The sequence below is a fragment of the Helianthus annuus genome, chromosome 13 (genome assembly GCF_002127325.2).
Source record: "Helianthus annuus cultivar XRQ/B chromosome 13, HanXRQr2.0-SUNRISE, whole genome shotgun sequence".
In the NCBI taxonomy this organism is placed as follows: Eukaryota; Viridiplantae; Streptophyta; class Magnoliopsida; order Asterales; family Asteraceae; genus Helianthus; species Helianthus annuus.
The window spans coordinates 164946304-165018392 of NC_035445.2; the positions used below are offsets into that span (position 1 = coordinate 164946304).

Below are 72089 nucleotides of genomic sequence, written 5' to 3' on the forward strand. Positions count from 1 at the left end.
AAATACAATCAACTTCAATTAAAAAAGAAAATGTTTCGAGTCTATGTAATTGAAAAGGGCAAATTGGTTTTAAATAATCCGAACCGATTGTTTTTGGCCAATATAATAATAATCTCAACTGAGTTTATTTTTGATAGTGGTCCCAACTTTTTTATTTTGTTTGTATAATGGTCCACCGTTAAAATCAACTTAACGAAGTAAACAGACTAAAACCACGGGTCCAAAAAACTTCTCTGACAGAATAAACAAAAAAGATTTTAATTTATTAGTATAGAAAGATTTCATTTAATAAAAAACTAAAGGATTGTCATCAATTTTAACTTTTATAAAATCAACCATCTTTAACTTAAAAACTAATTCAATAATATCTATGAACTAGTTTCTTTCCAAAAAAGCTCTCTTTTTCTTCCGTTCTTCGTTAAAAATAACATACATGTTTTAAGTGATTCGACCGCTTGACATCTTTGACTTAGACATTAACAAGAGCTAAATGTAGAGTTGTTAAAATCGCTTGTCGCTTGATAAAAATTGTTTAATTTTCTGCTTAGTTGTAAACGAGTCGTCAGCTCGATTCAATTTGAATTAATTTTTATTAATATATACTAGTATGGAGCATGCACGATGTAGTGGGAGCGATATTTTGGATTGCGACACTGCACGATGTGGCGGGGGTAACACTTTGCATTGCGACTCACGTTTCTAGTAGTTTTCTTATTCATATAATAATTATTGTAACATTGCGACACTCCTTTCTAGTAGTTTCTTTTAGTTTAGAGTTAATTTTCGTTTTGCTCCCTGTGGTTTGGTCACTTTAACAGTTTTGCCCCCATCATTTAAAAGCGGCTATTTTCCTCCTTGATGTTTTGATCTTGTTGCCAGTTTGCTCCCCGGCTCTATCACCATCCATTGTATATGTTAACTGGAAGGGTATTTTGGTAATTCAAGTATAAAGTAAGGGTACTTTGGTAATTTAAATATAAAGTATTAGTTCCTTAAAGCTATATTATTTTTATTAATATATACTAATCTCTATATACGCCCCGCTTGCAGTATGCGCACATCGGGGGCAAAAGTGAAATGCACTAATTTTAACGTTATTTTACTAATTTAGTGTAAATAACGTTAAAAGCTGAGGACGGTTAATCATGCATCATGTGGTGGCGTTGATAGCTGAAAGACAAAAGGGTAAATGCACTAATCGGTCTTTATCCGAATTGCTGAGTGTTATGTACCTTATGTCCAAGGCTTGATGCAAAACTACTATCGAGTCGGGGTTCTCATTGGAAGCAGTCTCTCTATTCCTACGGGGTAGAGGTAAAGCTGTCTACATCTTACCCTCCTTAAACCCTACTTTTGCTTTGCTATTGGTGGAATTTACTGAGTATGATGATGATAATCTCTCTCTACCTATTCTCTATGCTTCTTCTCTACCGCCACTTCACCTGTTGACCACCTCATATAACAACCACCTCCTATAGGGGTGTTAAACGGGTCGTGTTTGCGGGTTGGTGGGTTCAACCCGACCCGAACCCGAAACTTTTACACGAACCCGAACCTGACCCGAACCCGAACCTGACCCGAACCCGAAAATCGTATCATACATATTAACCCGAACATGACCCGAAGTTTTGTGGTTGACCCGAACACGACCCGTTCAACCCGATTTTTTTAATTTTTTTTTATGAAACTAATATATTAAAATTAAAATTTACTTAAAAAACACTACTGTATTATATTTAAATTATAAAATCTCATGTTAATTTCTCTATTTAAGTTATAATTATGACATAAAATACACACTCTATTTAAATTATGACATAAAAAATATTGTAAAAAAAACTAATATAATATAAATGTGTTAAACGGGTCAACCCGCCAACCCGTCTGGGTTGACCCGAACCCAACCTGTTAACCTGAACGGGTTCGTGGGTTCAACCTGAAACTGACCCGAATCCATTTAGACTAAACCTAAACCCGCGAATTTCATGTTAGGTTCATGTCGTGTTTTCGGGCCATGTCAGAAATTCACACCCCTAACCTCCTATGACCACCCCTATTATTTATAATAATAATAATAATTCAAAAAAAAAAGTAGATTAACCACCCCCAAAGGCCCTTTCTTCTAGACTCAGGTTTCTCATTGTGCACCAGCCACACCTAGCTAAGACAGAATTTCCGGCCACCAACGTCCTCGTCGGCCCCCATCTCGGCATCCCATCGCTTGAAACTGCCTCGCTACATCTCCGGTACAACATTAGATCTGAAAAGAACAATTTTTTTTGTAAGCACTCATGTCCGACCCCTTGATATCAATCCTTTTTCCGGAAAAGTCCGCAATGGTGCGGACGATTTTATGAACAATAACTAATGATGGTGATGGTGGCGACGTTTTTGGATATTGGCGACATCTCAATTTTACGGCATCATTGCCACCGAATCTGAACCACCACCATTGTGCACCACATCTGAAACATAGTCCACTAGACATAAAACATACACCAATTGAACCATTCATACCTAAAATTGGAAAGGGGTATTGAATTCTGAACATAAAAAACAAAAGAAACGTTGTTTGTGTGTGTAGGGGGAGGGGTGGTGACGATTTATCAATTTGGGATGTTTGTAGGTGCAGGAGGGTTTGTTGATCAAATAGAGGGTTTGTTGATCAAATAGTAGCAACAGGTTATAGTGATCGAGGTTGTGATCAACAACAACAAGACGTAGTAATCAAGGAGCAGTGATTTTAGGCTTGATCAAAGAAGGAAACCCAAGTGCAGTGCAGTGTTAGATGGAATCAACAATAGACTTCAAAGGCGATGAAGTAGCAGGTTTGATCAAGGTGGAAGAGAAAGGATGTTGTCGTATTTGTGGTTGATGGTTGAAGTGTTTGGACAAGTTATGAGTGAGATTCCAAAGGAGTCAGAAAACAGGTGGTGCGGTGTTGTAAAGCTGCAGCAAATGTGTTCATGCAAAACAAACACAAGAGACCGAGTATTAAATTGGAAGAACTTCGGGTCTTACTTGGTATTCAAGACCTAGGAGGAACTTGACAAGATTAGGGGGTGATTGTTAAAACTAATCTTGTTATAACTAAAAAATTGGAGGATGCTAAATGTTTAGTTCATTTTAGGTGGAATATATAGTATTCATAGTAGTTTTATTTTATTTGGTTTTCTTATAAGAGTGGGTTACTTGTTCTCGAAGGAGTTTATTATAAATAGGGATTATAACTTAGTGTTTATGATCCTTCAATTAGTTAAACAATTTCTAAGCTTTTCGTAACATTGCTTAAGATACCATCGCTAGAAAGTATCAAAACTTAGAAAGTAAGAAATGAATAAAAGTAAACGCAATTAAAAAACACGTATCTAAAGTCAAAGAGGTTACGTTTTTATGTGTTCAACGTACCTAAAGCCAGTTAATATATATATTTATATATACGAAAAAAAATATTGTTTGGCAGATTTTTTTTTTTTTAAATATAAACAATGTCGACATATGCATGGCAGATTTTTCTTAGTTTACATGTGATTTAATCCTAGACGACCCTTTTAAATTTTGATATTGACCCTCAAAAAGATTTTTGATCGACCCGAAATTTTTATATGATCCAAAAACAACCGGGCTGACTCTTTTGTATATTAGTGAGACAATTAACCCTTAAAATTTCACGACCCTCATGAAAAAATTATGGGTTCGTGTGTTCGTAAATGACGACGCGAGTCAATTTTTTTATCAATTTTTTATATGTGTATATAATTTTATTTAAAGAGTTTTTTAATGTAAAATATAAACCTAAAAATTTTCCCTTTTATCGAAAGATTTGATTGCTGCATTGCTTTCTAAAGTGGATAACAAAAAAAAGAATAGGTCAATCTTGTCGTGTCATCATCCTGAGCCAAATAATAGAGCCATAACCAAAGCATTAGATTAATATTTAAAATGTCAAAAATCAACCAAGCTATTTGTGTATAAATAGAGATATCGATTCCTACAAACTTTAACACCAAATACATCACCCTTAAAGATTTAAAGGCGTGTATAACATTGTAGCATGGCATCAATATGTGAACAAGTTGAGCAAGGTATTATTCACTTCATAATATATTCATATTTCTCTCTATATATGTGTATATATGGATATTGTATATACACACACACCAACATAGAAACAAGGGGATTGATCATTCTAACTTGGCTCGTGTATGCAGCCATGATACATGGCCGGCCCTGGGGGTGGACGTGGAGGATCACCGGCTAGGGTCTGATATTTCAAAGGACACGTTATTTTATGGAAAAAAAACCCGATATGTATATTTTTTTAATAGGGTATACCCGTACAAACACCAATATAGGCTCACTTACAAAACTATTTTTTATGGTTTAGATTAGTTACTAGCCCATTGACATTAGATTTAGACTTGTAGTGAGCTCAATACCCAATTTCGTTAACGCCTAAGGGCACATTTTTACGAGCTCGAACTGGGTACACGAATTCTTAGGACCGACCCTGACATGCATGTCTAGAAAATGCATGGAAATTTGATTCATAATGCATCATTGAATAGACATTATATATGCATCGTTCATATGTGTTATAAAAACTTTTCTTTTAACTAAAAAAATGAGTTTTGACTTTATCATTACTATATTTGTAATTGACCATATAACTTTGCGCTTATGCAAGATTGGTCTCTTGCGCAAGCCATGTTTTTTTTTAAGTTAAGGTTTTGTTATTTTATATTTTGATTATTTAATATTTTTAAAATTATTTAAAGCTTTTATATATATTTTTTAAGAATTCAAATATTAAAAATAATATATTTTTTAAAACATATTGGTTTTTAAAAGTAATAATAAAATAAAAACCAATATTTTTTTCTTAAATTCTCAAGGTCCTGCACTGACACGACTACAAGTGTCAGATTTTAGTGAAGAAAAATGTAAAAAATAAATAAAAGCTAATGGTCACGATGTTAATCTGATTTGGTTACATTGTGTTTTTCCATGTACTAATCTTTTAGTATGGTTGAGTCAGTTATCATATTTAAAACATTTGTGTATGTATAGATTAGATATATTGTATCACAATTCATGTGTGTTTGTAGGCAAAACATCATGGCCAGAGCTCGTTGGGGAGACGGGAGAATGTGCAGCGACGACCATAAAGAATGAAAACCCGTTGGTTAACACACGAATCATCTTAGAAGGAACCGTTATCCCTCTCATTTATATCTGCGATAGGGTTCTTATATGGGTCAATGATAAGGGAATTACCATACAAACCCCTACGATTGGGTGATATATTGCAAATTACTGAAGTTTGCATGTTTATTATGTTCGCTAATTAATATAAAACTAAATAAAAATGAATGTTGTTGGAGTATCTGTGTTTGACGATTGTGTCATACTTTTATAGAATAAAGTTATTGTATAACATGTATTTAAACAATATATATAGTTTTCTTTTTAGTCTCTAAATCTTCTTATTGATCATTTGTCTTCAATTGTTCTCATATTTGCAAGAAAGTAAATAGTTGTAAACTTCTAACACTTTTAGAAAACATAAGAAATATATACACTTATACCAATTTTTAAAAAGTACCCAACTTGAGGATTTGAAGAGCAAAAATTATAAAATAAATAAATAAAGTAAAGAATACACAAAATTCACAAACCAAACCGTACCAAACAAGAAGGTTTGGAAATTTTGCATTCCAAAATTGAATGGTAATATGTACACCTGTTTTGTATGGGTGTGCACTTTTTTTTTAAAAGTTGAATACACGGTCGACCGGTAATGCTTAATTTTTTTCGACGTTCTGATGTATATTTTATTAACAACGGAGTTGCATTCAAAACAGAATGTTTCTTTGGTATCAATGTGAAACACGTGTCAATGTCCTTTTGAGCATATTACAACTTTATTTTGTTGTTTTCTTCTTTCGGTCGCTATAGCAAGTGTCGATAGCATTACGAATCAAGCCGATAGTGACCGAATTTTCATCGCATAGCGTGAGGGAGTCCTGCTAGTTATAATTATACGTGTAGGATTTGAGTTATGCTAATAAAATGATTTTATCTAAGAAAGTGTAAAAAATAAACTAACATATGATGTCTTAATTTTTTAGACTTGGTGTAACTGCTTTTTTTTTTAACATGGTGTCGGGTCCTTTTTTTCGCATGGTGTGAATGTGTAACACTAAGGTGTTGTTTGTTTTTAAAGGAAAAATGTCTGCTAGGGATGCGTATTTGGTATCGGGTACCGGTACCAAACCGTACCGGGTATATTCGTTACCAGTAGCGGTACCCACTTTCTCTGTTTTTCGGTACCGGTATTTACGGGTAAAACACCGGCAAGTACCGTACTGGTACCGAACCGGTATATTCGGTATCGGTACCCACTTTTCCCGTTTTTCGGTACTGGTACCGAACCGGTATATTCGGTACCGGTACCCACTTTTCCCATTTTTCGGTACCGGTTCGGTACCAAACGGGTACCGTGCTCATCCCTCTGCAGTCTGCGGACCACATCTGCAAAAATCTGCAGCAGAAGAGGTGGACCAAACTTCTCCAGTTTGCCAGAAGAAGACTGTTTGTTTTTTAACCTCTGGCAAGCTGTTGAACATCACACAAATTCTAATTACCATTTTAACACAATGAATACCACAATCAAACAACATAACAGGCATGAGTAACACTAAAATTAACAAATCTTGTTTAATAGAAGCAAATTCAGCAATCAATTAGCAAACAAATCGTCGAACAATTGGTGTGCATTTTATCAAACAGTTGGTGATCACTATACTATCATTGTTCTAAACATTCAAACATTGTTCTCAAACTCATCATCATTATCATCATATACACAATCCCATTTGCAGAAAGATCACACCAACATATACTAAAGAGTAAAAATAGTCATCTGTAAATAGAAAGAACATAAAAAAGTGAAATAAAGAAAGAAAGAACTTCTTGGTGGAATTCGAACTTGGTTTCTAAAGCTAAACCCGTCATTAAACTTAGCCATGAACTTCCCTTCCTGACTCTCAAGACTCTGAAACTGGACTCGGATCGGATCCTACCGAACCCAAAGCATAGTTTCTAAGTTCTAAAGTTGGACTCGAAGCATGTTGTCATGTATCGTATTGTATTCTGATCGGTAAGTACCAAAAGTTATATTTTATATTCTCGCTTACAAAACATATAGGAACACAAAAAGGCCGGGCCGAGCCGAGCCAAGCATAAACTCATCTCAACTCTAGGGTAGTTAACAGTTCGTCTAAAAGTTCACATCAGAAGTGACAAAACCGGACCATCCCAAAATTCACAGGCATATATAGTCGAAATAAGTACTTGCATGCATCAGGCAAAAAGGGTAATTTCATTACAAGTTGAAACGAGTCAGGTCTGTTTAGTTGATCCGAGCGTTTTCCCTGTTTGACCTATTATAATGGGTCAAAGTTGACACTTTTAATCATACATAAAACACAAATCAAACACGCATCGTCCGGGCCCACATTTTACAAGCAAAGGTGTAGCATTTAGGTATTATTATTACACATAAAACACAGTTTAATTAGGAATGGTCCTGAACAATGTTGTTAAGATGGAAAACCCCTTTGTCATCCTTATGCACATTAGCCTTAACCTTCTCTTCTTTGTCATTCCTTTTGAGCTTCACTAAGATATCATATTTCGCAACGCCTTCCACATTCTGTGACATAATTTTTAATATCAACGTTTCTTAACAAGAGTGTTTCGGGTCAACCCAACCCATTTCGAGCAGTATTTTGAAGGAAAAATTACAAGTTTTGTCCTTTACCTTAATATCACTCATCAGGCGGTGTCCTTTTTAATGAGTTTTGACAAGTTTTGCCCTTTACAAGGAATTTTGTTGCACGTTTTGTCCTTTAGGCTTAACCCAGTTAGATTTTCTTGTTAAATCTTGTCACCCAAGGGTATTTTAGTCTTTTTACCCATTTATTTAATACTATTTAAAAGAATAAAACAAGATTTTTAGGGTTGACTCTTGAAATAAATGGGTAAAAAGACTAAAATACCCTTGGGTGACAAGATTTAACAAGAAAATCCAACTGGGTTAAGCCTAAAGGACAGAACGTGCAACAAAATTCCTTGTAAAGGGCAAAACTTGTCAAAATTCGTTAAAAAGGACACCGCCTGATAAGTGGTATTAAGATGAAGGACAACACTTGTAATTTTTCCGTATTTTGAACACATACTTGGGCACTTGGGGGGCTAAAGTGAAAGTGCACTAATTTTAACGTTATTTTACTAATTTCGTGAAAATAACGTTAAAAGAGGGGGATGGTTAATCATGCATCATGTGGTGGCGTTGATAGCCGAAAGACAAGGGGGTACATGCACTAATCGGCGTTTGTCTCAATTGCTGAGTGTTATGTGCCTTATGTCCAAGGCTTGATACAAAACTACTATCGAGCCGGGGTCTCATTGGAAGCAGCCTCTCTATTCCTACGAAGTAGAGGTAAGGCTGTCTACATCTCACCCTCCTCAGACCCTACCTTAGCTTTGCTATTGGTGGGATATACCGAGTATGATGATGATGATGATGATGATGAACACATACTTGGGTAAATCAGAATATGAAAACAAACAAAACTACAAAAGGCTTGCATACCTCAGCTTTAGCATGAACAACTTCTTGCAACTCATAAGGATATAATGAGTTGGATCTCATTTGCATCGTCTTGAGGATATGATTTGCCGCATCCTGGACCGCAGGATCATGAACAGGCACTGATTGATATCCTGAGCCATCACCGTCTAGTTTCAAAGGAAAGATAATAATCAGAAAATTTTATTCTTTTTTGTCGGATTATTATTTAAAAATTAATAGCGACCTTTTTGAACATGATCAGCAGAAGGCGTGTCGGTCACTGGTTCATTAACATGTGTGAATTCTTGTAATTCCTTGAAGTTCATCCATGGCTTTACCCACACTTTGGCTTGGTATATTTTCTTGTTACCGGCATCATCGATCTCCAATGTAAGATGATGCAAAGTGCCAGCAACCACTTGTTCTTGCGCTTTTATCACCCTCGCTAACTTCAGAAGTGCATTCTGAAAAAAGAAGAATATTTTATTAAGGTTATTTTTGCCGTCCAGGGTCGTATTTCAACCGAAACAGTAATAAGTAAACAATAAAAATAACAATAACAGTCTTTCTCAAACGTTAGTTTTGCAATTGTTGTTTGTCCTAAGTCTAAATATCTTACAACCTTCCTCAAGAAAACACCAACTCAAATACTCGCGAGTCGTAGAACATATATATTTGATTGATAGCGTTGAGTCATTTAGAAAGGATTGGTGGTTACTTTACAGCTTAAGTCGAGTACAGGGCTATGGCAATTGGCCTATGCAAGTTGACATGGGTAAAAATTAGGGATGAGCATTTGGTACCGGTATCGGTACCCATTTTCTCCATTTTTCGGTACCGGCACTTACGGGTAAAACACAGGTAAATACTGGTACCGGTACCGAACCGGTGTATTCGGTACCGGCACAGGTACCACTTTTCTCCGTCTTTCGGTACCGGTACCGGTACGGTACCTGTGTTTTTCGGTACCGGTACCGAACGAGTACCATGTTCATCCCTAATATAGGGAGTGTCATGCTTAGAAGAGACTCCCTACTAGGCCCACTTTTCAGGCCCAAGTGCATCCATCTCTCTTTCGGTTCAAAAGCCCCACTTTCAGGCCCTCAAGACACCTTTTTCAGGCTAAGTTCTGAAAACATTCCGGCCAAAAATTGTCTGAAGAGGTCTGTCAACTTTATTACCAACCCTAAACAAGCCTGGAATCAACCTAAATTCTAAAACAATGTAAACTGGCCCTAAAGAAGCCTAAAACATCTGATATCCCTCGGTTTTAAGCGCCTTGCATCAGGGACCAAGGCTCACCCTTTGCGCCTTCGACAACTATATGCATGCATCACCTAAATACTATGCTGTTAATATCGGTGATTATCGGTTATACTGATCCCCTAGTAAAATATCGGTATCAAATATTGATCAGAATATCGGCGATATTGACCGATATATCACTGATATTTGAGCGATATAACCTATATATCACTGAATTATTAGTGTTAAAGTGCTATATATATAAATTCTATATTAAAATTATCGATATCTCACCGAGATAAACTACATCTCAAATATCGGTCCTTAACTGATATCCAATATTTTACCGCATCGACTGCATAGCCTAAATACTAAGGTAGTGTTTGGTATGCAGGAATGAGAGACAGAGTGGAATGGATGATTACGAGAGAATGAAGAAAAGGGTGTTTGGTTGGTCAATGGAATGGAATCACCCATTCCAAAAGGTATTCTATTCCCTCAAAATCATTCCATCCAACCCATGTTTTTTTCATTTCATCCCCTCTTGCACCATTCATCATCAACACCACAACCCACCACCTTCGCCACAACCCACCACCACCACCCACGCTTCCACCCGCAACCTCCCACCCCGACAGCCGCCGCCGCCGTCACTCACCCGCCACCGTTACCACCAACCGCCACCGACCACCATCGTCGATGCCGCCACCCACCCCCACCTCCGCCGCCACCCACCCCCACCACCACCTCCGACGCCACCCACCACCACCGGCCGCCGTCGCCGCCACCGCCACTCCGCCACCACCACCCATCGTTGCCGCCATCCACCACCGCCACCTATAACCACCCACAATCACTACCACTGACCACCACCACCACTCACCGCTAATTTTATTTCTTCGTTTTTCTTGCCACCAAACAATATACAATAAAAATTCATTCCATTTACACATGTTAACTAAACAAGACATGGAATGGTAATGATACATTGCATTCCCTCGTCCATTCCATTACCTCGTCAATTTCATTCCTTCGTCTATTCCATTACGCGTACCAAACAGACCCTAAAGATATTTAATCAACAAAACTAAAGCAACCATCACACACACACACACACTTTGTTTTATCAATTTATTTCAATTTTGGCCCAAATAAACACCCAACTAAATTCTGAAAAAAGTCGATATCTCACCGAGATAACCTATATCTCAAATATCGGCGATATTGACCGATATTGTCACTGATATTTGAGCGATATATCACTGATATTTGAGCGATATAGCCTATATATCACTGAATTATTAGTGTTAAAAGTGCTATATATATAAATTTTATATTAAAATTATCGATATCTCACCGAGATAACATATATCTCAAATATTGGTCCTCGACTGATATCCGATATTTTACCGCATTGACTGCAATCCAGTTATCTCCTAAAACACTCAAAACAGATACCTCCATCACCATAGACCCTTCCTAAAACCCTAGTTTTTCCCTATTAGTCCAATCAACACACACACACACACACACTTTTTTTTATCAAGTTATTTCAATTTTGGCCCAAATAAACACCCAATACTTCCGGCAAAACCCTAGGTTTCCAATCCAGACTATCCGGTTAGCCCTAAATCACAATTTCAAGCAAAGTCATTCAACAATTTAATAAAAAAAGCAGGAATTCATAACATGAAAGTAATAGAAACCGATTAAGTTGGTCTAGTAAGTTGGTCTAGTGGTTAGTCACTTGATTTCTCTCCTTGAGGTCTCAAGTTCTACTCCCACTAGCATCACTTTGAAGGACATTGGTGGTGGCAATGAAGTTTAGAACTAGGCCTCTCTGGAGGTCGCCAGTTCGAAACCGAGCCGAACCGGGTTTTACCGCAGTGGGCCTTCGGGCGGCGGGTTTTCCCCGGAACTGGTGGCTTGGTGGCTCGGGTATGCATCCAACTCTGACCGTTATGGAGGAGGGGATGCATTTGCTCGATTGAGGGCATCCCAGGATGCTTATCCGGTGATTTATGGCCGTTCAAAAAAAAAATAGAAACCGATTAAGACCTCCTTTTTGTTGTGTTCTTCGACAGCAAAACGAGCGAGACTGTCGATATCGGCGCTGTTTGAAGACGATGAGTTATGTAAACCTCCGAGAGTTGCCATTGATTTCAACGAAGATGATGTTGAAGAAGTTGAAGAAGGGTTTGATGTAGCGTTGGATTTGCAATTGCGAAGATTTCGTTAGTGTGATATTTGTAGGTGTTAAATTTGTTTGTTGATCAACACGTAGCATACGCGTGTAATGTAAGCAATATAACACGGTGGATGTAAATCTCTAGGAAAAAGTATGGGATAGGGTGGTGTCGGTAAAGTATGAGATAGTGTGGTGTCGGTACCGTTATCAAAAATCTTTAAAGCTAGGTATTGATAACGGGGTAAAGTTATTCTACAAAGGCTTCTAATTATAAGAAGTGTAAAAAGGATTTATAGAGTGACAAGTATCCAATAAGCTAAAACTAAACCCATTATATCACCACCAAAAACCTAAACACTCACCCTACCCTACCCTACCACCACCCAAAAACCTAAACCCCCCCAACCCAAAAACCTTCCCCCCCCCCCCCCCAAAAAAAAAAAACAAAAAAAAACTATACCTCTCCAAAAAAACCCCCAAAAAACCTAACCCCCCACCCCCCCCAAAAACCTAAAAAAACTTAACCCCCCCTCCCCTAAAAAAAAAAAAAAAAAACCTAAAAAAAACTAAACCCGCACCCCCATCACCACCCAAAAACCTACCCCCCCCCCCCCCCCAGCAAAAAGGCTTTAGGTTTTTGATGGTAGTGGATGTTTAAGGTTTTTTTTTTTTGTAGTGGGGTTTTTTGTGTAGTGGGTTTTTTTAGGTTATTGGACACTTGTCACTCTATAAATCCTTCTTACACTTCTTACAATTAGGATCATTTGTATTTGATCCTAATCCTTGATACTGATACCAAAAATATTCGGTACGGTATCGATATTGGTATGGTACCAGTAGGTAAAAATTGGTATTTATTAACAACTCTTTCCAAAAAGTGGGTACTGGTATAAGAAATTCGATGTCGGTAGCCATGGCCGGCCCTGTGGGTAGGTGGGGAGGACCACCGGCCAGAGCCCGATATTTTGAGGGGCACATTTTTTATGAAAAAAAAAACCTGATATGTATATGTAAAATAATTTTTTAATATGGTACACTCATACAAACACCAAAATAGGCCCTTTCTTATGGTTTAGATTAGTTATTAACCCATTTGGCATTAGGTTTAGGTTTAGACCTGAGCCTAATACTCAATTTTGTTAAGGCCTAAAGGCACATTTTTTCGAGCTCGAACAGGGTACACGAATTCTCAGAGCCGGCCCTGTGGGTAGCCAATACTAATTGCTTATCTCTAGGAAAAAGTGAAGTGTGTTGGAGGATTTTATTTTTGTCAAAGTAACATGTATCGAGAATGAATAAATTGTTTTATTAACCCAAAACAAGAACAAACAGTTGAATAACCCTGAACTATGAATGAACAATCGAACAAGAATTGCACAACAAAACTCTCAACTCTCCTCTCACCTGCTAATTATCAATGTGATAATCTGCACATCAAACGATTTCACAAGCACTCAGTGAAACAAAGACATTCACTACTCGAAAGAAACCCTAGAGAGAAGATACCGAACAGAGAGAACAAAAATATGCAGTAGTTCGCTCATGATCCCAATGCACCCTTTAATAAGATCTAGAAACTAAACGGATGACCGGTTAACACGGAGTCTACACCGAACAAGCCCAGAAGTCCATATGCTCAGCCCATGACTTTAGAATCTTCAGCCCATATGCTTCAGCCCATTCGCTCAAGTACATGTAACACAAACATAAAAAATAATAAAGCAGAACACATAGAAATCGAATTGAACAAAAAAAAAAAAATGCAATCACATTTTTAACAATTTTCCAAATGAGAAGATATGTGATCTATTTATAATCACTTTATATTAGTGATAGGGGTGTGCAAAGTCGGCTGAGGGTATGATAGAAGCCGGATTCGAGATCGGCGAATCTCCAAATAAGCAAAACAAAATAAACTTGAAAGTAAAGATTGTTAAACAATTTGTTCTTCAAATATTCTTCTCTGTCATTTCAATTAACAACAACCCTTAAATACTAAAACAAAGTGGAAACGTGCATGAAGGACATGGGCCACTAACTAACTATTAAATGCATGCATAAAGTAACAATTAACTAATCCTACTAACTAGTACGTGGGAACATGGAAATATGGAATAAACAATGCAATGTAAAAGTAAACGTGGGCAGAGGTTGAAAATAGACGTGGGTTAACTGGGTCATGGCGGAGGGTCCGCATCAGTTTAGTTAATCATTGGTTATGGATCGGTTTCGGTTAATTATCTAATGTATATAGAACTTGTAAAATATAAACTCATGATTAAAAACTGGCAAAGTTATATAGATACCACATGCATGTTGGTAATGGGCCCTATGTATATAATAAAAGAAACACTAATGGACCCTCAATTGGACTAAAAGATTAAAAAAGATAGTGGGTCGTGAACTTATAAATAAGCTTTAAGAGAGTTTGGTATATATATGTTTGGCTAATCGATCCAGTTCGTTTATTTTCGGTTTTAGATATATGATTAACTGATAGTTCGGTTATTCAAAAAACAATAACCAAACCATCAGTTATTGCTTCAATTCAGTTAGTTTGGATGCGGTTTCGGTTTTGGTTAATTCGGCAAGTGGTTTGGTCTAATTGGCAAAGTCATTGGAGTTAAGGTGTAGTTTCCCTTGAAGTCAAGTATTCAAGCCCCGACAAAGACGGTTTTTGTGTAATTTAAGCCTTAAAAAACACAAATACCGGTAATCACGTAATATGTTAATTTTTTAAAATGTAAAACTATAGCAAAGCTATACTCAAATTGAATAACTACTCTTCATTGTCTTCGAATAGTTGAAGATTATAATACGTTGAAGTTATCGATTAAACCAAGTGTAAAAGTCGTTTAAGACAAGGACAAGATCGAAACTGGTAAATACCGAAACTGAAATGAGAAATAACATAAACTGAACATTGTATTGGTTATGCGAAGCTAAGATTCGAACATGTTAATGAAAATAACCTTCACTTAGGCCTTGAGTTTGTTCTTAATCTCGTGTAATCTCAACTCATTTCAAGTTTTAACGTGAATGGATCACTACTTCTATCCTTCTACGTACATATGCGTGTTATTTGCTGCACTCTAGCGTCTTTTCAGATTGCAGCTTGACAGCTTGTGTTATTGAAATTATTGGCAGAGCTTCTTTGGGGCCGGGGTGTCTGCTCTTGCCGGTTTTCGCTCGTAGTGTTGAATTTTATGAAAAATTTTCGAATAAAATATTTTTTTAGTGCAAAATATTGGATTTTTAAGAGCACTGTTCCCGTTGAATTTTCGTTCAAACTCTGGTAGTGATTGAAATTGATTAGGTGTTAAAGAAAAAGAAAATCATTTTACCTAGAGGCTAGAGCTGGCCCTATCATGTGAACGAAAAGTGTTACTTTAAATCAAAAAATCTGATGGGCCTAACTTTTTTTAATTATTTTTTTTGGGCCAGATATCTTACTGCTGAAGTCTCATGTCTTCTTTTTAAACATGTCAACCTTGAGTAGAGATGGGCATTTTCGGGTTTTTCTAGAACCCGGAACCGGGTCCAACCCTGAACCGGGTATGGGTACAAGTGATTGGAACCGGGTGGTTAGTGGAACCGGGTCCGGGTATAACCCGGGTACACGTCATTTTTTTTAGAACCGGTAGAACCGGGTTCGGGTACTATAGAACCGGGTCCGGGTACTGTGCAGAACCGGTTACGGGTACTGACCAGAACCGGTTCCTCTGCGTAATTCAGAAAAAGTCGCTGACCGTTACTGTTGAAACCGGTTACGTCTGAAAAGCTGTTTTTTTTTTTAAATTTTGACCGTTATAACCGGTTATGAATTATAAAAATCGATTATTTCATCAAACTCTTACCACATTTCCAATTTTCATCTTCCATCACTCTTCTTTCTCAACACAATCAAACCCGGAAGAACTATGGCATCGGAAGAACAAGTGGTTTTGATATTAGAAACCAAGCGTAACCCGGCTATTTGGAAGAACCCGGAAGAACTATGGCATCGGAAGAACAAGTGGTTCTAAAAGCTATAATAAAATCCGCTACAAATTTATCTTTTAAACCGTCTTGCACAACTAAATTAATAATATGAGCAACACATCTTGTGTGAAAAAAAGCACCATCTATACTTCAACTTTAGTTTTTGGATCGCATTTGAGTTGTTTGAGGCGTTATCGAAAGATATTGAAAATATTTTATCCTCTAAACAATATTTTATAATTGTGGCATTCATAATTTTATAAATATTTTCTCCCGAATGAGGAGAAGGAAACTCTTCAAATGCGATCGTGCTTTTCATCATTTGCCATGTATTGGGATCAACCCAATGAGCGGTGACACAAATGTATGATTCGGGTAAACCGTGTGGAGCCGACCACACATCACTAGTTAAATTTACACAAGTTTTTAAATTTTGAAAAAATGCAATTAAATCTTTTCTTGCATTTTCCCATAAAGTTAAACAATGACGTTTTAAAGTTTGACGACTTACATGTTTGTAGCTAGGTTGAAGAGTCTCCCTAATTAGCTTAGTGAGATCGGGGTCGTCAAAGTGTCCAAAAGGCAACGCTTTTTTGATGACCAACTTCGCCATCCTATCCCGAGTTATCTTTTGTTCGTAGCGGAAAATGTTCCCATCTTTTAAAAGTTGGACTTGACCGGGTGTCAAATCTTTGAGAGCTTTGCAATACTTTTTCGCATGCTTCGTTAAAGTAGAATTAGAATCCTTGCCTAACAAGGAGCCACAATGCTTGCATTGAGCCTTTTGCGAACCATCGCTCATCTCGACTAAATCCCAATTGCACCAAACATCCATATTGCGGCTATGCGATAATGTTCCCACCACAAATGGAGCATTTGAACCTTTTGGAACATTATTGACGGATGGGGAGTTTGTGCTTTTAGAGTTCTTGGAAGCCATTAGAAATATGTAAAGAAGGTGAAGAAATAGATACAAGAAGAAGATGAGTTGTGAAAAAAAATAAAAAAAAGTGTGATATTTATAGCATAACCGGTTCCAACGGTCATAACGGAACCGGTTCCAACGGTTATATTTGCATTTAATGAGTTAGCATATATATAGGAACCGGGTACAACGGTCATATCCATTTACGAATCGGTTACAACGGTAACATACCGGGTATACATAGGAACCGGGTACGGGGGAGGAACCGGGTACGGGTATAAACCGGGTACGGATAGGAACCGGGTATGGTTGACTTTTTTTAGAAAAAATGGGAACCGGGTAGTACCCGTCGGGTTTTTTAAACCTGGGACCGGTTCCTCTGAGCATCGGGTAGGAACCGGAACCGGGTCCGGGCCGGGTCCACTGGAATCGGTTTGGAACCGGGTTTTATGCCCATCTCTAACCTTGAGTGTAAACTGGTTCAGATTTTGCACGTTTCATTTTACCCGTATGAATTCAATAGAAATATTCAAAAATCACTTGTACTTTGAAGATGTATGACCCGGATTAGATTTGGCTTGACTCTTTTTACCCGGGTTACTTTTATTAATAAAAGTTAGTTATGCTTATATGACATAACAGATAAAAGAAAAGATGTCTATGTCTTATTTGAAAAGGGACGTCTCTATGTTTAACCAATTTTTAAAGGAAAGTATTATCTTGAGAAAGATGAAAACGAAAGTATTATCTTGAGAAAGATGAAAACCCTAATTTTCCTTATCTATAAATAACCCTCGGTAAAGTTAAAGGCATTCCTATTCGCTATCACAACCCCTAAACTTATTCTCTAAAATGGCATTTATTTAACTCATTTACAAATATAAGATCCATTCAAAATATATAAGATCCATTCAAAATAAGATTGGCAATAAGTAACCTGTATAAGACACAATTAAATCTGTTTACTAAAAAATATACTATATGATTTTTCACTTTTTTAATAATAATTAAAATAAGAAGGTTAGGATCTATCATTTCTCCTTTTTGGTACATAAAACATATAATTGTGTTATAAATATTAGATATAAAGTAGTTAAATGAGTCGTATTCATGTTTAAAACTTGTGTTGTTTGTGTCGTCGATCAGAGACCTGTTAAACCCGCTAAGACACGATTTATCAGCCCTAATCCTAAGTAACAAGCATCATGTCGTGTTTAGACCGCAAGGTTAGTGTTAGGAGAGTTTTTAAATCATCGTGTTTAGATTAGCTTTTATTATTATTGGAGAACAAGCAAGTCACACGAATATCATTTTGTTTACCTAAAAATTGGATTCTATATGTTTGTTGTGTATCGTGTTCAATAATAGAACTCGTTTTCTTTTACAAGTTATACTAGGTTATAATCCCGTGTATTACACGGGTCGAATAAATGAATTTTATATACTAAATAATAAAACAATATTTCTTTAGAAACCTTGTTTATTGCACGGGTTTGAATAAATATAATTTTATATATTAAATAATAAACAGTTATATATATATAATAACCATATTGTACGGGTTGAATAAATATAATTTTATATACCAAATAAAAAAGTTATATCTTTAAAACCGCTTGTTTTACACGAGTTGAATAAATGTAATATTGTTTACCAAATAACAAAATAATACATCTTTAAGAAACCTCATTTATTACACGGGTTGAATAAATGTAATTTTATATACCAAATAATAAAAAAGTTACATCTTTAAAAATATGTGTATTATACGGGTTGAATAAATGTAATTTCCTTTACTAAATAATAAAAAATATATTTCCTTAAAAAAAACCCCGTGTATTGTACTAATTGAATAAATCTAATTTTATATATCAAATAATAAAAAGTTATATTTTAAAAAACCTCCTCTATTACACGGGTCGAATAAATGGAATTTTGTATATTAAATAATAAAAAATATATATATATAAAAAAACCACGTGTATTACACGGGTTTAATAAATCTAATTTTATATACCAATAATAAAACAATCATATCTTTCAATATACTAATGGATAATACTTGATATGCGATGGATATGGTGATTGTGAAGATAGTTCTTGAAAAGAAGATATGTTATTCAAGAAGCAAATCAACATCAATATTTGAGTGATAAAATGTTGGTACCAATTCCGACAAATTGATTTATAAATTATGCAATAAAATTGATGTAATAATTTTTTTAGTAACGAAAATAAAAATATTTCATATATTAATACAAAGTTTGGTTTTCGTGATAAATAATTTGTTTTATTTAAAAATATCTTAAATTAACAATTTAAATTTTAGAATAATATTTTATTAGAAAAAATAGAAGAATGGTATTCAAAATTTAAAGTAGGATGAAATTTAATATTAGCTCATTATTCGTTTATTATTTAATAAATATAAGATAAGTTTGGAAGTGAGGCGAAAAAATCATAAAATAAATGCTTACAATAAATGATAGGTGTTACACATTAATGTTTTAATATATAATATAGTATAAATATATATTTATATTGATATAAATAGATTATTATATTGTAGTAAAACTTGTTAACAAAGTCTCAATAAGTTTAACCTTTTATTTAAAACTTGTAAATGTAATGAAGTCTCAATAAATATAACCATTTATTTAAAACTTGTAAATGTAGAAATGATAAATAATATTAGTTAATTTTATTTTAAGTTTCGTAAAATCTATTTAATACCAAACTAAACAAACGTTCAAATATATAGTTAATATCAAGAGTAAATTATGATTTTGGCCCCTGTTGTGATATCAATTTTACTCTTTTAACCAAAAAAACAAATCTTATAACATCTAAGCCCATAACGTTTTTTTTTTCTAACCCTTTTGTCCCCTACCAAAAGGGTTAGAAAAAAGACGTTGGGGTCCAAAAGGGTTAGAAAAAAAGACGTTAAGGGCTCAGATGTTAAAAAATTTCTTTTTGGGCTAAAAGGGTAAAAGTGATATAACCACAGGGGCCAAAATCGTAATTTACTCTAATATCAAATTAGATAACTAAGTTTAAATTTGAAGTAAATAGATAAATATAAAAGTAATAATTAAAGTAAATAAATATTTAGTAGAAGGATTATTTATAATTAATTAAAAAAGATTAAACTAAAATTATAATTGGTCTAATATGATGACAAGTATACTTAAAGTGGTTTCTTTTATTATATGTATAGATTATGCATATATATCGTAACATGTAGTAGTGAAATAAAACGATATATAATTTGAATATCAAATTCAAATTATAGCTAGAGTAAGGACAAGATACAAAGATTAAGTCTTTTATACGTTTAAGATTACGCAAGTTTAGTGCTCTTGTATTGACTAAAATACCATAGTGGTTTCTCGAAGGAAATGAGTGTATAACACGTTTTAATTGTTCATTTTATTCAAATTAGGGTTGATGATCATATGCAAATACGTGTAGTTAATAATTCAACTTGAAACTTTTATATTTCATGTATTTCTTTTGTGTCTTTTAAGTTTTAATGAAACTTTTAAATTTCTTAGTATTTCTTTTGTGTCTTTTAATAACATAATTATTGGGAGCGGATACTTCAATTTGAAATTAACAGTTGTTTGGTTCTAGTGCAAACTAGCCGAGCTACTCGAGCTCGTCTTGAAAAAAAAACTCATTCGAACCCGAGCCTAAAAACAAGCCCACTTAGTAAATGAGCTCATGCTTTGCTTATCCAACTCGAGCCAGCTCGCAAGCCCACTGTTTATATAAATTTAACTAATATATTATATATATATATATATTTAACTAATTATAATTACCATTTATAAAATTATGAAAAAATAACTAAATAACATATAAAATAATAAATACAATTAATATAAATTTATCGATCAAAATTAAACGCGCCAATCCTGAGCCGAGCTCAAGCTTGAAAAACTACCTACGAGTCAAGCTCGAGCTTTAGAAACAAAGCTCGAATCAAGCCGAGCTCGAGCCTTCATAAGTTAAACGAGCTTGAGCTCAAGCCTAAACAGAGCTCGGGCTCAGCTTGGCTCGTTTGCGCCCCTGTCTACAAACTAAATCTTATTAAAAAAGCTTGAGAATTATAAAATGAAAACACTCATAAATTCTTGTAGACTCTCTTTCAAAAACATGCTTCTGTATTTCGTATATTTATGTTATGTTATTACCCACTTGGGTCATTAGAATGTCAAACATTATCTACTTTGACTAAGGAAAGGTCAAAACAGGTAAGTAACTTGCATAAGGTAAATAAAGAAACGACAAAAGATTGAGATAAGAAAATTCACACGTGTCGTGCACTCGTGCCATGCATTTAATATGAGGCTAGTTGATCAGTAAACTTAATTCTAAGGCCATCCGTAGTCATAAAGCCCTTTGTGGGGCGTTATGCGACACTTGTCGTGCCACGTCACAGAGGGGCTTTATGAGGCGTTATATCATTAGAGCTCGTAGTCATAAAGCCCTTACCCATCAATACCTAATTATTAATTTTCGTTTTTATTAATTAATTATAAAAACATTAACTAATTTTTGATTGGTCCAAACTTTGAAATCTCCCCCATGCTTGGCGCTATATATATCACGCTCCACTATTTTTTTTGTCTCATAAAGCCCTTTGTAATGGTGTTTGGGGCTTTATGTGGATGCATAACGCCACACTACACATGGTCTAATGTTATTTGATGAATATAATGTATGTTTTATCGTCTTATAATCACGTTCTATGTCTCAAAATGATATTAAAAAAAAAAAGATTAGTTTGATGATCTTCAAAGATTTACACATTTTATAATACATCATCCAAGGTACAAACATCACATGTCATTTTAAGTTATGTTTTCAATAGTTTTATATCATAAGAAGTATATATATATATATATATATATATATATATATATATATATATATATATATATATATATATATATATATATATATATATGTCCTCATAAGCAAGGGCGGATCTACCTATAATCGTGGATGGGCGGACGCAACCCTTGAAAAAAAAACTAGTGTATGTTTTAGGCAAAAAAAATCCGACCGCACCCCTTGAAAATATGATTGAAATCCTCATCCACACCCCCAACAAATAATTTTTGGGTCCGTCACTGGTCACAAATATCAAAATACGTGATATCGTTTGTTAGCAGGGCATTGACACGTTTTGTAAGTTTTTTTTGTAACGCGATCTCATGGTTAAAAGAAATAACAATACCTCATACAGAACTAGTTTTACATGTGTGCTTTTTTGAGTCATTGTTTTGGTATTTTGTTCCGTTACAAAAGTAAAAACAAGTGCAATGTCAGCAATGGATTTGGGCTCTTGACTTCTTTGAGGAGTTTTGGTCTTACTTGGATTATGTAATTGCCAAACTTTACTATACATGAAGAAGATTGGTAGGAATTCATGATAATGAAGCTTCAAGGCATGTACATGGATGATGGTTCCGTGGACCTTAAGCAACCTCCTTTTAAATGTCATAGCTTAAGGATAATTAAGTTTAGTTTTGCAAGAGATTTATTTAACTTAGGTTTGCAAGAGAATTGTATGATATCAACGAGTCAGTAATATATGTGTGTGAATGGACGGAATTGCATTTACTCAAATGTGACATCAACTTGTTTAAAAGGTTAGCTTACTATCTTCTATAAGCTAAAAAAAATAGTGAAGAATAAATTGATGAGAGCGCAAATGATTGTCTCTTTTTAATTAATATATATATATAAGAAACTTGAGAAGCATTCTGAACCATACATTTCTTTAAGCTTTTCGTAATATACACATGGGTGTAGCATAGTTGGGGCCCGGGGGGTGCCCGATCCCCCGAATTTTTCCTCATTAGTGTCTGGTATGTAGTTTCCGTGTAGAATTTTTAGGTATATACGTTTTCGACCCCCCGGTTTTATAATTTTTAGGTATAATTTTAGGTCCGGTGACTTCCGACCCCCGGGTCGGAAATCTCAAGTTTCGCCACTGTATGTATATACATATGTGTATATTACAAAAAGCTTAGGGAAAATTTGTGGTCCAAAATGTTTCTCGAGTTTCTCAATTAGTCTAGTGCTTTATATATATATAGGGTTGGGTTCATTTCTGAACTCTAAATAATTGCAGAACTTTCAGAACTCCTAATAAACAATCATTTTATATATATTTTTTTTTGTATTTAGGGTCTTTTTATCTTCTATTATACGTATTTTTATGATTACATACATGTTAAAAGTAGTTTACATATGTTTTATAGCCAAATTGTATATATGTGTAATAACTAATTACATATATGTAAAAAAACTAGTTTACATATGTGTAATTATAAAATTACATATAAAAATTGATAAAATTACTCTTAACATGTATGTAATCATAAAAATACACATAATAAATGATAAAATTATCATAAACATAAAAATATATAAATAAAAAGATTGTTTATTAGGAGTTCTGCGAGTTCTGTAAATATTTATGGCTCTGAAATGATCCTAGCTCTCTCTCTCTCTCTCTATATATATATATATATAGAAAAAGTGTAACGTAAAATAGAGCTTATCGTGCGCACTGTACACGATAAGACGACGCTAAAAGATGTTGCTTGGTATGGATGCTTCTAGTTCCTCTGAACATATTATGCGAAAATCGTCATCCAGTTGTGTTGAGATCTTAAGGCAAAGTTGCTCAGTTTTGTTTCCGTATTTTAGGGATTGGAAGTTTCTGAAACATAAGATAGTTTTTGAAAACTTGATTGTGTTTTTTTATGAATTCTGAGATTTTGTTCTTATCAATCGATCATTTGATGTGAAATGCTCTAATCTGTTACTGTATGGATTGAAAATTTGTATTAAATTTGTGTAGGTTATTTGATTGTATTTTTTAATTTTTTTAAATATTCCGTTACAAATGGGTTGCAATTTTTTCAAATATTCCGTTACAAATGCGTTGCATTTTTTTCAAATATTTCGTTGCAAATGCGTCACAAATCATTACTAATAAAATAAGGAAATGGTGTAGGAAACGCGTTACAAATTTCCAACACCAATTTTTCGTTGTAATTACGTTGAAAAGTGCGTAGTAAATGCGTTGTAAATGGTTTTCAAGAGGGTTTTTCCATCAAGGTTTTGTTGCAAATGTGTAGCAATTTGGAATTTGCAACATAATGGGCGTTGAAAATTGCCATTTTTCTAGTAGTGAATGGTGGGCCTTAGTATGTCTTTACGGGGTGTAATGAGCCTTAATAATACACATATTTCTTAATGAACCATAATGGGTCTAAGATTTAACCAAAGCTAATATGGTGGCCTATATTGGGACTTTTAATGGGGGGTACGAGAGCCTTAATAGGTCATAGTGATTAGTGGATCATCACACAACATATAAGGTTATAGTGAGCTATATTAGACCTTAAGTGGTTAGATTGGACTGTAATTAATCATATTATGGGTTATATTTATTTGATGAGTAACAATAGGTCATGCATGTCTTAGTGAGTGATAGTTTCAATAGTGATGATAGCTCTATAATGGGCCATGATAGCCTTTGGTAGGACATATTATGTCTTTATGGTTAGATTGTGTTGTAATGACTAATATTAAGTTATAATGCGTAATGATGGTAGATATGTCTTAAAGGGTCATCTTAAAATTTAAAAGTTAAGATACCTTTTAAAGGGTATGATGGACCTTATTGGGTCATATTAGCTATTAGTGTGTTAGCTCTTAATGGTTCATATTAGCTATTAGTGCATGATTTATATCAATGATTGACCATAAGTGAACAAGTTTGACTTTGAGTGACAAAGATAACTCGTAATGAGCTATAATGGGTCATTGATGTTTTAATAAGCCACCATTAACCATTGTTGACAATGACTAACCTTCGTCATTAACCCCCACTGTTATTGCAAATGTGTGGGATCCGTCACTAATCACCGATGGATCTTCCAACGACAAATGAAACTTTTTTTCTTTTTGTTTTTGAATATTTGTCAAAACCATTGGTAATCACCAAAAGATTCTTCAATAACATTTTTTTTCTTTTGGCGATACTTGGGGATTTGTCGGTAATCACCAATTATTTTCTAAGCTGCGCCCCTGATTATTTTAACTTTTTAAAATAATCAACAAGAAAACGAATAATATTATGTTTTTTAGGAATTAACTTTTAAAATATCGCATTTTAACAATCTCACACTTCCATCTAGTTTTGACTTTTGAATGGAATCGAATACACACATGCATACATTTGCTTCCACCAAATACCAACAAATACAAGCATAAATCATATAATTAATAAACAAAGTCTTATTACAAGTATATATATGTCATGGATGGGGATTGGATCCATGACAAAAGACATAAAAATATTTATACATATGTAACTTCTCCATCAAATACCAACAACATAGTTGGTTCAATAAAAGAATAAACAACTAAAATAATGAATAACATAATTTGAGGTATCATCAAACCTTTTCCGATGACACAAAAATAGTAACCTAGACATCACCTTCATTGCGGACAAGGCGGTCCACCACTTTCGGGTATATAAGTGCAAATAGTAACCTAGACATCACCTTCATTACGGACAAGGGGGTCCACCACTTCCGGGTATATAAGTGCATCCGGATGGTCCTGAAGGCGAAACTTGTCCCTTAGGAAGTGACTGTAAAACAAGCTTGTTTGCACTCTTTAGGTCGACCAAACGTCCATACTTTACATGTAAAACTCGACTAGCTTCAATGGAGTTCGCGTACACCAGAATAAACACCGCTAAGAACACACATAGAATGCTTAATGGCTTCATCTCTTTAGCTTGTAAATCAAGTAATCAAGATATGTGTGAGCTTGAGGGTTTATATAAAGATTTCCAAAGTGGTGTTAGGTGGTTTCTTAGTGTAAACCGTTTCAAGGATTTGACTTTTGACTTAAAGAATTGTTTTTAAACATATGTGTGTATAGTATATAGTATTTGACTATAAGAAGACAATTTTTATATGACTTTTTAATTGTTTCATTTGGATCAACTTGTTTTAGCCAAGGTTATTTGAACCACGCGTAATATTATATATTATATAATGTAAAACATATTGCACATCACATGTTTGGTACTGTTTATAGTCTTCTTTCGCTTAATGTAGAATAGTAATTGGTATTAAACATTAGTTAGGAGTTGTTCTTATGCAAGGAAGCTTCATTGTCATCGATGATTTTATTGTTTTGTAAATTGTATAATTAAATAATTTATATTGGTTATTAAACATTAGTTAGTAGTTGTTCTTATGCAAGGAAGCTTCATTGTCATCGATGATTTTATTGTTTTGTAAATTGTATAATTAAATAATTTATATTGGTTGTATATACATAAATGAGTAAATTACAAAACCCGTCCTTTATGTTAACACCAGATTGCAAAGTGTGTCTTTTGTCTTCAAAAAATACAAAAAACGTACTCGATGTTTGCAAATTCTTGCACATTATGTCCTTTAGCCCTAACTCAGTTATTTTCCATGGTTAAATCTGACCCAGTGGACCCTACATAAGGGTAATATGGTGACCTATATTGGGACGTTTAATGGGGTCCATATGACCATACTTAACCAAAAAATATCTGACTGAGTTAGGGCTAAAGGACATAACGTGCAAGATTTTTAAACATTAAGTACAAAAGTTGTCAACTTTTGCGCTAAAGGACAGTGCCTGCAATTTGGTGTAAACATAAAGGACAAAATTTGTAATTTACTCTTATTTATTTTAGTATTTAGGGTAAAATGACCAAAATATCCTTATGTGGGGTCCACTTGGTCAGATTTAACCATGAAAAATAACTGAGTTAAGGCTGAAGGACAAAACGTGCAAGGTTTGCAAACATCGAGTTCGTTTTTTGTACTTTTTGAAGACAAAGGACACACTTTGCTATTTGGTGTTAACATAATGGACGAGTTTTGTAATTTACTCTACATAAATCTTTATCATCATCATAGTGATCGTTAAAAATGAGAATATTGGATTTTAATGATTCTAACTATTCGTTGTTGGCCGCCAACAGTCCCAACTTAAAAAATAACCAATGGCAGTCGCAACTATTAACATATTGGTCTCCATTGGACCCTGACTAACAAAACCATAATGTCGTTAGTCTCCGGTTGTCGGAAAAGCGTTTTTGACCTGAAAAAGGTTTTTAAAGGTCCGATCTAAGGTTACAAAGAGGTTTGAGACAAAAATGTTGAGGTTTTTGGCCAAAAAGATGAGTTTTCTGGGCAAAAAGAAGTTTTCCGGCAAAAAAGAGTTATTTGGCGACCTCAATAATTAGGGCTTTACTAGAAAAAGATTTCTAAAGGTCCGTAATAAGGTTACAAAGAGGTTTAGGACGAAAATGTTGAGTTTTCCGACCAAAAAAGAGTTCTCTAGCCAAAAATGTTTTTCTGGCGACCGAAGACTAACGACGTTAGGGTTCGATTAGTTCAGGGTCATTGGAGCCCAATATGTTAATAATTGGGAGTTGGAACTGCCAGTAGTTATTTTTGAAGTTGAGACTATTAAAATCTAAGATTCCTTAAAAATAATAGTTTATATCAACATGGTTGGTTATTACGTATTAGCATTTAAACACGAATCGTGTTATCTTTTTTATGTCTATTTTTCTCTTGCAATTTATATTCGTGTTGTCTTGGTTGTGTGAGCACTTTAGCAATCGTTTATAGATCCACAAAGTCACGTTTAAATTCCAGTTTTCTCAACACTATTTTACAAAAAAATTGTTCCAGCTGTGAATTGAAGTTGAAGTTTAGGGTTATCTCAAAAAAGTACATTTACATAAACATTTGATTTTGTTATAAAAAGAACCAAATCTATACAATATAATAAAAGAAACCACTTTGAGTACACATGTCACTCATTGGAGCCATCTATTTTTTAGCCTATTAAAATTAAATAATTATCTAAAATTAAATAATTATTTATGAGATATGCGTAGAGATATACTATTTAATATATATAATCATGAGATATAGTATACGTAGAGATATAGTATAGATTAAAAAGTTATTTAGAAAATATACTATATGCGTAGAGATATACTATTTAATATTAAATTATTATTTTTATAATATATTTCCTTAAATATAGGAATAGGTTACATTATAGTTTTATTATATCGTAGAGAGATTTTATTTTAATATTTACGTTTATACTTTTACATCCAAATTTAGGTAACATATTTAAATTGTCTATGACTCTTTATAATCAGTAATATATTTTAAATATATTTAACTCTTTATAATCAGTAAATGTTTTAAATATATTTATTTTAAATAAAATATTATATATTTTTTAAATATGTTCTATAAAAATAAGAATATGACTTAAGATGTAATTTTAAGGAGAGAAAAATTATTATTATTTAATAGGTGAGAAAACGCAGGAAATCAAAATCTGAAATTAATCAGAACTCAACTCGTGTATTACATGAGGTTTTTTAAAGATATAAGTTTTTATTATTTACTATATACATTTATTCAACCCGTGTAACACACGGGGTTTTTTAAGATACAACTTTTTTTATCATTTACTATACAAAATTACATTTATCCAACCCGTGTAATACATGAGGTATTTAAAAATATAATTTTTTATTATTTGATATATAAATTCAACCCGTGTAATACACAGGGTTTTTTAAAGATATAACTTTTTTTTATAAATTACTATACAAAATTACATTTGTACAACCTGTGTAATACATGCGTTTTTAAAAATGTAACTTTTTTTATTATTTGATATATAAAATTAGATTTATTCAACCCGTATAATACACTGGGTTTTTTAAATATATAAATAATTTATTATTTAGTATTTTCCTTCATTATTTGATGTATAAAATTATATTTATTCAACCTGTACAACATTACAAGGGGTTTTTAAAGATATAACTTTTTTATTTTTTAGTATATAAAATTATATGTATTCAATCCATGTAATAAACAAAGTCTTTAAAGATATATTATTTTATTATTTAGTATATAAATTCACATTTATTCAGCCCGTGTAATACACGGGGTTCTAATCTAGTTTACTATAAAGATAATTATTTTTGAAAGAAGATTTTTAAGATTACTTCAAGTAGCTTATTTTTTTACATAGAAGTTTAAACATCCACATCCAGTTACAAATGTTTTTCATTACAATTTAATAAAAGATCAAGTTGTCAAAGTTTTATTTCCAACACTCTCTAATATCTTTTTCATGTCTTGTCACACATGACTTAATAATATATTAAGGTGTGAAAAATGCCATTGAAGACCATGATCTATTTATATATTAGAAAACGTGTATCTTAAATTCTTAATCTATTCAAATGCATCATTAATTCTATAGTTAATGTAAACGAATAATTCTTTTAATTTGTAGAAGAAAACAAATCCAAGTAAAAAGGCATCTCTTCATATGAAGTTGAAGGTTAAAGTTTCAAATCAAAAAAATGTGTAAATTTAGGAGTAGAGTTACAAGATGTCGAATTAACCGCTAAATAATAGTAAAAGACGAAAAGCAAGCGTATACCAGTGAAAATAAAAAGGAAAAAAAGAACGGAAAAGTAGAGGCTATAACAAAAAAAAGAGTAAACTGCCAAAATCGTCCATGAGGTTTGGGCATGTTTGTCATTTTCATCCAAAACAACTTTTTGTACCATATAGTCCTTCATTTTTTGGATTTTTTGCCATGTAAAAAAAAGTTGTTTTGGATGAAAATGACAAACATGGCCAAACCTCAGTGTCAATTTTGGCAATTTACTAAAAAAAATGATTTAAGAGCATGTAATGTTTTAAGTCAACTAGTGGGTTACACCCGTATTTCGTGGCAAGGTGACCTGATTTTTAACAAATGTTAAATGGAAATGTAGATAAAATGATAAAAATAAGGTTAATAGCATCATTACGACATCGATACGATACCGACACTCGATATAGCAACAAAAAGAAAAAACTTAAAATATAAAGTCGTGATATCACCAGTCGATTGAAAACAACAAAAATGATTATCAACATATATACTGATGTTCGCTCAATATCAGTCCGGCTCGTTTTGTTACATATACAATGCCAGCAATCAACATAATTAACAAACGCAAGTTACTTAAAGTGTGAATGTGGCGATTGAAACTTAAATAAGCATAAAAAACAAAACCTAAAATGAAATTAAAAAAAAAAACTGAAAAGCACAAAACCTAAAATAATATATATAAAATATGTAGAATTCCAGGGAACTAATACTTTCTATGAACGAAAAGAACGTGAGATAAATCACGTGAAATTTCTATGAGTGAAGAAATTCCATTCAAACTTCATCACAACCAACAATCCATAGTCCATACACATTTTCTAGTGGATTTTATCAATAATTCCTATTGGGCCTAAGACTTTTTTCATATTGTGTACTTATGTGTATACAACGTTCTACAGTCTCCAATCTCCATGAGTTCATGGTTATATACTCGGCGTTCTTGTTAAAGGCAATGTTGTAAAACAAGATCTCAGAGGTCGAGTACTTCTCAAGTACTCACTGCAAGGTAGGCTGCTGAAGCCCGAGTACTCGCCAAGTATGCCGAGTGCTTCCCGAGTACTTTCAGAGTACCCTCAACTCTGACTAGGGAGCGTCTAGCGATTTTTGTAACCATGGTTTAAGGGTACATCATAGTTTTCTTGCATACGTAGGGAAAGGTAAATTGTATGTAACTTTTATATGGATAACACATTGAAAATTGTATGTTCGAATCGTTTTTTATATATAAAATTAGGGTTAAGATCATGTAAATTAGCTCAAAGATTAATGTTTGAAGAAAATTGTTTATATAAAAATCAATAAATGGATACATTATATACAATATAATTTTAACAAGCTTAAAAAATCCTGTCTTAAATCACAATACATACATTCGTATGAAAATTGGTGTTTTCTTTAATTCCAATTCTAATAAAAGACTCCTCCAATTCATTAATGGTATTACTAATTAATTATTTGTCCAATTCTAATTATGATAACAAATATATAAATTATTTATAATTTTAAAACCTATTATTTTTTTACTTCTTAAAATGAATAAGCATATGGTTTGATTCCTTCCATCCATTAATGATATTATTAATTAACTATATGCGATTCCTATTTTGTGATTAGAAAATATGTAAATTATCTATTTGATGTTTTTTACTTCTTAAAATGGATAAGCATATGGTTTGATTTACTCTATCTGTTTTGCGTAAATCAAGTATAAATTTAACTAAATGATATGTTTACATTTAAAAAATAATAATTGCAATTATCTAAGAAACATGGTGTTACCTTATTAAAAAATACTTTTGAAAAGAATATTTCCTATTATCTAAGTAACATGGTGTAACGTTATTAAAAATGTTATTTTTTTATTTATATGCATTAATATTTCATATCAACACCACAAAAAATATGTAAAACAATAACACTTGAATTTGAATTTATATATTAGAAATAGTGAAGTGAAGTGATTATTTCAACTGAATAATTTGTGATGAATTTATCTATTAATTCAAACAAAATTTAATTAATTAATAATATTATTAATGAATTGAAAGAAAGTACTACATGACATTAACTGATTCTTTTATTAGAATTTGATATACCCACCATAAGCCATCTCCATCGCCACCATTTCTAATCACCTACTCCATCTCAATTATCCTAAAATTTTAAAGAAATTAACCTTTATGTGTTCATCAGTTTTTTTTCTACTTCGTCTCATTCTCCAAGATAAGGATGAGATTTAAGAATTTACTTCACATTTTTTACGTATCGTATCATAACATAATATATAAATTTAATTTTTATATAACTATATATTTTATGTATATCTAATTACTATTACTAACATAACAAATAAATATAAATTATTTGCTTAAACACGTCATTTATAGTGTGAGTAATGGTATATTTTCTTCAACTTGGTATGGATAGTTCATGTTTAGGGTGATGTGTTAATATCAAATTTTATATTTAACATGTGCAATATCAAGAATAATTCATTTTTTGTAATTATTATGTTCTTCGAATATAACCAGTCTTATCATTCATGATTCAACCAGTCTTATCATTTTTTGTAGTTATGTGAATATATGCATTAAAACTCTGAAATGACAGTAAATATTAGAAATAAACGTCGAAAACAAAGATTGGATTAAAGCTGGAAATTTGAATTTTACAAAATATACGAAAAACATTGATTAAATATTTTTAAACGAAATCATGTATTGTTAATTTTAAAATATACTTTTGTGCCATAACTACCTACAACGTCAAAGTGATAGATCAAACCCAATAGGGACCAATTTCACAATCGGTGTTAATAAACTAGTTTCAAACCAATGTACATCTCTAAAGCAAGCAACCAACATTTAACAAAATAGACCGTAACATAGAGTATTTGGCAACATTAGTTCTATATTACCCTTTTCAAAAGATAAGATAAATCATCATCGTCATCATACTCAGTAAATCACATCAATAGCAAAGCTAAGGTAGGGTATTAGGAGGGTAAGACGTAGACAACCTTACCTTTACCCCGTAAGCAAAAGATAATATAAATCATCATCGTCATCATACTTAGTAAATCACATCAATAGCAAAGCTAAGGTAGGGTATTAGGAGGGTAAAACATAGACAACCATACCTTTACCCCGTAGGAATAGAGAGGATGCTTCCAGTGAAACCCCCGTCTCGATAGTAATTTTGCATCAAGGCTTAAACATAAGTCACATAACACTTAGCAATTGGGACAAAAGCCGATTAGCGCATGTACCCACTTGTCTTTCGGCTATCAACGCCACTACAGGATGCATGATTAACCGTCCCTCACTTTTTAACGTTATTTTCACGAAATTAGTAAAATAACATTAAAATTATTGCACTTTTACTTTTACCCTCGAGGCCCACACATATACATTATATGCGTATACCGCAAAATATGGTAATTACCCGAAAATAGTAAAGATACCTTACATTTTATTAAGATCTAGCTTTTTACACGGTAAGGAATATGATTTTTTTTAAACTACAAACTCACACTCACTAAATCTACTCCTAAAAACACAAATGTTTAGTACGGGATTAGAACCCACACCATACTACAACACTCCTTGATATTACTAGGCTACAAGCTTTTAGTCGATAAGGAATAGTATAGTTTACTTATTGCGAAGGCGTGGTGTATTACGGAGTTTAGTAACCCTGTCTTTTCCATGCGATGGTCCCATAGGTGGTACAATCCCCTTGGGAAGCGATTGAGAAACCATCTTGTACCCTTTCTTTGATCCGATCTTGTAGTTTTTTTCGTGCATGACCTTGCTACCATTGCCATGGCTTACATTTAACAAAACCAGAAACATCAAGAATACACAAGTAATGGTTAGAGGTTTCATTTCTCTATGCTTTAAATCAAGATTTGAGGGCATACATTTATATAAAGATTTTGAAGGGAGATTGGGTAGCCTTTGGTGTTTTCAAAAAGTTGTGACTAAAGTATTGATTGTTTGAATGGGCCATGAAAAAAGTTATATATACTTTATCATATTATGATGGAAGTTATATATACTTTAGTCACTTTGGGTACGCTTACTTCATAAAATTTAAATCTACAAATAAATTATCTATAACTATAAAGGATATGATGGGGAATAATGATTGTCTGACACTTTCTCATTACAGTTCTGTCAAATTACGATTTTGTCGCAGTTTAAATTACAGTTTTGCTCTCATTTTTGTATTTTTGGCCCTGACAAATTACGTTTTTGCCCCCGTTCAAATTTACAGTTTTGCCGTCGGTTTTGTTTTTTCTTTGCCTTGACGAATTACGATTTTGCCCCTAGTTTAAAATTATAGTCATGCCATCGTTTTAGTTTTCCTTTTGTCCGGCAAAACTATGGTAGTGTTATGTTTTAATTGGTTTACTCGATGTAATTTTTATTCGTGTCAGACAGCTGCCTTGCACTTGCTCATTTGTCCTGACAAATTACGATTTTGCCCCCAGTTTAAAATTATATCATTGCCATCGTTTTAGTTTTTTTTAGCGAAATTATAGTAGTGTTTTGTTTTAATTGGTTGATTGATGAAATTTTTTTAAGATCGTGTTATGAGTAGTATGTACAAGTAATCGAAACACAGACGTACATGTTATGAGAGTAAGAAATATTCTATTAGGGCCCGCAACGCGCCGGTCGGAGCATAAAACTAGTAGGTAACATGTTTGATCGAATAATCTATACTATATAATAAAAGAAACCAATGAGGGGACATATGTCATTCATTGGAGCCATATATTTTTTAGTTTTTTCCTCTTTATCCTACTTAATTATAAATAATTAATATTAATTAAAAGATAATTATTAAATTTAATTTAATATAAATTTAAACAATTCGTATAGGAGATAATATAATATTTTGAAATATTTAATAGATTTCAAAATTATTTATCCTGAAATTAACAAAAGACGTACACTAAATATAAACTAATATAATGTAAATGATTTATTTATTTTATTAAACTGAAGTAGTTAATGGTAGAACCTATTTCAAGATCTTTATAAGGCTATGCGATATGGTGATGGTCCTCCATTGGAGGATTATCCGCCATGTAGGCGCCACGTAGGATGGGTGTGAGGATGGGGCAAAAAGGATGGAGGTAAGTAAATGGGGGTGGAGCTAAAATGTATATGTATATGTTGTATGTATAGGTGTGTGAGAGAGGGGGAGGGACGTCTCCATCGTCCGCAGGGAGACGGGGAGGACGCCGCTGGAGGGGGGCGAAGTGGGCAGAGGAGCGGTGCTGGTGGGGGACGGTCCAAGGACGAACCCCATACCACGAAGCCTAAGGGGTAAACAAAAGCATTAATCAATGTTTATTGGTTCTATACTTTTATTTTCGTGTTCAACTCTCAACTCAAATACGGTATTCACTATGTTTACGTGACATTTATAAGAACCATCACCGCAATCACCCTATCCATCATATATTGAGTATATCCATTAGTTTTTTTAAACATATAATTTTTTGTTAGATTCATTCAACTCGTGTAATACACCGGGTTTAATATAACTTTTTTTATTATGTGGTATATAAAATTAGATTTATTCAATCCGTATAATACAAAGGGTATATAAAGATATAACAAGATATAACATTTTATTGACTGGTATATAAAATTACTTGTGCTCAACCCATACAATACATGAGGTTCTTAAAAATGTAACTTTTTTCATTATTTAATATATAAAATTAAATATACTAATACACGGGGTTCTTAAAGATATAACTTTTTATTATTTAATATATAAAATTACATTTATTCAACCCATGTAATAAACGAGATTTTTAAAGATATGTTGTTTCATTGATTGGTATATAAAATTACATTTATTCAACCCGTGTATTATACGATGTTCTAACCTAGTATATAATATATAATATTAAAATGAAAACAAATTCATTCAAATTTTATGACAAAATATCCACTTTTAAATGTATTCATACCTAAAAACTCCACTAAATAATAGTAGTTGATATACCGCACTTCAATACAATTATTCAGATAAAACAAAAAAAAAATGGAAGTGATATTCAAGGTCCACCATTTTGGATTTGTTTGATATTATTATAATTAACTTTTTAAAATTTAGAAATATTTATAATCTTACATCAAAGGTTGTAGATTCAAACATGATAATTTAAAGCTTATCTTTAAGAAAAAATGAGTCATCAAAGAAACTTTTTTCAACTACAGCTTCTTTTTTGGAAATTTCTTATTAAAAGTGATACTAACAAAGATTGTGCACTAAGTAATTTACAATTAATTGCACCAATGTTATCGAGTAGGCTACTGCTTTAATCACAGTGCGTTCACTCTTTTTATCCTGATTTTTTTTTATCAAATATAATCCTAGTTCATGAATTAAGAATTCTCACAACAACAACTCAACAACAGGGCCGGCTCAACCGTTTTAGAGGCCCAAAGCAAACTAGAGATTTGGGGCCTACTAAATAATGTTCTTTTTGTTGGGCTTGTACCAATTGGATTTTGGGCTTTGTATTTAAAAATAACAAAGGGAAAAAGCAGCCTAAGAAGGTCTCGAACCCCCGCTTTTTTTGTAAAAAGAGAGGAAGTTTACCACTAAATCAACCTTGCATTTTATGTTTAAATGCCCTTATATAAACAAAAACTAGTAGTCTTTTTTAAATTTGGGGTCTTTCTTAAGTGGTGGCCCAAAGCCCTTGCTTGGGTTTACTTACCCTTGGGCCGGTCCTGCTCAACAAGGTCACATGCTGAGTTTATATACTGATCCACATAAAAGACTTGAACCGGTCCATAACTTTTTTTTTGAGGGTCAAACGAATCATCTAAATAGGCTACTGGTGAAATTCACTGTATCAGGATACACTCGCCTCTGAACCAGGGAAAACCCTCACCTAGGGCCCGAAGCCCGTTAACACTCGCCTGAAGGCACGTCAGTGCGGTGAGGTAATACCTGCTCAGTTCAAGGATCGAACTAGCGATCGTCGTCTGCTCGCTTAGTCTCCCATCATCACCAGGTGCCGCCGGAACTAAAAGGCTCCGTAACTGACTGTAACAACCTGATGTTATCCAGCTCACGATTTCTTGAATCTGCTACAGCCCAAGCCCAATCACCAACTCTTTGAACTTAGCCCAATCCAGCTCATTGATATGCGAATATAACACAACACAATATAAGACTAATACATAATGTGACATTATATTTATATGTATTACTTTTAACATATACCAGCTTAAATTAGCGGCCCAAGTTCATTTTAAAGCCTGCAAATGCTTGCTAATTACTATTTGGGACTTTAGGTAATTAGGTACACTTTTGAGTTGCTATGAAGGGGTGTTTGCGTGTAGAGCAGTAGAGGTGGACAAAAAAACCAGTTTATTAACTAGAACCAGGACCGGTTATTAACCAGTAGAAGATTAACCGTTTCGTGGTTAATTTTAACCTCTAGTTCGTAACCGGTTACAGATATTTAGTATATGAACCGGTTATTAACCGGTAATTTTTGTAACCGGTTTTTTTTTTTTTTGTAACCGATTTTTAACCGGTAGACCGGTTAAGCGGGAAAAAAACCAAAAATTTCAGAAAAAAGGCAAAAAACCGGTTAATTAACCGAAAATATCCAGTTAAAGTAAAAAAAAAGTGAAATTAGCCGCCATAACCGGTTAACCAAACTGGTTATGGAAATTAACCGGTTTGTGCACCTCTATTTGCGTGTCAATGGCAAGGCCAAGGGTAATTATAATCATCTAGGTTATTAGTATCTATCAACGTTATATTCAAATAGACACCGACATCTTTAAATTCTTTTTGTGACCAATCACACAAAAATTTAATTTAAATATTTTTTAGTTTTACAAATTTTGCTTATCAATAATTAAATAAACAAAATACTAATCATATTATTTTGTTTTTCATTTTTCATTATTATATATAAAAGAAAAAAAAACAAGGAAGTGTGTGATTGGTTAGATGTTATCTGGCCCCACGTCCATACCCGTGTACGAAAGGGAGTGTATGAGACCCATTGACGCCCCTCGTAACTTGAAAGTAATGATTTAACAAGCAAAAGCTGGTGATGTGGAGGCCTGTTGGTGCCCCACTATACCAAGGCACCAAGCCTTACTTATTAGACCATCTGTCACACATAATTCTGAAAACGTCCAATAATGGTACTCAGTGTCGTCAACAATTACAACCTTGAGTCATTATGAATTGACGAAACAGCACCCTAAGGCCGCCAATCGAAAACATCTACTCCCCGTCATTAATGGCGGCCGTGGGTATCTCTCAATTTTTGTTCGTGCTTACCCGAAATCCCATCGACAATGTTTGCTTGACATATGCACCGAGGACCTTCGTAATGTAAACATGTGATCAATATTTTAGTTAAAATACAACTAACGTCGTACCTAGTAAAATCCCACCCATAGCAAAAACTATCGACAGAGTAGCCGAAATTATTAGTTCAATTTCAGACCCGACCATATAGCAAGATCGAGCCCGATCAAACAGGTTTAATAAACGTTTCGGCAATCTAGTAAACATTGGGAGCAAAGTAAGAATTCAAATCTTAATAAAAAAAAAACAAACAGAAAAATATTGCTAGAATCACTCTTTCAGAATAAAAAGTAAAATAAAAAAAAAAAAAAGTTTTCTTATCAAAGGGTTACAACCTCACTTCAAATCATCATCCTCTTCTTCATATAGATTATTACAACCGAATAACAATTTCTTTCGCAGCCTACTCACTGCCCGTTTGGTCGGTACATGGTGTAACCGTTGACCCCCATGGTCAAACTCGAAAACTCCGCCGGCATGTGATACGGGTACCCGTCACCGTCCATTGTTCTCAACCCGTAAGAAAGATCCGACCCGCCAATCTGCCATTGGTTCTGAACTAACCCGTCAATCTGACCGTTTACATAAGGCTGCAAGTTCGGTTGCGGTGAAATCAAGTCTCTTGAAAAGTCAAACCCGCCACCGTAACTGTGTTGAAACTCTTCGGGGAAACTCCGAGTTCGGTCAAACCTACACGAGCTTGTTGACGGACCCTGGTCGAGTGAACCACCGACGTCCCCTGGGAAAGTGAACTGATGAGAAAGATGGCGAGGCCCGTTAAGAAATGACGGGCCCGGAGTTGACGCGATCGGCATAGCGTACTCGTCATCGAGTAGATCATTGATGATATCTAGATGCGGAAATTCATCCGCTAACATTCCTTGAGTTTGCGATCGGCTAATGCCGTTATCCCGTTGAACGGATTCCATCCACTGGGACCCGTTTTGAAGTACGACATCGTGATTCATCATCCCGAACGAAAAACTTGGTCTGATGGAGTTCGTGTCGATTCTTTCCGGGGTTTGCGGTAGAAACATGGGCTGCGAATACGAATGGGTTTGACTAAAAGCAGACGAAGTAGCGGAAACCTGACTCCCCATCATAGCATTACGATACGACGGTGGACCGTAACTTTGACCCATGGATGACGGGTCAGGACCGAGATACCCCGCCGCACTTGCGGAACGAGACAGAAACGGTGCGGTCTGAACCATTGAGATAACAGGGGTGGTAGCGGTACTCGAGGTATTGGCATTAGTTCTAGACCCGTCAACTAACGGTGCGCTCAAAGGCCTCGACATTGGTGGCACCGGCTTGGCCGATGAAACGCTCAACGGCTTAGTCAACACATGCTGAACCTGAACCTGAACCACAGGCTTTTCGGCTGTTAACGCCCCTTGGCCATTCACGTGTTTCTGAGCCGAGTTCAGTGGTTGTTGGACCGCTGAAGGCCTTTCGGGTGGTTTTAGTGCGTAGGGTTTGGATACGACCGAACCATCGGTTAAGTTTGACGAGACCACCGGTTTATCCGTGTTTTGGGCGGTTTTTCTTAGGTCTGATTTTTGAAGCGCTCGTGGGGAAGCTTTTGACGGGCTTTTCGGTGAAGACGGTGCAACGGAGACGGTTGTTTTTTCTTTCGAATGTCTCTCGGGTTCCGTGTCGTCTTTAATGGTTAGCTTTTTTTGCAACGAAACAACTTCTTCCACTTTCTTATCCTGCAACGAGACCGCAGCCCCATCACCTTCTGCATGTGGTTGACCAGTACCCTTTCCGTGTTTGACTTTCCCTCTACATGATATTACATAACCTGAATATGTTAACTTACAAAAAAAAAAGTAAAATGCCATTTTCGTCCCTGAGGCTTGGCCAGTTTCGCGACTTTCGTCCAAAGGATCTGGATCCAAAAGGTTGAAATCTTGCCGTTTTCATCCGGCTCGTTAACTCCATCCATTTTTCTCCGTTAAGGCAGGGGTATTTTTGTCTTTTTTGTTAACTTAAAGGTATTTTCGTCTTTCCTGAATACTTGTACATAAGTGAAAAGACCGAATTGCCCTTTAATTAACAAAAAAAGACAGAAATACCCTGACTTAACGAAGAAAAATGGATGGTGTTAACGAGCCGGATGAAAATGACAAGATTTTAAACCTTTTGGATCCAGATGCGGAAAACAAACCTTTGGACGAAAGTCGTAAAAATGGCCAAACCTCGGGGACGAAAATGGCATTTTAATAAAAATAATTAAAAAATGAAATACAAAAAAACAACCTGCTAGGTGAACTTTGTGATTTCTGATTCTGATGCAAACTCCCTCGATAAGGGGGCCCACCGGTCACAACTGACGGTACGGAATCTGACGAACACGTTGACGAGCTGTCATCCATTGCAGAGGGACTCTTTCTCCCACCGTTTTGTTCACTCGTAACACCGCTGCTACATGCTTCCGTGGGTGGATGATGCGGTTCAGAAGTGTCGGTATCCCAGTGGACCGGGCTCGAATCTCGATCATCTGAATCGGGTTGATGTGGTGATTCCGTCACACAGTCTACTGAATCCGAAACGTCTGAAACATCCTCGAGTGGGATAAGCGGTTCAAGTGGTTCAAGTAGACCGGGCTTTTTTGACAAATCCGCATCGTCCTCAATCGGGCTTTGTTTTTTAGGTTTTTCGTCTATTACAACACTCGGTTTTTCGTCCCGTGCTTTATCCTTTAACTTGCGGTTGTTTCTTTTCTGTTTCGCCTTTATAATAAAAAAAAACCACAAAAGTTGCATACAGTGAGTAAAAATGTAAAATGCAGCTAGGGGTGTAAACGAGCCGAGCCGAGCCGAGCCCGAGCTTCACCAGGCTCGAGCTCGAGCTCGATTAACTTATGAGAGCTCGGGCTCGAGCTCGGCTCGATTCGAGTTTTGTTTTCAAGGCTCGAGCTCGGCTCGTTTGTATTTTCTCAAGCTCGAGCTCGGCTCGGGCTCGGCTCGTTTATTATCTATTAATTAATATATTAAATAAAAATAATATAAATAATAGACTTTTTAGGCTCGTGAGCTCGATAAGTGAAGCTCGGGCTCGGGCTCGTTTACTAAATAAGCTTACTTTTAGGTTCGAGTTCGGCCTGTAAACAAGTTTGAATAAGCTCGGCTCGTTTACACTAAGGCTCGATAAGGCTCGACGAGCCTAACGAGCTTCACATGCGAGGCTCAAGCTCGGGCTCGATAAACAAACGAGCTTTATTTTAGGCTCAAACTCGGCTCGATTCGAGCTTTTTCTCGACATTTACACTAAGGCCCGATAAGGCTCGACGAGCCTAACGAGCTTCACATGCGAGGTTCGAGCTCGGGCTCGATAAACAAACGAGCTTTATTTTAGGCTCAAACTCGGCTCGGGCTCAATAAGACTCGGCTCGATTCGAGCTTTTTTTCTCGAGCCGATCTCGAGTAGCTCGCGAGCCGCTCGACTCGTTTGCACCCCTAAATGCAGCTAAAGAGTTGAATATGATTTACTATTATCGGAAACCTGTTTCTTCTTTGATTTTTTTTCTTTTTCGGACGCGCGTTTTTCGCTTTCGGCTATCCACGCTTCCTCTTCTTCACGAATGAGCTCTTCTTGTCGCTTTAACGCAACAGCCTCCTGGTACGCTACTTCTATTTTACTGAGAAAAAAAAAAAGTTACATCGCAATAACGTTAAAAATAAAATGCATGCTAGTTTAAAAATAATCTATTAGACCGTTACCTGAATATATGGGCTAGAACAAAGATTTCAATAGTTCTACGTCCCAATTCAGTGAGACGCCTTTCGTCTCGTTCGATAGTATCCTTACTGAAATCCTCCCCTGAGCCACCATCCTGTCAAAGTAATAAAAGAGCATGAGATCATTAATAATAACAAGATATATATGCATATACAGACACATATGTGTAGTAGGGCTGCAAACGAACCGAACGTTTAGCGAACAGTTCGTGAACCCGTTCGGCATGAACAGAGGCTGCGTTCGTTCATTTATGTTCGTGAACGTTCGGTAACGTGTTCGTTTGTGTTAGATAGTTCACTAGTGTTTTTAATTATTATATTTTATTTAAGGGGAATTGGCCTGTAATAATCCCACCTGGACCTTATTGGCCATTAATAATCCCACCTCAAAATATTCCCCCCACCAGTCCCACCTTTCACCTATTTTTCCTACAATGGTCCCCAGTTAAAAAAACTTAACGGAGTTAAGCTTTTTTCCAAATTACAAACAGATTTTTTAGGGCTTTTGATCAGAACGATGATACAAGTCCATTGATGTAAAACTTACTTCGAAATGGTGCTCCAAGTGACTTGATTTTGGTTAATTGGAAATTTAAACACCCGAATTGAAGCGCCGTTTTCATCGTTTGGAGCACCGTTTCGAGGCAAGTTATACATCAATGGACTCGTATCGTTGTTCTAATCAAAAGCCCTAAAAAATTTGTTTGTAATTTGGAAAAAAGCTTAACTCCGTTAAGTTTTTTTAACGGGGAACCATTGTAGGAAAAATAGGTGAAAGGTGGGACTAGTGGGGGGAATATTCTGAGATGGGATTATTAATGGCCAATAAGGTCTAGGTGGGATTATTACAGGCCAATTTCCCCTTATTTAATTAGTTCAAAATTCCGACAAATAAAATATTTAAGGCAAATTGGAAAATAATAATCCCATCTTTCTGAAATTAGCCGATAATAATCCCAAGTCACTTATTAGCCAATAATAATCCGACCTCGTCCAATTTTTTTGTAAAATAGTCCGCCATTAAAATAGCTTAATGGAGTTAAGTTTTTTTCCGAATTACAAACCGATGTTTTAGGGCTTTTGAGCAGAACGAGGATACGAGTCGATTGATGTAAAACTTACCTCAAAATACTGCCCCCAACCCACGAAAACGGTGCTTCAATTCGGGTAAAAAAAAAGTTTAACTTCCAATTAACAAAATTCAAGCCATTTCGAACACAATTTCCAGGTAAGTTTTACATCAATCGACTCATATCCTCGTTCTGATCAAAAACCCTAAAATATCGGTTTGTAATTCGGAAAAAAAACTTAACTCCGTTAAGCTTATTTTAACGGCGGTCTATTTTACAAAAAAACTGGACGAGGTCGGATTATTATTGGCTAATAACTGACTTGGTATTATTATCGGCCAATTTCAGAAAGATGGGATTATTATTTTCCAATTTGCCAATATTTAATAAGCATTAGTGTATTATTATATATTATGTTCATGAACGCTTGTTTGTGTTCGTTTGTGTTAATGAACATTAGTCTGTGTTCATGAACGCTTGTTTGCATTCGTTGCCTATAATTAACGAACGAACACGAACAGAAATTCTCGTTCGGTAAGTGTTCATGAACAGTTCGTGAACACATATACTTCCTTAACAAATGAACACAAACAAGGTCTTGTTTGTGTTCATTCTGTCCGTTGGCAGTTCTAATGTGTAGTGTGTGAGGAGTCGATTAATAACACTATATAAAATATATTGCAAGAACATGCGGAACACATATAAACCATTCATTTTCTCAATCTTAAAAAATTTAAATATAAAAGATAAAAGGTATAAATGCCATAATAATTCTTTCTAACCTACACATGTGTAGGTGAAAATTACAAAATATATAAAAAAAATAAACAAATTAGTTTGATAGTTTTTATGTACATAACCTACACGTGTATGTAAGCAGCATAAATTTTTAAAAAGAGTTAATAGCCAAAATGGTCCCTGAGGTTTGCCTACTTTTGCCACTTTAGTCCAAAATCCAAAATTTTTAAATCTAGGTCCCTGAGGTTTGCATTTTGTTGCCATTTTAGTCCAAATTTCAAAAACTCCCTTTTTTTACTGTTGCAACCAGCCTATTTTGTCCTTTTGTGCAGGGATATTTTGGTCATTTTTATGAATTATTATAACAAACTCAGATCAAGAACCCAGAATACCCCTGCACAAAAGGACAAAATAGGCTGGTTGCAACAGTAAAAAAATAGGGTTTTTGAAATTTGGACTAAAATGGCAACAAAATGCAAACCTCAGGGACCCAGATTTAAAAATTTTGGATTTTGGACTAAAGTGGCAAAAGTGAGCAAACCTCAGGGACCATTTTGGCTATTAACTCTTTTAAAAATAAGAGCCATTCATCAAAAAACTAAATGGTTTAAATTTGTTTTGCGTGTTCTCGCAAAAAAAAAAAAAAAAAAAAAAAGAATAGTGTTCTGAAAGTTTCCTCTCCCTACTATCACTTCTCGTAGACAAACATACAAGCTAGAAGTGACGAGGGTTAAAACGGGTCATAAAACTTTGAATTGTTCCTATACAATGATACTAACCTTAGTACGGTTTTGAGGGCCTTTTTCATCTTTGGGGGGCAACGGTTCAATGGCGGCCCGTTCAAGCAACAGCAGAACGTCATCAACCAAAAGAAACATATCATTTTCCATATGGACAACGGGCATTATCGGTACTTCTTCCGCATCACATTTTCCTTTGTTTTTCGACTGGTCTTCAAGGGCCTTTAATCCACTGTATAACGAGTCCATCACCAAAGTTGACGTCACTTCCTTTTCTATAAAGAATTGCTTCACGACAACTTTCAATATCGAATCGGATTTCTCCCTTGACATTTGTTGCCTGAGGTTTTTATCGATTCTCGACCAGAAATTACAGAAGCTGATATAAGAAAATATAAAAATAATGTTACAAAAAAATAAAAGAATATAAAAAAACTAAATTTAAAAGGCACTAGTTGGCTCGAGAAAAAGCTCGAAATGAGCCAAGTCTTATCAAGCCCGAGCCTAGCATAAAATAAAGCTCATTTATTTATCGCGCCCGAGCTCGAGCCTGGCATGTGTAGCTCGTCAGGTTCATTAGTTTTCACTTTTTATTAATATTTAATAACATTTACCCCTTATTTAAAGTTGTCTAGTAAACGAGCCGAGCTGAGCTTATTTAAACTTGTTTACAAGCCGAGCCCGAACCTAAAAATAAGCTTGTTTAGTAAACGAGTCTGAGCCCGAGCTTCACTTATCGAGCTCGCGAGCCTAAACGAGTCTATTATTTATATTATTTTTATTTAATATTTTCATTAATAGATAATAAACAAGCCGAGCCCGAGCTTGAGCTTTGAAAACATAGCTCGAACCGAACCGAGCCGAGCCAAGCTCTCATAAGTTAATCGAGCTCAGGCTCGGCTCGACTCGTTTGCACCCCTAGGCACTAGGTTCAAACGGGTCGAACAATTCCAAAGTCACCCAAAGCGTATTTTACCTCCTAAATCCATTTTTAATGAACATAAATAGTATTGCAATAATACAATTGTTGTAATCAAAATTTTAGAAAACCATAAATTTATAAAAATAAAATAAATTTACCCATTTTGCCACCCGTATTATCCTCGAATAAGAATTACATACCCGGACCATCTAGCCTTATCTTCTATCAATTTCCCGAGCCTTCCTCTTTTTTCTTCAACAAAGCGACGACAAATTTGTTCTACATTTGACAAATATACCCTTACGAGTTCTCTCCTATATTGACGGTCAAGGCATCGGAAAGGACGATCTGCTCTCTCCCTTCACAACCATTTAGAACATGTTAGCATTTGCTATCATACACATTTACGATAAAATATTAATTAGCGAAAAAAAATAAGAAACGGTTCAACAAGGTGATTTTGAGATACGAGAAAGGTGATTTTATTTCCATAGGGAAAGAAACATTAACTACTCGAACACGTAACAATTATAATAAATGCCAATAAAATAAGATACATTCCGAAATAGGCTAAGTAGTTAATGCGGTAAAATATCGGATATCGGTCAAGGACCGATATTTGAGATTTCGGTTATCGCGGTGGGATATCGGTAATTTTAATATCATGCTAACTTTATATATATAGCAATTTCACACTAACAATTGTAACAAGTAAGAACTGACTAAGACTTAAAACACTAACATTTAACGGTAACAACTAACAACTAAGACTTAAAACACCAATAGCAGCAATAAGAAGAAAAATGAACGGTAGAAATAAGAAGAATGATACTGATATCGGGAAAACCGGTGATTTATCGATCAAATATCGGTCCTGTGTCGGTCAAATATCGGACAATATCGCTGATATTATCGGTACCGATATTCTAACCAATATTTTGTACCGCTATCTCGGCAGGGGACCGATAACCGATATATCACTGATATATCGGTTGATATATGATATATCGGGATATTAACTACATAGGAAATAGGTTACATATAATAAGATAATTAAAGAGTTAAAAACCTGATAACTTGGACTTGAGCTTTTATTATGAGTGTGTCGGCATCGACAAAACCGTCCATCACTTTGGATAATTCCATGAACTTTTTCCAGCCCCAGTCATGCTCTTTCTTCCAAAAGCGATGTAACGTATCTACAAACATATATTCAACCATTTAATATATATAACGATGACAAACAGTAACAAGAGTAAATTACAAAAATCGTCCTTTATGTATGTCACTTATTGCAAACTGTGTCCTTTGTCTTCAATAATTACAGAAAACGTACTCGATGTTTGCAAACCCTTGCAAGTTATGTCCTTTAGCCCTAACGCAGTTAATTTTTATGGTTAAATTTGACCAAATGGACCCCACATGAGGGTATTTTGTGGTTAAATCTGACCAAATGGACCCCACATGAGAGTAAAATGACCAAAATACCCTCATGTGGGGTCCATTTGGTCAGCTTTAACCACAAAAAAATTAACTGAGTTAGGGCTAAAGGACATAACTTGCAAGGGTTGGCAAACATCGAGTACGTTTTCCTTTAATTATTGAAGACAAAGGACACAGTTTGCAATAAGTGACATACATAAAGGACGATTTTTGTAATTTACTCCAGTAATAATCACAAGAACAAAAAAAACAACCAGAATATTTCGACTTTTTGGGGTCTTTATTCACCACAGCTATCGTAAATTGTGCAAAATGACTCCATCCTGCATCCGTAAAAAAAAGTCAATGCAAACTATTTTAAGTGCACGATGAAAAAAAAAGGTAAAACACACAGTTTTGTTTATCGAGCGTACCGGGAAGAAGCTTGTCATGCTCTGCAACACAAAGAAATAACGACAAAAAGTTGCAGACGTCACACCCCTGTGGGTAGATCAAGATGTACCTAGACGGATACAAACAAGCGTAAATAACGCGTGACTTGAAAATCTAATAATATACCGTCAGTGTTTCGGACAGCACGAATGATGAATATGAAAACAGATTTTAAAAAAAAAAAAAAAAAACAAAACAAATAAAACATACCATTTGTAGCCACCAACCTCAAACGCATTGCTACGAAGTTCTCGCTTATTAATCTGTGAGAATTTGTCGATTTTCCACGTATACTTTCCGTATAGGTCAGACGGTCTCTTTTCTGCGCGTTGATAAAAATAAAAATAAAAATAAATAAATAAATAAAACAGAATGAAAAAAAAGCAATTATACAAAATTGTTGTAACGCAAATCGTGCGCGAGTGAATATACATAATTCGTCCAACTTCATTACAAAATACGAACTATACGGCTATAACGAACATGAACATAAGTGGATTTCAAAGTTCAGCTTGCTGCAACGAATGACATACAGATATATATATATATCTTTTCGACACGATATAAGACGAAACGTGGGCGAGTCAAGCACGTCGAAAGTTGACTTTTTCTCGATGTAGCTTACATAACGTGACTCGTAAAAGTTATATTCCCAAACACACTAACGAATATTACGTCGAAAAAGATTCTTAACATTCTATACTCGTGTAAACTCTACCTTATCTCTAAATTCAAGGTAAACAACAAAGTTACAAAACTAAGAAAATGCATACCAAAATCTCGATCGTCGTCAGTATCCCAATACGGCGGTGAAGTCGACGTAATCCCATTCTCCACCTGCTCAGACGACCGCCATTCCGCCAACGCTTCACCAGACCGCTGCTGCTGCCCGTTCGACAATCCGTCAAATGATCTGCTAACCCCGGACTCCTCGCTCGAACTCCCGGCCATTTTCCCACTTCACAACTCCCTAAACACTTCTCCAATCCCACCTAAAAAGTGAAAACACACACACACACACAGTAACAACCATCAAATTCACTAATCAAAAACATCAATCCCCATATACCAATTCAACCCAATTCAATTTCAAAACACCCCACCTCATAAAATGATTAAAAAATATTAAAAATGATTAAAATGATTAAAATCTCAAATAAACCCTAATACAGTAATACCCTTTTGTTAAAAAAATCCCAACAGTCAAAACAAACAACTAAATTAAACACACAAGTAAACAAAACCCACAACTAAAAACACACCTACTGAACAAATTAATAATCTTTAAACAAAATTAGCAAAACCCCTTTTCATCAAATCCCTAAAAACTCCGAATTCACTAACAAAACAAATTAAAACCCAAATCAAAACAATCAAGATCAATCCTTTACATGCAACCCATCAAAGAAAAGACAAACCCTAATCAAGAAGAGCAAATCCAGAGAAGAATCTGTATGAAAAGGAGAAAAAAGATTGATGGATCAAATGATGCGATTAATAATAAAAGAACCTGAAAGCAGAGGGAAAGAGGGGTTGAATGGCGATGTTGGAAGCTGATTTTAGGTCTAAGAAAGAGAGGCGAGGGGGAGATGGATACAGAAAACAGAGAAGAGAAGAAGAGAGAGAAAGTTAGAGATTTGAGGTACAAGGAGCAACAGTGTAAAAGGGCTAAATTAATTTTGTTTTATTTTATTTTTTTTTTTTGGTATTTATTGTGTTAGTATTAATACATGAATGTATCATGTGTGAATGTAATGTTTGAAATTTTGTTGTTTAAGATAAGTTTGTAATAAACTAGTTAATGCCACCGCCCGCGTTGCGGGGCGATTGCCGAATAATTCTAAATCAATTAAAAAAACACTATTATAGTTTTGTTAGAGGAAAAAAAAAACTAAAACGATGACAAGACCGTAGTTCTGAGCTCAGGGAAAAATGGTAGTTTGTAAGGATTAATGAGCGAGTTTTAGGAAGCTTCTTAACATGGGAAAAAATTAAATCCAGTCAACTAATAAAAAAAACTTTTATAGTTTTGTTAAAAAAACTAAAACGATAGCAATACTGTAATTTGAACTGAGGGCAAAGTTGTATTTTTTGACTTGGGTAAAATCGTAATTTGCCAAAAGTTAAAGTGATGGCAATACTATAAATTTGAACCATAATATAACTTTGCACTAAGGACAAAATCGTAATTTTAAGCTGGTGACAAAACTATATTTTTAATTTGAACTTGGGCAAAATCAAAATTTTGAACTGAGAGCAAAATCGTAATTTTGAATAGCGGGAAAAGCATAGTTTTATTTTGAACCGGGCAAAAATATAATTTTAAACTGAAGGCGAAATTATAATTTTTGAAACGGGGCGAAAATGAAAAGTCGTCATTTTTAGTTTGGGGCAAAAGCAAAAAATTATTTTTAGCTGGGGTCAAAATTGTAATATGGGGATAAAATCATAAACTTGAACCGAGTGCAAAATCGTAATTTTGAGCGAGTGAAAAGAATATACTTTTATTTTGAGCTAGAGGCAAAAGCATAATTTTATGTTAAATTAATACTTTTATTTTGAGCTAGAGGCAAAAGCATAATTTTATGTTAAATTAAGGACGAAACCGTAATTTTAAAACGAATATAAAAGAGTAAAACTGTTGGTCGAATGAGGGAGCGCCACGCAGCTGCGTGGCACTATTCCTCAAGCTTCCTTTTGTATATGTTACAAATAAGTAATAAGTAATGGTTTTTTTTTTTGTGAGGTTTTGTTATGGCATTATTTGTGTTAAGTTTGTTTCATGATGTTATTACATGATATATATATATATATATATATATATATATATATATATATATATATATATATATATATATATATATATATATATATATATATATATATATATATATATATATATATATATAGTAAAATGTTATTTTCGTTTATGAAGTTTTATCATTTTTGCGACTTTCGTTCATGTTCCTAAAGTGACATTTTCATAAAAAAAAAATAAAAAAAATAAATAAAAAAAAACTTTGGAATCTTATCATTTTCATCCTTGTGGGCCAAATTTTGAAGGGCGAAAGTTGCAACAAATTGTCAAATTTAAGGATAAAAATGGCAATAAAATACAAGCATGAAGGACTAAAATGCATTAAGAATCATTTTGGATTGAACAAGCAAAAATGACTAAACCTTATGAACGATTTTGGCATTTTACTCTTTATGATATTCAGCTTTGTTATAGTCATTTATCTTAAATGTGATATTTAGAATTTGGTTGTTTAAGAAAAATATGTAAGGTAATGTTTCTTTTGTGAAGTTTTGTTAATGCACTAACGTGTTACATAGGTTGAATAAAGAAAAAATATTATACATAAATTAATAACTAATAATTTAATATATTATGTTTTGTTGGTGTTGCCTTTTTTAGTTAACTTTTAAAAAATTGAATAAAATATTGAATACGAAGGGTGAAATAAGAGAAGCAGAAAAATATTATATAGCTTACAAAAAATTGCGACATTTGACGTATCTAGTTATTTATTTATTTATTTGGTATTTATGTTATTCAACTTTGTTGAAATTTTTTTAATTTGGTATTTTTTTTCAACTACGAATACTTGTAAATTTATTTAACATTGAATGTCCAATTAAACTTTTGCATTAATTTCCATATAGAGGGTATTCGTTTTAATGGAGGTCTGGAGTTTTAAATATTACAGGGCTCATAATATATGATAACATGATAATATATGATGTGGTCCTTTAATATTACATAATGCGACATAAGATAAACGAGTTTAGATTTAAGGTAAATGGCCTGTGATAAACGGGTCAACATGGTTAAAAAGTGTCTAAACGGGTTTAACCCCTCTAACTCGTTTATAATATGCATAACCTGTTTAGTAATTATATTAAATGAGTAAACATGTTGACGACATTTATCCAAATGATGTAGTTTTATAACTTTAGACTTACTTAAAAATAGAGTAAACTGCAATTTTACCTCCTGGGGTTTAACTCAATTGGCACCCTGACCTCTTCCATGGAAATAATTGCAATCCCCCCCCCAACGTTGATTTTATGTCGCAATTTTACCCCCTGGCGTCAGTTATCAACGTTTGCTGTTAATGGTCAAAGGGCAGAATGGTAAATGACCCTAATCTTTACCTGCATCCTCATATATTTCACGTTTCATCACTTTGAAACCATCAAGTTAACATACCTCTAAAATCAAGTTTGTACATGGCGATCAGTCCCACTTGAAGAATTACAATCGGTTCGAACTCTGTTACGAGCATGGATCTTTGATTATGGAAGGTTAGAGCTGAAGATCAATATTTCGAACCGGATGAAATGTACCGTAAGTGACATGCAAGCTCAGAGGGTCTGATTTAGGTAAAATTTGAACCTTTTGTTGTATTAATTTGTTATTGATGTTTGTTTACAGGTAAAACCCAAAGTCAATTTACCATTAAATTTCACCATGGAGGTAATTTTGTAGAAAACCCAGATAGGGAATACTTTGGTGAGAAGATGAACTACATTGATCATGTAGATTATCGAGTGTTGACTACGGATGTTTTAGAGGAGATGGTTAAGAAAATAGGATACAATGATGGTCTCTTTTTCTGCATTCATTACAAGGAACCCTACTGTTCTTTGGATTTTGGTCTTAGGACATTAAAATGTGATGTTGACTTAGAAACTATGTTTGATCATGTGCATCAAGGAGTCCACATGATAGACATGTATGTTGAACACCGGAGGTCAACAATCTTGATGGAGTCCAATGAAGTTCCTGTAGGGCCATGTAAAGAAATTGTTCCAACATCATTTCTAATAAATAATCAGAATGAAAGTCTGAATGAATATGAGGAAGAAATTGAAGATCATAATGAAGAGAGTGAAGAACGTGATTCTGATTATTAGTATATTGAGGAATATAATATGGTTTATGAAATAGAAGTCAATATGCAAAGGTTCAGGGCTAATGTTGAATTTACTAGGGAAGGACTGGATGGTTCAACTGATGGGGATCATGATGATAGGAGAAGCGAAGAAGGTCATCTGCCTGTAGACCTGGAGGACTTTGAAAGTGGGTCTGGTGACAATTCAAGTCTTAGAGATAAGGTTGCCCGGAAGATAAGGAGGAAAAGGAAGGCTGGTCTAAAAGGACCAAATGATCTGCCATTCTTTGTTGGTCAACTTATTGATGACAAGAATAAGATGAATCAGATGGTCAAGGATTATCCTCTTAAGGCAAGGAGGGATGTGTTTATCCTAAAAAACGAATTGTTAAGGTATATGGTAGTATGTTTTGGAAGTAGTCCACCGCTACTTGGTCCTGTAAAAAAAAGGAGATAGTAAATGCAGCAAAGTAGGGCAAAAATACAAGCACCTTAAAAGGCATACAAAGCCCACCTGCCCTTGGGTAGTTCACATCTCAAGGCATACGGCTAAGGAGAAGTGGTGTGTGAAGACCATTCATAATCAACATAATTGTTTGACAACAAGGGACGTTTCATTGTACACAATGAGTTCGATTGCTAGAGAGATCCAACCTATGATTGAAAGCAATCCATATATGCCAATTCATGCAATTCAAAGTCAACTGCTTATGAAGCATCAGCTAGAAATATCACTACATAAGGTCTTCAGAGCCAAGAGGATAGCAACTACGAGGATTTATGGTGATTACCAAGAACACTACAGTCTGCTAAGGTCATACTGTGATGAACTTATAAAAGCCAACCCAGGTAGTAAAATTAAAATTGATGTTGAGCCATGTGGGAACCCAGGTAGTCCTACAAGGCAGTTTCGCAGGATTTATGTTTGTTTTGCCTCTATAATGAGAGGATTTAAGATGATTGGAAGACCGTTGCTGGGTGTCGATGGTTGTTTCATGAAAGGTACATTTCCTCGACAGATCTTGAGTGTTGTTGGTATAGATGGGAACAATAGCATATATCCAGTTTGTTATGCCCTTGTTGAGGCAGAAACAACACAAAGCTGGAAATGGTTTTTGTAACACCCCGTGTTTCGAAAGTCAAAGTCAAAGTCAAGATTATAGTCAAAGGGAGACAAGATTGCTAATTGCGATCTGTCACTCCTTGCTAGATTCCTGTTTTGACTTATTTGACTTGTAGATAGTCTATTTTATGCTTTACATTAGTTGTATTATGTGGAGTACTTGTTAATAATCGAGGTTTAATAGATATTTATCGCATGTTTTATCGCTTTATCGCATCGCAATCGCAATCGCACTCGCAACTCGACTTATGTATTCTGGTTATTGCTTTACGTGTGTGTGCCTTCTTATGTGTTACTTGTGCATGTTTATTTATGTTTATGATATGGTGATTAATCGAAACGCAATCGCAACACAATTGCAATCGAATTGCAAACGCTAAACGCAAGTTAATTATGATGATTGTATGTTAGATATAGTAGTTGGGATTAAAAGTAATTTGATGAGAAACTCTATCGCATCGCAACGCTCAACACGCGAATCGAAACAGCCAAACTCGTCACGCCGAACACTCGAATTGAGTGGCCGGCCGATCGAGGGGCCAACCGATCGAGTTGCCACCCGATCGAGCTACCACTCGATCGAGCTGCCACTCGATCGAGCTGCCACCCGATCGACCAGTCTTTCCCCCACTTTCCATTTATGGAAACCCTATGAATACCCCTCATTGTCACATCACTTGATGTTGACAGCTCTCTCTCTACTCAACTCGCTCCAGCCTACTTTTCTTCCGATTTCTCGCGAATCTTGTAAGTTTTCCACCTAAATCTTGTACTTTCTTGATCTACACGCACTCCTACACCTTTTTTTATCTTTTAAATCTTAACTTTTAACCGTGAAATCACTAGATTTGAGGTGTTCTAGGATGATATCATCATGGTGTTCATAAGAACTTCATGTTGTGGCCTCAATCCACCAATAACAACTTAGATCTGGACGATTTCCACATAGATAAACAAAGATCTTGCATAGATCTGAACACATTCATGGTGAAAAGGATTGAAGGATAGTTTTCCAACTTTCTTTCAACTCTTTTACACTCAATGCACTCAAAACCGATAGAATCGGAGCTTGTTCTAATCTTCTACTCCTTCTTGTTGATGTGTTGGTTCAAGATCTGGATTCTATCCACGAGAATACTGATTTCGGGTTAAACATGAAACACCATCTCGAACAGTTAACTGGTCGGACTAGGGTGGTTCCTGTCCAATCGGGTCACTAGGTCTTGACGAGGTTTCTGTTGTTTGACACGTTATCATACAGTGTCGAGAAAACGACAAACTATCAAAACAACCAAGTATGAAGACGATCAGGTCATCTGGGACGGATTGCCGCCCGATCGGATTGTCGTCCGATCGGATTGCCACCCGACCGGACAACCACCCGATCGGCTTGCACCTTGGGTCCCACACTTAAATTTTATTTCAACTTAGGAGGTTTGAACATCGAACGAATTGTCGTTCAATCAGATTGCCACCCGATCGGATTACCACCCGACCATGTGATGTTTGACTTCAGCACTTAAACAATTTTCATCAAATCCCAAAAAAAAACTCCCAATTCACTTACAAAACAAATTAAAACCTAAATCAAAACAATCAAGATCAATCCTTTACATGCAACCCATCAAAGAAAACACAAACCCTAATCAAGAACAACAAATCCAGATAAGAATCTGTATTAAAAGGAGAAAAAAGATTGATGGATCAAATGATGCAATGAATAATAAAAGAACCTGAAAGCAGAGGAAAAAAAAGGGTTGAATGGCGATGTTAGAAGCTGATTTTAGGTCTAAGAAAGAGAGACGAACGAGGAGATAGATACAGAAAACAGAGAAGGGAAGAAGAGAGAGAAAGTTAGAGATTTGAGGTACAAGGAGCAACAGTGTAAAGGGCTAAATTAATTTAATTTTTTTGGTATTTATTGTGTAAGTATTAATACATGAATGTATCATGTGTTTATGTAATGTTTGAAATTTTGTTGTTTAAGATAAGTTTGTAATAAACTAGTTGATGCCCCGCCCGCGTTGTGGGGCGGTGGCCGAATAATTCTCAATCAATTAAAAAAACACTATTATGGTATTGTTTGGAAAAAAAACTAAAACGAAGACAAGACCGTAGTTCTGAGCTCAGGGCAAAACTGTAGTTTGTCAGGATTAATGAGCAAGTGTTAAGCAGCTCCTTGACGTGGAAAAAAATTAAATCCTGTCAATCAATTAAAAAACACTTTTATAGTTTTGCTAAAAAAAACTAAAACGATAGCAATACTGTAATTTGAACTGAGGGCAAAGTTGTATTTGTTGACATGGGTAAAATCGTAATTTGCCAAAACTTAAAGTGATGGCAATACTATAAATTTGAACCAGAGACAAAATCGTAATATAACTTTGCACTAAGGACAAAATCGTAATTTTAAGTTGGGGACATAACTATATTTTTAATTTGAACTGGGGCAAAATCAAAATTTTGAACTTAGGGCAAAATCGTAATTTTGAATTGGGGGGCAAAAGCATACTTTTATTTTGAACCGGGCAAAAACATAATTTTAAACTGAAGGCGAAATCATAATTTTTGAAACGGGGCGAAAATGCAAAGTCGTCATTTTTAGTTTGGGGTAAAAGCAAAAATTTATTTTGAACTGGGGCCAAAATTGTAATTGTAATATGGGGAAAAGTATAATTTTGAACCGATAGCAAAATCGTAATTTTAAGCGAGGGACAAAAAGAGAATTTTATTTTGAAGTGAGGAAAAAACGTAATTTTATTTTAAAATTAAGGACGAAACGGTAATTTTAAAACGAATATAAAAGAATAAAAATGGTTGGTCTAATAAGGAAGTGTCATGCAGCTGCGTGACACTATTCCCCTATGTTGCTTTTGTATATGTGGTAAATAAGTAATGTTTTTTTTGTGAGGTTTTGTTATGGTATTATTTGTCTTAAGTTTGTTTCGTGATGTTGTTACATGATACAGTAAAATGTTATTTTCGTTTATGAAGTTTGATCATTTTTACGACTTTCGTCTCTGTTCCTAAGTGCTATTTTCATCAAAAAAAAAAAAAAAACTTTGAAATCTTATCATTTTTATCTTTGTGGGCCAAATTTCGAATGACAGAAGTTGCAACAAATTGTCAAATTCAAGGATAAAAATGGCAATAAAATGCAAACATGAAGGACTAAAATGCATAAAGAATCATTTTGGATGGAACAAGTAAAAATGACTAAACCTTATGAACGATTTTGGCATTTTACTCTTTATGATATTCAGCTTTGTTATAGTTATTTATCTTAATAGTTATTTATCTTAAATGTGATATTTAGAATTTGGTTGTTTAAGAAAAATATGTAAGGTAATGTTTCTTTTGTGAAGTTTTGTTAATGCACTGATGTGTTACATAGGTTGAATAAAGAAAAAATATTACACGTAAATTAATAACTAATAATTTAATATATTATGTTTTATTGATGTTGCCTCTTTTAGTTAATAGTTAAATGCTTGGTTTGTCCCTATGGTTTTTAAAAAATTGCAGACTTGGTCCTATTGGTTTACTAATTACACGCGTGATTCCAAAACTTGTCAAAAATGAACTTGGTTGGTCCCTAGCCCTAACATCAGTTAAATTTCTCAGTTAACCATGTGTGAAATGACTATATTACCCCTGAACAATTAAAAACCCGTATCATCTTCATCACCAATTAAAAATCTGGGTTTTCTGTTTTTTCCGCCAGAGTAATAGATCGGAAAACCCACCACAACCTGTATCATCTTCATCACCAACCCACCCCAACCTGTATCATCTTCATCACGACCACCCTAACCATCAATGGGTCTCTGCTCTCTCTCTCTCTCTCTAAAAATCTGGTCACCGGATTATTTCTCCGGCGAGAGAGATGAATCGAGACGAGAGAGATGAGAGAGAGAAAGAGGGGTGGCAGGGGCGACTCACGGCTCCGGCGAGACTCCTTTCTTCTCCGGCGAGACTCCTTTCTTCTCTGGCCAAGCTAATTCTGTTTTCCGATGTGTTATTCATCCTTTCCATCTCAAATCTGCTCCATTTTTCTGTGCTTATCATTTAGATCTGTTTTTCAACTCTAGATATGTTCTTCACTTTTCAGATCCGTTCTGTTCTGTTCCAATTATTTTTCATATACTCTGCTCTCTGTTCTTCATCCTGTCATGACGAATTCCAGTGGTGGATCGTCTATATCAAACACAAATTCATCACCAAATCTGCCTAATATAACACAATTAGATGCAGGTTGTGGTGGGTTTTTAAATTTTTTAATTCTTAGTTTTAAGTTTTTAATTGTCCAGGGATAATATAGTCATTTCACACATGGTTAACTGAGAAATTTAACTGATGTTAGGGCTGGGGACCAACCGAGTTTATTTTTGACAAGTTTTGAGACCACGCATGTAATTAGCAAACCACTAGGACCAAGTCTGCAATTTTTGAAAACCACAGAGACCAACCAAGCATTTAACTCTTTAGTTAACTTTAAAAAATTTTGAATAAAAATATTGAATACGAAGGGTTAAATAAGAGAACCATAAAAATATTATTTAGCTTACCGAAAATTTTGACATTTGAGATATCTAGGTATTTATTTATTTGGTATTTATGATATTCAACTTTGTTGAAATTTTTTTAATTTGGTATTTTTTCAACTAAGAATACTTGTAAATTTATTTAACACTAGTAGTTGGACCCGTGTAAAACACGGGTAGTTTTAGTAACGTTTTATTATATTAATTAGTAAGTAATTATCCGTTCATTTAGATTGTCGGGGATTTGATATATATTGACATTCAAATTCATTGTCCAGACTATAAAACACTGATGTGATAAATACTGTTACATATAAATAGTGTTAATATAAACACTGATGCAATATCTGCAGTTGATGCTGAACCACTGTTGTTGTTGAGCAGTAGTTCATCTTTGGTTGATCAGGCCTATGATTCATTAGTGCTTGTCTTCAACAGGACTTTGGTCTTCATCAGTGCTTTGATCTTCAACAGTGGATGATCTTCATTGGTCTTTGTGTACAGTAGTCTTTATATCCAACAGTTGTTAGGCAGATCAGTGCTTTGCCTTATTAACTTATTATAACCACTGTCATTGGAGTAAACTTAGATGTGCAGTGCTTATTGTGGATCAACTGTTGGGATCCAGTTTTGGCTTTCCATATCATCTGTTATTCAGGGTCTGATCACCTGGTCCAACACGTTATAACTTACAAATAATTAGCTAATAGACGGCACACATTTAGCATCTTAAATCATCAAGACCCTTAACAATTTGACCATATGATTTAATCGTGTGTTTTATCTTAGATAGGACAACTCGAAAAGAAAATTAACTAAAAGGATAACATATTAAACGGATCAAAACCACTCAAAGTGTATTCATTTTAATGGAGGTCAGGAGTTTTAAATTACAGGACTTATAATTATATGATAACACGATAATATATTTTATGGTTCTTTAATATTACATAACGCGGCATAAGTTAAACAGGTTTAGATTTAAGGTAAATGATTTGTGATAAACGGGTCAAGCCTAAAAGAGTTCAACATCTCTAACTCGTTTATGATATGCATAATCCTTTTAGAAATTATATTGAACTAGTTGATTTTCACCTCGCGCGTTGCAGCGGGGACCCAATGACTACAAAAGGTGTGTCAGCAACGGCAAGCAGATATCGATTATCAATACGTAAATAAAAAAGACGTGGTAAGGATAGTCACTCCGTCCAAAAAAACGATTTTAAATAACCTAATATATAATAATAGGATCCACACGTCCTACACGTTGGAAATTCGGTTGTTTTCAGTTCAGTTATTACGGTGCTAACACGTTAAAATATGGATGAGCTCGGTACCGGTAACGGCACCGAAAATACCGATCCAGAAAATCATCGAAATTAGGTACCGGCACCGAAAATGCTCGGTACAATACAATATGGTATTTGAAGGTAAAAATCAATAAACAGAGCCGTCCCTGAGAAAGATAAAAAAAAATGGGCCTCGTGCAAGCCAAAAAAATTGCCCCCCCTATAATTGATATTCATCGAATCTTGGTTTCGATTGGTAAGGTACGATACGGGTAGTCGGTATAAATAATAAATATTCTACCCAAAAGGTTTTTATAAGCATAAGTAAAGTTTAATATACCAAAGTTGTAATATTACATTATCACATATAACATTTTTATATTTTACTGATACATTTTATGATAAAAGTCACTTTTAGATGACGGTATACCTATAGCTAGGTTAAAACAATAGAAAACTAATATAATGTTATAAAAAGTATGAGTAACGTGCATATATGATTTTATTTTATTATCAAATGCACTTGTAGATAATGGTATTAATGGTATTGCTTTTGTATCATTTCTCCAAATTGTATATATAACTGCTATTTAATTAATAAAAAGAAAAAAATGGTTGTACACATAGCTAGTATTTAACTAATGTGGGATTAGGACAAGAAAAAAAGGTTGGAAAGGGATCGGGGGAAACGAACATAGACACGTACACAATACATGCAAAAGTAGGCCCAGATTTTGTTTAAGAAGTAATATATTTAGAATTTAAAACCTTGAAAACTGAAAAAAAAAAGTGCGTAACGACGGGAATAGAACAGGAGACCTCTTGGTTATAAATCGACACACTTACCAATTGAACTATAGCAGGAACCTGTAGAAAATATTTATTTTATGTGTAATATGTAACATTTTTAAAACTTTTCGGGCCCCTTGGATATTTGGGTCTCGAGCCGTCGCCCGGCTTGGCCGGCCCAATAGCCGGCTCTGTCAATAAATATAGGTATGGTGCTAGACCGGTGTTAAACCGAAAGTAACGATTCTGAAAACGCCAAAAGGTGGGTACCAAATTGGTACCGGAAATGATTTGGTATAGTAAATTTGGTACCGATACGATACCGGTTTGATTATAGGATTTGATATGATTTGTTCATCAATATTCTAAATATCTAAGTTAATTTTACATGCTACAATTCATTCATTACAGAAAAAGACAAAAAAAAAAAAACAAAATAAGTTGTTGTATATATAAAACCTCATTCAAACGAAATACAGTTTACTTACTGTGTGTACGAAAAATAATCTAAACGGTGTAACAGGTACCGAAAATACCGTTACCGAAATCCCAAAAAGTGGGTATCGGTACCGAATATACCTGGTACGGTACGGTTCAGTACCGGTCGGTACTGGTACGACACCGGTATTTGAGGGTAAAACCAAGGAATACCGTTGCCTCGAACTGGTACCGAAAATACACCGGTTTGGTAAATCGGGTACCGGTACCTGATACCATTTACTCATCTGTCAGTGATATTACTGTTTATAGGTAATTTAATATATAGGTAATTTGTTTCACATTGAAGTACTTTTATTATTTTTACTATGTATGATCACTTTTCCACTAACAAATTGATGATAGTATCTTTAAATTACTTGAAAAACAAAAAACAAACCACCGATACCATTTACTCATCTGTCAGTGATATTACTTTTTATAGGTAATTTAATATATAGGTAATTTGTTTCACATTGAAGTACTTTTATTATTTTTACTATGTATGATCACTTTCCCACTAACAAATTGATGATAGTATCTTTAAATTAATTGAAAAAAAAAAAAACCTCGGCTAGTTACTGTTCAAAACCTTCAAAATTTAATGTTACTGTTCAAAACCTTCAAAATTTAATATAAGGGTAAAACCTTCAAAATTTAATGTTACTGTTCAAAACCTTCAAAATTTAATATAAGGGTAATTTAATATAAGGGTAATGAGTGAACATGTTGACGGCATTTATCCAAATGACGTAGTTTTATAACTTTAGAATTAATTAAAAATATTATTTTAACTTTCTAAGTTTATGGTCCTATTTTGCAAGGTAGTCAAAGTCTTCGATACTAAGGGTATGTTTGGCATGAAGCTTTTAGAAGCTTCTAGCTTTAAGCTTTTAAGAAAAAGCTCCTACTTAAAAAAAAAGTCTTGTTTGGTTGAAGGAGCTTTAAGCTTTTAGGTTAGGAGCTTGAAACTTTTGGTTGAACGCTACTACTAGTAGCGTTTAGAAGGAGCTACAAGCTTTTAGGGAAAAATGACTATTTTAACCTCTCAAAATAAGAAACTTTTTAATGCACCAACTTTCTAAATTTTTAGTTATGTCCATTTTGGTAATTTTATGCATTTTATTAAAAGTTCCAACTACTCTACCAAACACCAAATATATCTAAAAAGCTACAGCTACAGCTACCAGCTTCCAGCCACCAGCTTCCAGCTTTCAGCTACCAGCCACCAAGTGTTGAAAACCATGTCAATAATCATGTGAAACTTGTTTGTTACTCACGCTATTAAACTTCTTACATAATTGTGTAAATTTTACATGATATTCATGTTATTGAATTGATTAAATTAAATTAAGATCGAGTAGTTGTGTTAAAAAAAAGAAACGCTTATTAAACATGTCTATGTTAATGTTCAAGCAAATGGCAAACGAGTCTTATTCGAACTCAATAAACATTTTAATGTACCGTGTTGAACACGAGCTTTATAAGGACAAATTCTGTCAACTCTACTCACAATAGATGTAATCTCCATAAACTATACATTACATTCCAAATCACGTTAACTAACAAAAAGGTTTAGCAACAATCATAACTGGTTATTTTCCGCCCGCGCGTTGCGGCGGGACTCAATGACTACAAAAGGGGTATCAGCAACGGTAAACAGATACTGAATATCAAAACATAAATAAAACGACGTGGTAAGGAGAATCACTACGTCATAAAAAACGATTTTAAATAACCTAATATATAATAATAGGACTCACACGTCCTACATGTTGGAAATTCGGTTGTTTTCAGTTCAGTTATTACGGTGCTAACACGTTATAATATGGATAAGCTCGGTACCGGTAACGGCAGCGAAAGTACCGATCCGGAAAACCATCGAAATTAGGTACCGGCACCGAAAATGCCCGGTACAAAATAAGTTGTCGTGTATATAAAACTTCATTCAAACAAACAAAATACAATTTACTTACTGTGTGTATGAAAAGTAATCTAAATGGTGCAATTACTTGTATTGCTGCATTGCTACAGGATTTGATGAGCTCGGTACCAACTGGTACCGAAAATACCATTACTGTGACAACTCGAGTTTCCAAGATTCCATTTTCACATTTATTGCACGTTCATTGTTTGTTTAGTTGTTTACTTGCACAATTAGTTTGCTGTGAAACTGTAACGTTTTGATTCAGTTAAGTATATTGTATTTGAGCATGGTTATGTGTTACTTATGAAAGATTTGTCAAATGTATGAACTTGGTGGTGAAACTGTGAATTATTTTGAGATGGTGTACTTATGTAAAAGATAATACTTGGGGATGTATAGAGTAGTTAGTGAAATCCTAATCATTCTTAACCCTAATCATTCACTAATCACCACACACAACCAAAACACGTACTTGCATATTCTCTGATTATCTCTGGCAATCATCATCATCATCATCATTGGCACAAGTTCTTCATCACTCTTGATTTCCTCTCTTTGTCTAGAATCAATCCAAGGTAATAGTTAATCATTGTTTATTGTTAATTGTTGATTGGTTGATTCATGTTAAACCCTAGTTCTTCATATGATATTCTGTGCTATTTGATTTATTCTGATTATTGAGAAATGAATAAGGTTGTTGTGTAATCAATTGCCTGATGATTTAGATGTATGATATGTCAAAACTATTGATGATTTATTTGATTTTGCACTGTGAAAGTATGAATTAGGGTTTTCCTGATCGTATGAATGTATGAACGTAACTGATGTTCTTGTGGTTGATGTTCTGCTCGATGATTGATTTTACTTGTAGTCTGAGTTTTAAGTGTTGTTTATGGTCCGAATTATATGAATTAAGGTTGAGTTCGACTTTGTGACAATCATATGAGGTCCGAGTTTTGTTGTTGCATTAAGTCCGACCTTTATGTTGATTCAAGAAGGTCCGAGTTTTATGGTTAGGGCTCTTGTCTGACTTTTGCACCATAAAAGGGGTCCGAACTTTAGATGGTGTATAGGTAGTCCGAATTTCCTTAGGGATCAAGAGGAGTCCGACCTTTTTGAAGGGAAGGGGGTCCGAATTTTGTTAAGGGGACACCCCCCCCTCATTGTCCGAGTTTTGTAAGGAATGGGGGCCCTGGTACGACTTTTTGGACAAGCAACAAGGCTGTCCGAGTTTTGTGGGGGTGTTACCCTGTCCGAGTTTGTGGGGGGGGGGACACCCCTGTCCGAATTTTAAAGGGGGGGGGGGCCCTTGGTCCGAATTTCATAACCTTGTCCGATCTTCTTTGATGAGCTTTGTCTGAATGTGTTAACTTGTAATATGGGTCCGACTTTATTGAAAGACTTGCACTAGTCCGAATTTCTTTGCAATGATACTTAGTGTGACTGTTGTTGATGCGATTATAGTCTGAGATACGTATAATGGTTACAATACTGAATTTAAAACCCGGTATGGCACTGTATGTCACTGTATGGCACGATATGGCATTGTATGTCACCGTATGCTATTGTATGATGATTTATGTGTGTGCAATCTATGTCGCATAAACCTGTAAACATATATCACACGAAATCACTGTTGTTTAGATATTAAGGAGTTGTAAACCCTACTTGAATGTAACACTTACATCGAATCATGTGCAATGTATCCTAGGTCGTGTGTAACGGACTTAGACATTTAATTAACCCTAGAAGCAATAACACACCGAGCAAACCAAGGTAAGTTCACACTCTTACTAAGGCATGGGATTCCCAGGGCTTGGGAATGGGATTGAAGGAATGAGATTGAATGGATTTGTGCTTACACTGTTACTAGACTACCTACCATCGTCCTCGGTTGTGCAGGACACATACGTAAAACCTACGTATACTTGTACTCATCTCTGTCCTCAGGTTGCGAAGGACACTCACGTAAAACCTACGTGAACTTATACTCACTACTGCCTCGGTTGTGTCAGGCACTTACGTAAAACCTACGTAAACCCCCGCGTACCCCTATCCTCGGTTGTGAAGGATACTTACGTAAAACCTACGTAAAACTTGTACGTATTACTGTTCTCGGGATATGAAGAACACTTATGGTTACGAATAGTCTAGTGGATATACAACATGGGAAGCCCCCACCAATAGAACGTACTATCGGCCCAGTAGAGCCACATGTTACAAACAAACTTACTATTACGCATTTACTTTCTGTGAACTCGCTCAACTAGTTGTTGATCCTCTGTTACATGCCTTGCAGGTCGTTAGATACATGGAGCTTGCACAGGGAGGAGCTGGTCGTTGTGGGCTTGGATCGTGATTGTTTCGTTAAACACTTTGAGACATTTCATACTTTATTATGTTGGGTTTTATTTATACGCTTCCGCTAAACAGTGATAACATATTTACAATTTGAACACCTTTCATATTGGTAGTTGAATGGCATTTACTTTTACTTATTATTTACATGTTCAATATGATTGGTGGCTTGATCCTGATCAGTCACGCTCCCAAGCGGTGTTACTCCGCAGGTAGATTTTGGGGGTGTGACAGATTGGTATCAGAGCCATTGGTTATAGAGAACTTGGTTTTAATATGGGAAAAATGTTTTTATTAAAACCAGACTATAACCAGTACAGTGCTCAATGATCCACAACGACGCTTCGCTCCACGTGCAAGACTCAACCTCCTAGGTAATAAGGTTTATGCTTATTGCCTACATGCTAGAATTACATAGAACTTTGCTCGTGGTATGCTTAGATTACATTGCTCACTACTTGTTATTGCTTGAGAACACTTGTGTGCTTACACTCTTCTGTCATCGCACTATTCGCGAACCTTTCTCACTTATGTTACCTTTGATGTGAAGATCAATGGCCGGACGTATTAACTTGACACAAGCCCAGTTGACGGCTCTTATCAATGAACAACTTGCTGCGGCACTTGCAGCTGCAAACGCAGGAGGTATACCCTGCAGTCGTAACTCATCCTAGGATCTTCAGATCCTACGTTCCTAAACCAACTCTTATGTTTAACCTCATTCTGTTCTTACACATTAGGTCAACCCGCTCATCAGCCTGTATGTACTTTCAAGAACTTCATGGACTGTCGTCCAAACACGTTTAGTGGCACTGGAGGAGCGGTTGGACTCCTCCACTGGTTCGAAAAACTTGAGCCTGTGTTCGAAATGTGTGAATGCCCTGAGGCTCGCAGGGTGAAATATGCTACTGGTACTTTAGAGGGGATTGCGCTAACTTGGTGGAACGCGCAAGTGCAGATTTTAGGGTTGGCAGCTGCTAACGCCACCCCTTCGAATGATTTCAAGGAACTGATCAAAAGGGAATATTGCACTCGGGAAGACATCCACAAGTTGTAAGATGAGTTGTACCATCTGAAAATGACTGGGTCAGAAATTGAAGCTTATACTAAAAGGTCAAACGAGCTGGCCGTGCTGTGTCCAACTATGGTGGACCCTCCAATTAAGCGTATTGAGTTGTATCTCAAGGGGTTAGCGCCAGAGATTCAGAGCCATGTGACATCGGCTAATCTTGACCACATCCAGGCTATTCAACGCCTCGCTCATCGCCTCACCGATCAGGCAGTGGAACAGAATAGGCTGCCTAAACGTATCTGCGCTTCTGCTACCGTTACCACTTCTGCTACTCCTGTTACCCCCAGTGACAACAAGAGAAAATGGGAGGGGGATTCCAGCAAAGGATCAGCTTCAGTTCAGTCTCAGGTTCAACAGCGAAAGACTGACAGTTATCAGAGTCCCAGTCAGCACTCTTCAGGTAGCCACAGGCAGGGCGGATATCGAGGGAACCTCCCAAAGTGCAACAACTGCAACAGACACCATATGTGGCCAGTGTAATAAGGGTCGCTGTCAAAGATGCCTCAAGATGGGTCATGAGGCCAAGGATTGTAGGAGCCCTCGGCCTGCGAATAAGAATCAGCAGCAGCCACAGGCACAGCAGAATCAGCAACAGGGTAACAGGGGATGTTTTCATTGTGGTGCAGAAGGTCACTTCAAAAGGCACTGTCCTCAGCTAAACAGGAACCAGAACAACAACAACAACAACAATAACAACAATCAGGGAAATGGCAACAACAACAACGGTGGGAACAACAACGGCAACGAAGCAACGGGTCTTGCATTTGTGTTGGGGCAGGGTGATGCCAGAAATGATCCCAACGTAGTTATGGGTAAGTTTCTCCTTGACGACTTTTATGTTACTGTATTGTTTGATTCGGGTGCGGATACAAGTTACGTGTCATTGAAAGTTAGCCAAATGTTAAAACGTGCACCAACTCCCCTAAACACCAAACATGTCGTAGAGTTAGCTAATGGTAAAAGTCTAGAAGCAACACACATAGTTCAGGGTTGTAATCTTATCCTCGCTGGTCAGACTTTCTCTATCGATCTTATTCCTATAGTTCTGGGTAGTTTTGACATTGCCGTTGGCAGGGATTGGTTATCCAAGCAGCAAGCAGAGATCCTATGTAGGGAGAAGATCATTCGCATTCCTCGTTCTGGTAAAGAACCTCTCGAAGTTCAAGGCGACAAGAGTGGTGCTGTGGTTGGCATCATCTCTTTCTTGAAGGCTCAGAAATGTTTACGAAAGGGTCATACTGCCATCTTGGCACTAGTAACTGATGCATCGACGAAAGAGAAAAGGATAGAGGATATTCCAGTTGTATGCGAATTTCCTCAAGTGTTTCCTGAAGATTTACCTGGTCTACCACCTCATCGTCAGGTCGAGTTTCAAGTCGAGCTAGCTCCAGGAGCAGCACCTATAGCTCGCGCACCTTATCGTTTAGCTCCAACTGAACTGGAGGAACTGTGAAAGCAACTTCAAGAGCTCTTGGATAAGGGTTTCATTCGTCCAAGCTCTTCGCCTTGGGGAGATCCAGTACTATTTGTGAAGAAGAAGGATGGCACTTTCAGGATGTGCATAGACTACCGCGAACTGAACAAGGTCACGGTGAAGAACCGCTATCCTCTTCCTCGTATCGACGACTTATTCGACCAGTTGCAAGGGTCGAGTTACTACACCAAGATTGATCTGAGGTCAGGGTATCATCAGCTGAGAGTCCACGAGGAGGACGTCTCCAAGACAGCATTCAGAACTCGCTACAGCCACTACGAGTTTCTAGTCATGCCATTTGGGCTTACGAACGCGCCTGCAGTTTTCATGGATCTAATGAACAGGGTGTGCAAACCTTATCTAGACAAGTTCGTCATCGTTTTCATCGACGACATTCTGATCTACTCCAAGAGTTAGGAGGAACACGAGCAGCACTTACGAATTATTTTGGAACTTCTTCGAAAAGAACAACTGTACGCCAAGTTTTCAAAATGTGACTTCTGGCTTCGTGAAGTCCACTTTCTAGGCCACGTGGTAAACAGGGATGGGATTCATGTCGATCTATCCAAGGTAGATTCGATCAGGAACTGGCCTGCACCGCGTACACCAATGGAAATACGCCAATTCTTGGGTTTGGCGAGGTATTACAGACGATTCATTAAAGACTTCTCCAAGATCGCACAGCCGCTTACCATGTTGACACAGAAAGGTGTCACCTATTGTTGGGGTAATACACAAGAAACTGCTTTTCAGTACCTGAAGGATAGGCTATGCAGCGCACCTATTCTCTCATTGCCAGAGGGCACGGATGATTTTGTGGTCTATTGTGATGCATCGATACAGGGGCTTGGTTGTGTATTGATGCAGCGGGATAAAGTTATTGCCTACGCTTCGCGACAACTCAAAATTCATGAACGGAACTACACGACGCACGATTTAGAGCTGGGAGCTGTTGTTTTCACGCTTAAGATATGGCGACACTACCTGTACGGTACCAAGTGCACTATTTACACCGATCACAGGAGTCTCGAGCATATCTTCAAGCAGAAGGAATTGAACATGCGTCAACGACGATGGGTCGAGCTGCTTAACGATTACGAATGCGCCATCAAGTACCATCCAGGCAAAGCCAATGTTGTGGCTGACGCGCTCAGTCGAAAAGATACTCTACCTAGGCGTGTACGAGCTTTGCAACTTACTATTCAGTCTGATCTTCCTGCACAGATACGAGATGCTCAGGTGGAAGCATTGAAACCAGAAAACGTCAGGGCTGAAGCCTTACGCGGCTCAAAGCAACGATTAGAACAAAGGGAAGACGGCGCCTACTATGTAACAGGGCGTATCTGGGTCCCACTATATGGCGGTTTACGAGAACTTGTGATGGATGAAGCTCATAAGTCTCGCTACTCGATACATCCAGGTTCGGATAAAATGTACCACGATCTTAGAACTACACATTGGTGGCCTAGCATGAAGGCCCACATAGCAACTTACGTCGGCAAGTGTTTGACTTGTACAAGGGTCAAGACAGAGTACCAGAAACCCTCAGGCCTACTTCAGCAACCCAGGGTACCGCAGTGGAAATTGGAAGAAATTTCCATGGATTTTGTCACTGGTCTGCCTAGATCCCAGCGTGGGAATGATACTATTTGGGTGATCGTTGATCGACTCACAAAGTCTGCTCATTTCTTGGCTATCAAAGAAACGGATAAGTTCTCTACATTAGCAGACATCTACTTGAAAGAAGTTGTTTCGAGGCACCGAGTGCCAACCTCTATTATTTCGGATCGGGATGCACGATTCACTTCAGAACTATGGCAAGCAATGCACAAAGCTTTTGGCTCTCGATTAGACATGAGCACAGCTTATCACCCTCAGACGGATGGGCAGTCTGAGCGTACTATCCAAACTTTAGAAGACATGCTTCGGGCGTGTGTTATCGATTTCGGCAACAGCTAGGAAAAACACCTCCCTTTAGTGGAGTTTTCATACAATAACAGTTACCACACCAGCATACAAGCAGCTCCATTCGAGGCATTGTACGGACGTAAATGCCGGTCACCTCTCTATTGGGCAGAGGTGGGGGATAGTCAAATCACAGGTCCAGAAATGGTAGTTGATGCTACTGAACGAATTGCACAGATACGACAACGCATGGCGGCAGCTCGTGATCGCTAGAAAAGCTACGCTGATAAACGCAGAAAATCGCTCGAGTTCCAAGTTGGGGATCGAGTGCTACTCAAAGTCTCACCCTGGAAGGGTGTGGTTTGTTTTGGTAAACGGGGCAAACTCAATCCACGGTACGTTGGACCGTTTGAAATCACTGAAAGAATAGGCAAGGTAGCCTACAGACTAAACCTACCAGCTGAACTTGGTGCAGTTCACAATGTTTTCCACGTGTCGAATCTGAAGAAGTGCCTGTCAGATGAGACCCTCATAATTCCTTTTAAGGAACTCAGTATCGACGAGCGGTTGCAGTTCGTCGAGGAACCAGTTGAAATCACGACCGGGATGTCAAGGTCCTCAAGAACACCAGAATACCTCTTGTACGAGTTCGTTGGAACTCCCGTCGTGGCCCAGAGTACACCTGGGAATGAGAAGATCAAATGGAACTCAAGTATCCCCAGTTATTCGAAAACCGTGCAACCACTACTGAGGCTGAAGCTACTACTACTACAGAATTTCGGGACGAAATTCCAAATCAACGGGGGGATGATGTGACACCCCAGGAAAACCAGTAAACGACACAACTTACCTAGCTTCCTCAGTAACCGCATGCTAAGTTTCGGGACGAAATTTCTTTCAAGTTGGGGATAATGTGACAACTCGAGTTTCCAAGATTCCATTTTCACATTTATTGCACATTCATTGTTTGTTTAGTTGTTTACTTGCACAATTAGTTTGCTGTGAAACTGTAACGTTTTGATTCAGTTAAGTATATTTTATTTGAGCATGGTTATGTGTTACTTATGAAAGATTTGTCAAATGTATGAACTTGGTGGTGAAACTGTGAATTATTTTGAGATGGTGTACTTATGTAAAAGATAATACTTGGGGATGTATAGAGTAATTAGTGAAATCCTAATCATTCTTAACCCTAATCATTCACTAATCACCACACACAACCAAAACACGTACTTGCATATTCTCTGATTATCTCTGGCAATCATCATCATCATCATCATTGGCACAAGTTCTTCATCACTCTTGATTTCCTCTCTTTGTCTAGAATCAATCCAAGGTAATAGTTAATCATTGTTTATTTAAACCCTAGTTCTTCATATGATATTCTGTGCTATTTGATTTATTCTGATTATTGAGAAATGAATAAGGTTGTTGTGTAATCAATTGCCTGATGATTTAGATGTATGATATGTCAAAACTATTGATGATTTATTTGATTCTGCACTGTGAAAGTATGAATTAGGGTTTTCCTGATCGTATGAATGTTTGAACGTAACTGATGTTCTTGTGGTTGATGTTCTGCTCGATGATTGATTTTACTTGTAGTCCGAGTTTTAAGTGTTGTTTATGGTCCGAATTATATGAATTAAGGTTGAGTCCGACTTTGTGACAATCATATGAGGTCCGACTTTTGTTGTTGCATTAAGTCCGACCTTTATGTTGATTCAAGAAGGTCCGAGTTTTATGGTTAGGGCTCTTGTCCGACTTTTGCACCATAAAAGGGGTCCGAACTTTAGATGGTGTATAGGTTGTCCGAATTTCCTTAGGGATCAAGAGGAGTCCGACCTTTTTGAAGGGAAGGGGGTCCGAATTTTGTTAAGGGGACACCCCCCTCATTGTCCGAGTTTTGTAAGGAATGGGGGCCCTGGTCCGACTTTTTGGACAAGCAACAAGGCTGTCCGAGTTTTGTGGGGGTGTTACCCTGTCCGAGTTTATGGGGGGGGGGACACCCCTGTCCGAATTTTAGGGGGGGGGAGCCCCTTGGTCCGAATTTCATAACCTTGTCCGATCTTCTTTGATGAGCTTTGTCTGAATGTGTTAACTTGTAATATGGGTCCGACTTTATTGAAAGACTTGCACTAGTCCGAATTTCTTTGCAATGATACTTAGTGTGACTGTTGTTGATGCGATTATAGTCTGAGATCCGTATAATGGTTACAATACTGAATTTAAAACCGGTATGGCACTGTATGGCACGATATGGCATTGTATGTCACCGTATGCTATTGTATGATGATTTATGTGTGTGCAATCTATGTCACATTAACCTGTAAACATATATCACACGGACTCACTGTTGTTTAGATATTAAGGAGTTGTAAACCCTACTTGAATGTAACACTTACATCGAATCATGTGCAATGTATCCTAGGTCGTGTGTAACGGACTTAGACATTTAATTAACCCTAGAAGCAATAACATACCGAGCAAACCAAGGTGAGTTCACACTCTTACTAAGGCATGGGATTCCCAGGGCTTGGGAATGGGATTGAAGGAATGAGATTGAATGGATTTGTGCTTACACTGTTACTAGACTACCTACCATCGTCCTCGGTTGTGCAGGACACATACGTAAAACCTACGTATACTTGTACTCATCTCTGTCCTCAGGTTGCGAAGGACACTCACGTAAAACCTACGTGAACTTATACTCACTACTGCCTCGGTTGTGTCAGGCACTTACGTAAAACCTACGTAAACCCCCGCGTACCCCTATCCTCGGTTGTGAAGGATACTTACGTAAAACCTACGTAAAACTTGTACGTATTACTGTTCTCGGGATATGAAGAACACTTATGGTTACGAATAGTCTAGTGGATATACAACTTGGGAAGCCCCCACCAATAGAACGTACCATCGGCCCAGTAGAGCCACATGTTACAAACAAACTTACTATTACGCATTTACTTTCTGTGAACTCGCTCAACTAGTTGTTGATCCTCTGTTACATGCCTTGCAGGTCGTTAGATACATGGAGCTTGCACAAGGAGGAGCTGGTCGTTATGGGCTTGGATTTCATACTTTATTATGTTGGGTTTTATTTATACGCTTCCGCTAAACAGTGATAACATATTTACAATTTGAACACCTTTCATATTGGTAGTTGAATGGCATTTACTTTTACTTATTATTTACATGTTCAATATGATTGGT

At 35.6% G+C, this 72089-nt stretch overlaps 3 protein-coding genes across 4 annotated transcripts; 1 reads left to right on the top strand and 2 right to left on the bottom strand.

Annotated features, from left to right (window-relative positions):
* The first annotated feature begins 3983 nt into the window (after positions 1-3983).
* Positions 3984-5481, top strand: LOC110900205 (glu S.griseus protease inhibitor). Its single transcript, XM_022147111.2, has 2 exons — positions 3984-4085; positions 5109-5481. The coding sequence occupies exons 1-2, from the start codon at positions 4055-4057 to the stop codon at positions 5300-5302; spliced, it is 225 nt and encodes a 74-aa protein (XP_022002803.1). The 5' UTR covers positions 3984-4054; the 3' UTR covers positions 5303-5481.
* Positions 5482-7367: 1886 nt separating this feature from the next.
* Positions 7368-12175, bottom strand: LOC110900204 (cysteine proteinase inhibitor 12). The gene is made up of 4 exons (XM_022147110.2): positions 11942-12175; positions 8883-9102; positions 8660-8805; positions 7368-7717 (listed from the first exon to the last, which is right to left on the bottom strand). Exons 1-4 carry the CDS (start codon positions 12038-12040, stop codon positions 7580-7582), a joined length of 603 nt encoding a protein of 200 aa, XP_022002802.1. The 5' UTR covers positions 12041-12175; the 3' UTR covers positions 7368-7579.
* A 25857-nt stretch (positions 12176-38032) lies between these two features.
* On the bottom strand, positions 38033-54843 carry LOC110900203 (TNF receptor-associated factor homolog 1b). 2 transcript variants are annotated; one of them, XM_022147109.2, is made up of 12 exons: positions 54775-54843; positions 47794-48012; positions 47231-47342; positions 47002-47090; positions 46843-46911; positions 46215-46344; positions 45346-45504; positions 44263-44602; positions 41658-41770; positions 41440-41575; positions 40195-40667; positions 38033-39717 (listed from the first exon to the last, which is right to left on the bottom strand). In XM_022147109.2, exons 2-12 carry the CDS (start codon positions 47969-47971, stop codon positions 38337-38339), a joined length of 3180 nt encoding a protein of 1059 aa, XP_022002801.1. In that variant the 5' UTR covers positions 47972-48012; positions 54775-54843; the 3' UTR covers positions 38033-38336. The 2 variants fall into 2 exon arrangements, with proteins under 2 accessions (XP_022002801.1, XP_022002800.1); XM_022147108.2 differs by lacking the exon at positions 54775-54843 and adding an exon at positions 48531-48681.
* Between the last annotated feature and the right edge of the window lie 17246 nt (positions 54844-72089).

Excerpts from the sequence above, each read along its gene's own strand:
- LOC110900205 (XM_022147111.2), top strand. The coding sequence starts at position 4,055 with ATGGCATCAATATGTGAACAAGTTGAGCAAG. Across the intron at positions 4,086-5,108 it reads ATGTGAACAAGTTGAGCAAG|GCAAAACATCATGGCCAGAG; the intron begins GTATTATTCACT and ends GTGTGTTTGTAG.
- LOC110900203 (XM_022147109.2), bottom strand. The coding sequence starts at position 47,971 with ATGGCCGGGAGTTCGAGCGAGGAGTCCGGGGTTAGCAGATCATTTGAC. Across the intron at positions 47,091-47,230 it reads GAGGTTGGTGGCTACAAATG|GTACATCTTGATCTACCCAC; the intron begins GTATGTTTTATT and ends GTATCCGTCTAG. Across the intron at positions 46,912-47,001 it reads GCATGACAAGCTTCTTCCCG|GATGGAGTCATTTTGCACAA; the intron begins GTACGCTCGATA and ends TTACGGATGCAG.
- LOC110900204 (XM_022147110.2), bottom strand. The coding sequence starts at position 12,040 with ATGGCAACTCTCGGAGGTTTACATAACTCATCGTCTTCAAACAGCGCC. Across the intron at positions 9,103-11,941 it reads AAGAACACAACAAAAAGGAG|AATGCACTTCTGAAGTTAGC; the intron begins GTCTTAATCGGT and ends TTCTTTTTTCAG. Across the intron at positions 7,718-8,659 it reads TTGTTCATGCTAAAGCTGAG|AATGTGGAAGGCGTTGCGAA; the intron begins GTATGCAAGCCT and ends ATTATGTCACAG.